Raw genomic sequence first — 72,089 nt, 5'->3', positions numbered from 1 at the left:
TGTCCTATGAATCCATCACCTCTCTTAAATGAAAAATGCTTTAATCACAAAAGAACAAGAAGTACAGGATTTCGAAATTTATCATTGAAACTAGTTGAATTAGTTTGATGTGGTGACAATACTTTTTGCTTTCTGAATGAATGCTTGAACAGTGCATATGTCTCTTGAATTTGTTGTTTTGAGAATGTTAAAATTGTTGGCTCTTGAAAGAATGAGGAAAAAGAGAACTGTTATTGAGGATCTAAAATCATTAGACTGATTCTTGAAGCAAGAAAAAGTAGTGGATACAAAAAAAAATTCGAAAAAAAAGAGAAGAAGAAAAGAAAAAGAAAAAGAAAGAAATAAAGTTGTGATCCAAGGCAAAAAGAGTGTGCTTAAGAACCCTGGACACCTCTAATTGGGGACTCTAGCAAAGCTGGGTCACAATCTGAAAAGGTTCACCCAATTATGTGTCTGTGGCATGTATGTATCCGGTGGTAATACTGGAAGACAGAGTGCTTTGGGCCACAGCCAAGACTCATACACTAGCTGTGTTCAAGAATCATTATGCTCAACTAAGAGAATCAATAACACTATCTGAGTTCTGAGTTCTTATAGATGCCAATCATTCTGAACTTCAAGGGATAGAGTGAGATGCCAAAACTGTTCGGAGGCAAAAAGCTACTAGTCCCGCTCATCTAATTGGAGCTATGTTTCCTTGATATTTTGGAGTCTATAGTATATTCTCTTCTTTTTATCCTATTTTGATTTTTTAGTTGCTTGGGGACAAGCAACAATTTAAGTTTGGTGTTGTGATGAGCGGATAATTTGTATGCTTTTTGGCATTGTTTTTAGTATGTTTTTAGTATGATCTAGTTAGTTTTTAGTATATTTTTATTAGTTTTTAGCTAAAATTCACTTTTCTGGACTTTACTATGAGTTTGTGTGTTTTTCTGTGATTTCAGGTATTTTCTGGCTGAAAATTAGGGTCCTGAGCAAAAATCTGATTCAGAGACCAAAAAGGACTGCAGATGCTGTTGGATTCTGACCTCCCTGCACTCGAAGCGGATTTTCTGGAGCTACAGAAGCCCAATTGGCGCGCTCTCAATGGCATTGGAAATTAGACTTCCTGGGCTTTCCAGCAATATATGATAGTCCATACTTTGCCCAAGATTTGATGGCCCAAACCCGCGCTCAAAGTCTCCCTCAGAAATTCCAGCGTTAAACGCCGGAACTGGCATAAAACTTGGAGTTAAACGCCCAAACTGGCATGAAAGCTGGCGTTTAACTCCAGAAAAGGTCTCTACACGAAAATGCTTCATTGCTCAACCCAAGCACCCACCAAGTGGGCCCGGAAGTGGATTTTTAAGTCATTTACTCATCTCTGTATACCCTAGGCTACTAGTTTACTATTAATAGGATCATTTGACATTGTATCAGTACCTCATGACACTTTACACGTTTTCTTTGTGTACTTTCCACGGCATGAGTCTCTAAACCCCATGGTTGGGGGTGAGGAGCTCTGCTGTGTCTTGATGGATTAATGCAACTACTACTGTTTCTCATTCAATCATGCTTGCTTCCATTCTAAGATAATACTTGTTCTTAACCCGGATGAATGTGATGATCCGTGACAATCATCATCATTCTCAACTATGAACGCGTGCTTGACAACCACCTCTGTTCTACCTTAGATTAAGTAGTTATCTCTTGGGTTCTTTAACCGGAATCTTCGTGGTATAAGCTAGAATTGATGGCGGCATTCAAGAGAATCCGGAAGGTCTAAACCTTGTCTGTGGTATTCTGAGTAGGATTCAATGATTGAATGACTGTGACGTGCTTCAAACTCCTAGCAGGCAGGGCGTTAGTGACAGACGCAAAAGAATCACTGGATTCTATTCCGGCCTGACCGAGAACCAACAGATGAATTTCGCGTGCTGTGACAGAGCATATGCAATCGTTTTCACTGAGAGGATGGGAGGTAGCCATTGACAACGGTGAAACCCTACATACAGCTTGCCATGGAAGGAGACTTGCGTGTTTGAAGAAGAAGACAGTAGGAAAGCAGAGATTCAGAAGATGGAGCATCTCCAAACCTCAACCTATTCTCCATTACTGTAAAACAAGTAATCATTTCATGTTCTTTAGCTTTTCACAATCAATCCTGATAGTTTCTGATATCCTGATTAAGATTTACAAGATAACCATAGCTTGCTCCAAGCCGACAATCTCCGTGGGATCGACCCTTGCTCACGCAAGGTATTACTTGGACGACCCAGTGCACTTGCTGGTTAGTTGTGCGGGGTTGCAAAAGTGTGATTGCAATTTCGTGCACCAGATAAGAAGCATGAAAGTAAATGGCAATGAAAATAAACTAACAACTATAAAAGGCTCTTGGCAAGGTATGAAAATTAGAAGTCGTATCCTAGTTATCCTTCTCAATTGTGATGAGAATTGTTCATTGCTACGACTTAGTTAACCCTTACTAAATAAAGGAAAGTCAAGTGGATGAATTGACTTGAGCCACAAGTCCTATCCAACTCCCAAGGAAAGACTAGCTTTAGTGCACTCCAAACCAATTAGCAATCTCTCCAATTACCAATCAACAAAGGAATTAGATCACTCAAGTGTCACTAATTACTCTACCTAAGCCAAGAGGAACAAAATCTAACTAATAGCTATAAGAGACATTTCATCAAACACATAGAGTGCAATACAAGTAAACACATGAATTTGCAAGAATTAAAGAGAGATCTAACTACAAAGGCAAGAGGTCCACAATAGAAAACCAAATCAATCATGAAACAACAAATAACTTACCAATTGCATTGAAGGAGAAATGTAGATCTACAAAAGAGAATTCACAAACTACAAACAAAGGAATTACATTAGAAGAAGAATTCTACAACTACAATAGAGGAGAGGAACGAAAATTGGAAGAGAGAAGAAGAAGAAATAGATCTAGATCTAAGAACTAAACCTAATCCTAATCCTAATCCTAGAGAGAAGTGAGAGCTTCTCTCTCTAGAAACTACTTCTAAAACTAAAACTATGACTAATAGTAACTAACTTCTAAATGTTGTGAAGTATGTTGATTCTCCCTTCAATCCTTGGCTTAAATAGCGTCAGAAATGAGTTGGATTGGGCCCACAAGGCTCTAGAATTCGCTGGCCACGTATTGCTTTAAGTGGATCATATGGCAGCAACGATGCGTGCGCATACAGTGCGCGTACGCGTCACCATACGTGTAGAAACTATGGCAAATATTATATCGTTTCGAAGCCCCGGATGTTAGCTTTCCAACCCAACTAGAACCGCATCATTTGGACCTCTGTCGCTCAAGTTATGGTCGATTAAGTACAAAGAGGTCAGCTTGACAGCTTTTGCGATTCCTACATTTCTTCATGAGTTCTCCATTTTTACATGCTTTTCCTTCATTCGCTTGGTCCAATCCTTGCCTCCTAAATCTGAAATCACTTAGCAAACATATCAAGGCATCTAATGGAATCAAGGAGAATTAGATTTAGCTATTTTAAGTCCTAGAAAGCATGTTTTCACTCTTAAGCACAATTAAAGGAGAAGTTATAAAACCATGCTATTTCAATGGATAAATGTGGGTAAAAGGTTATAAAATCTGTAACATCCCGCATTTTTGAAAATCTAATCATGAATAAATTGTGATTTTATTTTATTAAGTTTAAGTTTTATAATTTTAGAAATTATTTTATTAGAAATAATTAAATAGATTCGGAGATAATTTCATTTTAAATCAATTAAGATTCTTAAGTAATTTTATATAATAGAATATTTTGTATAATTTTGGTAATTGAAAAATAAGAAAGAATTGTATAATTTAATTTAAATAAATTCTATTTTAAATGAATTATGTTATTAATTTAAACTCGTAGGAATTATTTTATTAGAAATGATTAGATTGATATTTATAAATACTTTAAGTTTAAGTCAATTAATATTTATGTACAATTTTTATTATAATTAATTATTTTATAAAATGAAATTAAAGTTTTAGAGATAGAAAAATAATAAAGATTTGTATGATTTAATCTAGAAAATTGATATTTGAATTTAAATTGTACTTTACAAAATATAATTAACTTGTTCATTTTAAAATGTAAATTAAAAATAATTAATTGAACTTAGCAATATGTTGATAAATAATGTTCCAAAATATTTTTAAGAGAGTATATTTGATTTTAAAATTACTCTCTACCTTCCAATTTTATCAAAATATCTATTTATATCTATCCATATTCTTTTATAAAATCCTAATTTCTAACCCTAAATCCCAATATCCCCAAATTCATCCCCAAATTCATCCAGAAACCCTAGTTTTCCCAATTCCTAACCCTATCAGATGCAGCCTCACCCTCCTCCTTCAACGGAACAAACACACATAAACTCACCCTCTACCCCTCAGCTTTGCTGCGACACACACACACACTCAGAACATCACACCCACTCGGCCCATACTCCTTCCGTCACACACCCACGCACTGTGAACGGAGTTACATCGCGTCCAGCCTGCCTCGCTACGCAGCCGCCGTCCTGTCGCCAACGCCGTCGCGGGGGAAGAGGAAGCAAGCGTGCTAGAGGAGAGCGAGAGGGGGAGACCGTGACGGGATACTCTGCCACCGTCGTGTATCGCGAACAGAGGAGGAAGGAGAAGTCTTCTGCCATCAACGCCACGTCTCTTCACCACCAGTGCCGCCGGAATCTCTGGTTGCCGCCATGATTAATGGTGAGTCAGTTAAACCCTAGCCATGAGAACCACCATCTCTGAACCTTTACTGCTCTGTAAATACCCAGTATCTACCTCTGATGTTCTTGGCTATGCTATGTTTGTTGGAGCTTGTCTCAATGGAGCCACTGGCGGGGTGTTGCTACTGCCGGAACCACCGCGGGGTGTTGCTAGGAATCGCTGCTGCCCTACTTCCGCTATACTTAGGTTCAACATCCATTGGCCTGGGTTAGCCTTTTCCCCTTATTTCTGCTCCAATTGCACGCTCTATTCTGCCGATTTCTTATTAAACTGCTTGTTCCTGTTTTAATTCAAATATGGCTTGTGCTCTGTTTTAAATTTCCAAAGCCGCTTCTGCTTTCGATTCTATTGAATTTAAAATCTTCGTTTCGTGGCAACCATGATCACTGTTGTGGGAGCTAACGCCGCTGCTATCTTGATTGAAACTGTTGCATAGCTAGTATTGGTCCAGCCAGCTGCCTCGCTATAATCCAGCCTCTGGGTTCTTTTAATCGCGACATCGAGATAGGGGATTTAAAACGATTTCAATTTATGAATGCCTACAAGGTTTATTGAATAACTGCAAATAGATTTAATAGCTGTGATAATTGATTGATTATGTGAATATTGAATTGTGGCTGAAATTGTGATTGGAATGGTTGAGATTGTGATTTGGAATTGTTGATTAGTGATATGGATTGATTATGTGGATTGGGAATTGTTTGATGACTAATTGTTGAGAATTTCTGAATTTTAATGGGTTATGTTGGATTTGTTGCCGTTGAGCTGTTATTTGGTATATTGTAATGTTAATGAACTTGGTTGGTGGTTGATTTGGAATTGGTGTTGATGGGTATTGAGGGGTTGGATTTTGAATACTAAATGGTTTGCTAAAAATCAGGTTCTCTTGAAATAAAACGGCAACTTTGAAAGTGATTTAGTAACTCTATAGTGACTGAAATTATAAGAATTTAAATGTTAAGTAAGTTATATTAAGTGTAATCGTGAAAGTTCAATTTTTAAGGTTTCGTATCAACTAGAGAATTAGTTATGATTTTTCAAAGTTGAACTCTAAAATCTGATTTTCTGCATAATTTTAAATGAAGTCAGAAACTTTGAAAAGCTATAACTACTTACGTAATGATCGGAATTGCATGAGACCAAGCCTGGGTTAAACTTAGGGATATAAGGAACTAAACTGGTAAATTTGAGACTTTTTCATTAAGTTTATGATTTATGGTGAATTTTTGAATTGGGGATGTTAAATCTGGCTTTTCTGCAGAACGTTTAACACAGCAGCAATTTGTGTCCTCTATTATAAATTCTCCAGTTTGCATTTTGAAATGGAACCAATTTTAAATGAAACTTTGGTTTTAACACTTTAATTTCATAAAAATTTAGAATTGTTAAAATTGTGGTTTTAAAGATTTGGATTTTCAAAGAATGATGTATTATGCAGTAAAAGGCAGGCTTTGTTTCCTAAGTCAGTAACTTTGAGGCTTTATAATTTTTAATTCTGGAATGATATTGAGATGCAACCAATTGGAGGTGAAAGTTGAGTATGTTTAGTATATATGATTCAAATTTCAGGGCTTTCCATGTCTTAATAAGTGAGTTATGGGACTTGGAATAGGTTGTGTTCAATGATTTGTAAAACAGAATTCTGCATAGGATTACCTAACTTCCAAGCTACGTAACTCCTTCAGTAAAAATGGTATGACCCTGGAACCAATTTAGAAATCTGGATAAGTTATGTTTAACCACATTAATTTTGAAGGGGGTTGGATTTAATTTGGATTTTATATGAAATTTCGAATGTTGTATGCTGTTGCTGTCTTCTGGTTTTAAAACACTACAGAGCAGTCACGGTTTTGCTTATATTCCCGAAGCTAGCGTCAGCGAAAAATTATGATTTTTGATTTAATAGAAAGCTTAATCCGAGACGGTCACATGAATATAAAGTTTGCGTAATTCCAAATTCATTGGATATTTTAAAAACAAAATGGAAATCAGGCTGCCAAGTTATGTTGGTAATTATTTTGGATATGGAATTTAAGAAATAGATTTTCTATTATAGAATGTTTTTGAGGATATATTGTTGTGGTAATTGCTGAAAGAGGCTGATGAAATATTGAGAAAGAAGAAACCCGTAAGGGTGGATAAGTCCTATTTTTAAAGGAGATTATGTCCAAATTTTTATAAAAGTATAAGGACTTAGTCAAAATCAATATTTGAGGCTTATTTAATGATAGAAACTTCAATGATTCTTTTAAGAAGAGATTATTTGGTATACGAGATTGTTGAGTATTCAGAGAAAAGTAAAGAGATACAGAGAAAAGAGAAACCAGAACAGAGTAAAGAGAAATAAAGAGAAGAGTAATATAATAAAGAGATATTTATATATATTTTAGTTGCTTGATGCATCCTAGAGCTATATTTATATATATATATTAGTTGCTTGATGCAACCCAGAGCTATATTTAATATATATTAGTTGCTTAATGCAACCCAGAGTTTCTGTAGGAAAACTAAGTTACCTACAGCCATTTTCCGCTTCCCCAGAGCAGAGCAGAGTATATATATATATATGTATATATATATATATATATATATATATATATATATATATATATATATATATATTTTCCTGCAGTAAGCAGAGGCTGTCTCAAATGAGCGGCTATTATTATATGCGCATTTATTTAGGAACGGAAAATCGTATCCGGGAAAATCGGGACTACTCGTGACCGGATAAATGTCGGGATTGCGGGCAGCCAACCGACACATGAGCTCATGGCCTGTACTAGGACTAGACATTCATCATATGCATCTATGTGACATTGTTTGGGTGTGTATATTGTAATTGGTTTGTCTAAGTGAACAATTCTGTTTAACTGCTAATTGCTATACTTGATGTAATTACTCTTGATTGTGTTTGAACCTCATTACCTGTGTTTGTAACTGATTCTTTGGATTGTGGTGATTGGATGTTGATTGAGTTGTTTGGGCCTAAGGCCGTGATTGGTACATTTGGGGTCTAGTTTTGTATAAAGTATCTGATTGGTTCAACATAGACTTAATGAACCTATGCTTGGAGCAGGATGATCATTTATACCGCGTAGGTAACTTCTTTATGTTATGGTCTAGTGAAGTATGAAAAATCAAACTGATTCAGCATAGACTTAATAAACCTATGCTTGGAACAGGTTGGTCATTCATACAGTCTAGGAAACTTTAAGAGTTTTGTAAAGAAAGATATGGGTTTAAGATTTTAGATAATTAACTGATGCTCTTAAAGAAAGTTTTGGACTTTGAAGGTTAAACTGGTGGTTTTCAAGAGGATTCGTAAGGCTAATAAAAATAGTGATTTTTTAAATATCTCCGAACGAAGCTAACTATTTGCGCTTTATTCTTTACTTTAACGGCATTCTCGACCTCTACTGAGAACATGTGGTTTGGTTCTCACCCACAAATTTTCCACCCTTTCAGTGACACAGGTTTGAAGACGCAATTTGAAGCTGCGAGCGATTAGTAGGTTTTCTTTATGATTTTAATTGGTCTTGTAGAGTCCCCTCGCTGTTGTCCCTTGAGATTTTATTTCATAGAGAGGGGTAGGTTTGGTATATTGTATTTGAGTTTCATTTGGTTTCTTTTGTATAAGAATTATTATCAATAATAACTATGTGATTATTATTATGTGTAAATGTTTGAATTATGACTTTAATGAATAAAAAACAAAATTTTCTGGAATTTTCTTAAAACTAAAACGCGAACTCGATAAAAAGGCTCGATAATTAAGTAGTTAATACTAGAGAAGGTTACGTAATGTTCTTTCTAGTAGAAATACCCTGACTTAAGCAAGGTATTTTGCTGGAAGGGATGTTACAAAATCCCCTAAATCAAGCACAAGATAAACCCTACAAATGGGGTTTATCACCACCTTGAGAGGAGCCCCCCATAAGTCCAACTTAAGGACAATAAATAAAAGTGCTAGGTGGGAGACACCCCACCATGGTAAACTCTCTCCATTCTCTTATATATATATATATATATATATATATATATATATATATATATATATATATATATATACTTCATAAGTGATTTGAGTTGCCATTATAGGTAGTTTTATTCTTTTCTACACTCTTGCACATTTTGTTTTGATTGATAGGTTGTAGTAGTGTATTTTGATTAGTTTAGATTGTTGTAAAAGTAGGTTACTTGAAGTGCAAGTTTTGTTTGTTTTGTCTTCGAAAAATTTTCAAAAACTTAAATATTTTTGTTAAATTTGAATTTTTGCTTGCTTTAGAATGTTTATAGGTTAGAAGAGTGTTAAATTATGTTTTTATGTTAAAAAAAAAGCAGGCATCGGCGCGCAAGCACGCTGTGCGCACGCGCGTCGGCGTGGCTTCACAACTCTTAGTACTAAAATCTGAAAGTTGTGCCCGCTTTATGCCTACTTTGTGCCAGGCGATCCGCGCGTAGGCACGCATGATGCGTACGCGTGGATTGTCCCTGCCACATCAGCGCATAAGCACGCATGACGCTTACGCGCTGATTTGCACCCTGTTTTTCTCTTTTCTCCTTTCTCCTTCTTTCTTCTTTTCTTCTTCTTTCTTTCTACCTTTTTTCTTCCTCTCTTGAAAAAAAAATTTATAAAACAAAAAAAATAAAAATAAAAAAATAAAAATTAAAAAAATAAAATAAAAAATAAAAATAAAAAATATATAAAATAAATAAATAAATAAATAAATAAAATACTAAAAAAATAATATGTTTTTCTCTTTTGTCCCATTTTCTTTTATTGCATTTATTTGTTTCATTCATTGCATTTTAATTTTGTTTTTATAACTTGTTTTCATTTTATTTTCTAAGTTTTTCATTTTAATAATGGTGTTGAATTTTCCTATTCAATTGTTGAGAATTTCTTGCATTGTTTTGGTGCTTCATCACTTGTTGTATTAATTGTAATATTTGTCCCACATACAAGATTAGTGCCTTAGTCCATCCTAATTCATTATCCTTTGTTTTTGCACTTCTTCATCATTTAGTTAGGATGGGACCAAATGCTCGCATGCTTCACACTAATCTTGTTTGTGTCAATTCTTATTTGATCTTGATTCTCAATATGCTTTTCATGCTTTGACTTTACTCTTGCATCAAGTATTAGTTGATATGTCTTTGCTTATATTGCTTTCTCATCTACATGTTCTAGCTACCATGTAGTTGAGAACCTTACTCTTATTTGGCATTAGCTCCTGCCTATGTTCTATTTGCTCTGATATCTTTGTTATGGGCTTAATTTCTTTCTTTTTCTCTCTTTTTAGGTTGGCCACCGAAAAGAAAAAGAGGGAAAGCTTATAAATGGGGCCACAAACAAGTCATCCGCACATTCTTTTGAGGAAGCTCATCAATTGTAGCAACCCGTCTACCTTCTCTTCTTTGCATGCACTGAGGACGGTGCAATCTTCAAGTGTGGGGAGTTCGTCCGACCAATCTCCATGGGTAACAATGGGGAGGTCGGCTTGACAGCTTTTGCGATTCCTACATTTCTTCATGAGTTATCCATTTTTACATACTTTTCTTTCATTCCCTTGGTCCAATCCTTGCCTCCTAAATCTGAAATCACTTAGCAAACATATCAAGGCATCTAATGGAATCAAGGAGAATTAGATTTAACTGTTTTAAGTCCTAAAAAGCATGTTTTCACTCTTAAGCACAATTAAAGGAGAAGTTATAAAACCATGCTATTTCAATGGATAAATGTGGGTAAAAGGTTATAAAATCCCCTAAATCATGCACAAGATAAACCCTACAAATGGGGTTTATCAACCTCCCCGCACTTAAACCAAGCATGTCCTCATGCTTAAACCAAGAATGAAGTTAAGGGCATGACATTTATTCAATGGAACTAACTAAATGCAATCTACCTATATGCAACTATCTAAATGAATGCAATTTCTTGGTCAAAATAAATCAATTCCCAAGAAGCATATATGCACAAGGGCTAAGGGTTGGCAAGCCTAATCCACAATTGAATTGAGTTATTAAATATTTTTACAAACTTGCATGAAAAGAGATGATCATAGGTGGAAACATGTAATGGAGCCTCAAACCCTCACCGGTAGTATTTGCACTCTATTCGCTCAAGTGTTTAGGGTTGATTCTATCAATTCTCTCCTAATCATGCTTTCTAAGATTTGTTTTTCTTCTAACAATCGACATATATTTCATGCATGCATACAAGTATCATGAGGTCTTTTCTTTGGTTGTAATGGGGTTAAGGTCAAGGTAGGATGCATATATGGTTAAGTGAGCTTGAATTTTGAATCTTTGATAAGTTTAAACTTCCCACCTAACCTATGACATCCTATACAATTAAGTTCTAACCTAACTACCCATTTTTCACTTTTTTCACATACTCATGTATCCCTTTTCATTTCACAACACTCATGCATTGATTTTATTGAGCTACACTTTGCTTTGGGGCATTTTGTCCCCTTTTTATTTCTTTCTTTTTCTTCTTTTTCTTTTTTTTTTCTATTTTTTCTTTTTCTTTTGCATATTATTTTTCTTTTTCTTTTCTTTTTTTCCTTTTGTTTTTCTCATTTTTTTCTTTCTATATACAAGAGCATCAATGCATAAGGTCTATACATTTGATCAACACATGAGCATGTACCCAATTCCTAATATTTCCAATAAAAATACAAAACTACCCTTTTATTCACCCAATGTCCCAAGATTCCCACACTTGAATGATACTCACACACACTTGCCTAAGCTAGTCAAAGATCCAAATTAAGGACATTAATTGTTTTCCGCTTTAGGCTTGTAATGTGCTAAAATTAAGAATAAGTGGGTTAATCGTAGGCTCAAATTTGGCTAGCAATGGAAAATAAAAGGTAAGGCTTTTTTGGTAAGTGAGCTAAATGAAATGATGGTCTCAATCATATAAATTCATAAATACACAAAATAATGGATATAAAGGATCAAATAAATCAAAGATTACATTCATTGAAAGAGAATAATGCACACAAGAAGGAAAATAAGTGGTTATAAGATGTAACCACACCATTAGGCTCAAAACTCTCTTGCTTGTGTTCTTAGCTCAAAAACATGATCCACAAGATATATAATTCAAGCAAGTTTAATGAAAAATTTTCACTCAAATCAATTAGTGCCCTATAGATAGAAATCCTTGAAAAATTTCATTATTTTGACTAGGCTTATTTTGTACATATATGCAAAACTAAGAAAATGCATGTAAAAATCATAAAATTCTAGAATGAAATGCAAAAGTGTTGGAATTAGAAACTTGTCACCTAAAATCGCCGATCAGTCGGACGACCTCTCCACACTTAAAAGTTTGCACCGTCCTCGGTGCATTAAAGGATGAGCAAGGGGGTACGGCGAGTCTTTGGATTGCTGCGTGTTCTTAGTCTTGCTTCCATGGTTGCTTGTGGTGCATTCATCATAAAAAAACAAAAATATAACACCATAAGATGAGAAGATATAAAAGTAGGGAAGCATACATTGTTGGAATGAGGTAAATCACTAGAAATGAGTGAGTGAATTAGTGTGACATTAATGACAAATAAGTGTGTGAATTCTAAATTAGGTGCCTTTTAGAATACACATTAGCATAAAAGGGCGATGTCACAAAAGAAGCATGCACTTTACTTATTCTAGTGTGCTTGAGATGCTTTAAGTAAACTTGTAAGGTAAAACAAGCATTAAAGAAGCATGGAAGCATTCAAGCTAAAACATATGGATGCATATGATCATGAAATACAATGCACTAAGGTAAATGCACAACATCATCCATCAAGAAGTTGTCTAATTACAAAATAAGGCTCAAATCACATGATGGCTAGCTACAACATGCAATTCAAAAGAGTTACAAGCTCGAAGGCAATTCTCATCACTTGGTACTTTTCAAAAGGTAAGCATGAAAAACTCAAAACCAAGTAGCAAAGTATAACCTCAATCATAGAATCCAACAAACATTATCTAAAAAAACATTCATGCTAAAATAGCATTTAGGCAATAAGGAGGCAGCAATGCATAGTAAACAAGATCAATAAGCCAACACTTATAATGAAAATGGAGAAAATAAAATGAAAACTAAACTAAAACTAACTAACAAACTAACTAACTAACTAATTAACTAACTAAAATAAATGGTTATCCATGGTGTTTGAAAGTGTTGGATGAAGAGTAGGAGAGGGAAAGAAGAAAGGAGGAGGAAAGAAATGGAAAGAGGAGAAGAAAAGAAGTGGATTGAAGGAAGGGCATCCACGCGTACGCATGCATGGCGCGCGCGCGCGGATGGCTTATTTCGAGAGTGACGCGTACGCGTCATGTGTGCGTGCGCGTGAGTGGGGTTATGCTAAAGGCATAACGTTGGCGCGGCGTAGGCACAACTCTTTGGAAAATGTATGGAATGTGGAACTTCTCAATCCACGCGTATGCACGCATGGCGCGTGCGCGTGGATGGTCGAAAATGCTTGATGCACGCATACGCGCACTGTGCGCGTACGCGTGGATGGTGCTCTATTTTTCAAAATTTTTCTCTGTTTTTGCACCAATCCAAGCATTCCAAACCTCCAAACAGCTACCATAACACCCTAAAACCTTATTTACCATACTAAACTACCAAATATACTCAACTAACTAAACAAAATATGAAATCAACTAGATTCTACACTATTTACAAAAGAGAAAATGAAAAGATGTTACCATGGTGGGAAGTCTCCCACCTAGCACTTTTATTTATTGTCCTTAAGTTGGACTTATGGGGAGCTCCTCATCAAGGTGGCTTGTGCTTGTATTCATCTTGGAACTCCCACCAATGCTTGGTTCTCCATTGTGCCCCAAGATTTCCTATGGGTTGAGCCAAGTGTTGATGAAGTTCTTCACAAGCTTGGGGCTCCCAATGTTGATCCTCTTTTTCTAATCCGGGATCCCACACTTTATTTTCACACCCGTCTTGAAGTTGATCATCATTATTAGTCCATCCGGGTGGTAAGTAAGGTGAATTCTCTATATAGTGGCCAACAATCATCCTAGACCCATCTATTTGAGCACTACTCCAACCTTTATATCTCATGTTTGATGCATCAACCATAATGAGCCTTGATTTGCAACGCCCACCACAAAACCTTTTCCGCTTACGCTTCATCCCACAAACTTTCCTAAGTTGGCCATCCGTTTAAAGCAAACCATATTCATGTGGGATAATAAAGCTAATAGAAATGAATTTCACCCACTCAAATGAAGGTATAGATGGCAACCTAGGCAAAGATGCTTCCAAAGATCTTGACAAAGCATAACCAACCCTCGTTCTTCTATTTCTAGGGACTTCCACCTCTTCATAAGATCTCTTAATCTCAATCCTTTATTCAACAATTTTATCAAAACTTTTTCCCTTACTCAAATCATAATAGGGAGGGTGAGAAAATTTAACCTCCTCAACGCTTTCAAATCTAACCGGAGAAGGTTCTTCATGCTCAAAGGATTCTTCACCACTAAGACTTGATGCTTGATCTTCATCACCAAGGGAACTCAATTCTTTCTCTATCCCATCCAAGTCTTCATATGGAATATGCCTTGGAAGGTGTGCACTTTTCTCCCTAGCATCAATTTCAATCATCTTGGAGGGGTTTTCTTCAACTCTATGTTCCCATGGAGGCTCCGCATCTCCTAAGTCTTCTACCACTTCTTCCTTGTCTTCAACAATTAAAGCTTCCTCTAATTGTTCCAATACAAAGCAACTTCCTTCATTTCCCACCGGAGTTTCCAATCTCTCCTTCATGCTATGTTCTTCATTCGATTCTCCACATGTAGCCATGGGAGTTCCTTGAGTGTTCAAGCATTGGAAGGCTAATTGATTTGTTACCGCATCCAAAGCGGCCATGAAATTTTGCACATCCCTTTTCATCTCTTCTTGTCCTTGAACAAGGACATCAAGGATGTTATTTATTGGGGATTGTGGTGGGTGGAAGGGTTCATCATTTTGGGGGAAGGGTTCATAATAGGAAGGTGGTTCTTCTTGGTAGAGTTGTAGTGGTTCAATATTCTCCACTTTTTCCACTTGTTGCACAACACACTCCATGGTTGCTTGAAATCGATCTAATGCTTCTTTGAGATGATCCCTTGACTCTTGTTCCTCTTGGATATCATGAGTAGGACCATAGGACTCTTGGATTGAAGAACATGAGTATTCTTCCATGGGAGGTTGTGGTGGAAAGTAGTATTCATCTTGTGGTTGGAAATTTTCATATATTGGAGGTGGTTCATCTTGGTAATAATATGGAGGGGGTGGCTCTTGAAAATATTGATGTTGGAGTGGTGGTGGCTCTATGTGTGGTTCATATTACTCATATGGTTGTTGGTAGGATGTATATGGATTAGGGTCATATGAAGGTGGTTGGTAAGAAGGGGCTTGTGAGTATGGTTGTGAGTTATGTTGAGGGTATGGATCATAGGCATATGGTGGTGGTTCTTGAAAGTCACAAGGTGATTCACCATAGCCATTGGATTGATATGCATCATAGAATGGCTCTTCTTCATAGTGCATTGGTGGAGGTTGTTTCCATGAGAATTAATCATATGTATATGGCTCCTCCCACCTTTGGTTATCCCATCTTTGATACACATTCTCATTATAGTTCTCATCACCTACAACATAATTGTAACTACACTCATAGCCAAAGTGAGAATTCATGATAGTAAGAGAGGGCAAAAAAAAATAGTAACAAATAAAGAGAACAAACTAAAAACTAACAAAGAAGCAAAAAGCAAACATATTCACAATATTCACATATATATAATAACCAATAATACAACACCATTGCAATTCCCCGCCAACGGTGCCATTTTGATGATTGAATTTTTGACGGTTTAGAATTTCACTAATGAAATCTCGTTGTAAAGTATAGTTTCTAAACCAACAATAATCCTTTCATACAAAAGATTGTTTGTCACAAGTAACAAACCCCTAAAATTTATAACCGAAGTATTCAAACCTCGGGTCATTCTCCCTAGGAATTACAATAAAGTGTCTTGTTATTGGTTAGAAATGTTTTTTGGGGTTTTGGATAAGAAGCATGAAAGTAAATGGCAATGAAAATAAACTAACAACTATAAAAGGCTCTTGGCAAGGTATGAAAATTAGAAGTCGTATCCTAGTTATCCTTCTCAATTGTGATGAGAATTGTTCATTGCTACCACTTAGTTAACCCTTACTAAATAAAGGAAAGTCAAGTGGATGAATTGACTTGAGCCACAAGTCCTAGCCAACTCCCAAGGAAAGACTAGCTTTAGTGCACTCCAAACCAATTAGCAATCTCTCCAATTACCAATCAACAAAGGAATTAGATAACTCAAGTGTCACTAATTACTCTACCTAAGCCAAGAGGAACAAAATCTAACTAATAGCTATAAGAGACATTTCATCAAACACATAGAGTGCAATACAAGTAAACACATGAATTTGCAAGAATTAAAGAGAGATCTAACTACAAAGGCAAGAGGTCCACAATATAAAACCAAATCAATCATGAAACAACAAAGAACTTACCAATTGCATTGAAGGAGAAATGTAGATCTACAAAAGAGAATTCACAAACTACAAACAAAGGAATTACATTAGAAGAAGAATTCTACAACTACAATAGAGGAGAGGAACGAAAATTGGAAGAGAGAAGAAGAAGAAATAGATCTAGATTTAAGAACTAAACCCAATCCTAATCCTAATCCTAGAGAGAAGTGAGAGCTTCTCTCTCTAGAAACTACTTCTAAAACTAAAACTATGAATAATAGTAACTACTTCTAAATGTTGTGAAGTATGTTGATTCTCCCTTCAATCCCTGGCTTAAATAGAATCATAAATGAGTTGGATTGGGCCCACAAGGCTCTAGAATTCGCTGGCCACGTATTGCTTTATGTGGATCATTTGGCAGCAACGATGCGTGCGTGTACAGTGCGCGTACGTGTCATCATACAGGTAGCAACTATGGCAAATCTTATATCGTTTCGAAGCCCCGGATGTTAGCTTTCCAACTCAATTAGAACCGCATCATTTGGACCTCTGTATCTCAAGTTATGGTTGATTAAGTGCAAAGAGGTCGGCTTGACAGCTTTTGCGATTCCTATATTTCTTCATGAGTTCTCCATTTTTACTTGCTTTTCCTTCATTCCCTTGGTCCAGTCCTTGCCTCCTAAATTTGAAATCACTTAGCAAACATATCAAGGCATCTAATGGAATCAAGGAGAATTAGATTTAGCTATTTTAAGTCCTAAAAAGCATGTTTTCACTCTTAAGCACAATTAAAGGAGAAATTATAAAACCATGCTATTTCAATAGATAAATGTGGGTAAAAGGTTATAAAATCCCCTAAATTAAGCACAAGATAAACCCTAAAAATGGGGTTTATCACCACCTTGAGAGGAGCCCCCCATAAGTCCAACTTAAGGACAATAAATAAAAGTGCTAGGTGGGAGACACCCCACGATGGTAAACTCTCTCCATTCTCTTATATGTATATATATATACTTCATAAGTGATTTGAGTTGCCATTATAGGTAGTTTTTTTCTTTTCTATACTCTTGCATATTTTGTTTTGATTGATAGGTTGTAGTAGTGTATTTTGATTAGTTTAGATTGTTGTAAAAGTAGGTTACTTGAAGTGCAAGTTTTGTTTGTTTTGTCTTCGAAAAATTTTCAAAAACTTAAATATTTTTGTTAAATTTGAATTTTTGCTTGCTTTAGAATGTTTATAGGTAAGGAGAGTGTTAAATTCTATTTTTATGTTAAAAAAAGCAGGCATCGGCGCGCAAGCACGCTGTGCGCACGCACGTCGGCGTGGCTTCACAACTCCTAGTACTAAAACCTGAAAGTTGTGCCCGCTTTATGCCTACTTTGTGCCAGGCGATCCATGCGTAGGCACGCATGATGCGTACGCGTGGATTGTCCCTGCCACATCAGCGCGTAAGCACGCATGACGCTTACGCGCGGATTTACACCCTGTTTTTCTCTTTTCTCCTTTCTCCTTCTTTCTTCTTTTCTTCTTCTTTCTTTCTACCTTTCTTCTTCCTCTCTTGAAAAAAAAATTATAAAAGAAAAAAAATAAAAATAAAAAATAAAAATAAAAAATATATAAAATAAATAAATAAATAAATAAAATACTAAAAAATAATATTTTTTTCTCTTTTGTCCCATTTTCTTTCATTGCATTTATTTGTTTCATTCATTGCATTTTAATTTTGTTTTTATAACTTGTTTTCATTTTATTTTCTAAGTTTTTCATTTTAATAATGGTGTTGAATTTTTCTATTCAATTGTTGAGACTTTCTTGCATTATTTTGGTGCTTCATGACTTGTTGTATTAATTGTAATATTTGTCCCACATACAAGATTAGTGCCTTAGTCCATCCTAATTCATTATCCTTTGTTTTTGTACTTCTTCATCATTTAGTTAGGATGGGACCAAATGCTCGCATGCTTCACACTAATCTTGTTTGTGTCAATTCTTATTTGATCTTGATTCTCAATATGCTTTTCATGCTTTGACGTTACTCTTGCATCAAGTATTAGTTGATATGTCTTTGCTTATATTTCTTTCTCATCTACATGTTCTAGCTACCATGTAGTTGAGAACCTTGCTCTTATTTGGCATTAGCTCCCGCCTTTGTTCTATTTGCTCTGATATCTTTGTTATGAGCTTAATTTCTTTCTTTTTCTCTCTTTTTAGGTTGGCCACCTAATGCCAGGGCATCTTGGCCAGTTTCACTTACCTTTTCTTTACTGTTTTTAAGGTAGTTTTATGCATTTCCTTAGAAAATAAGCTAGTTTTGGGTAGATATTCACTTACACCTTGATTCAAGCATACATTGTGAATTTTACATGATTTCATGAGGATTTTGCATGAGTTTAGTGACAAATTGTATGTTGCATTACCCATGACTTGGACCAGAACTTTGATGCACTCTATTGCTTGATTTCAAGACCAAAGGAAGCAAGGAAGAACCACTTAGCAGTCACGTTAATCTAATTAACGTGGAATGGGAGGTAACTTGCAAACTTAATGAGAAGAGTGATTGCCAATAACGCTCTCGAAACCATCATTGCCCACGTTAAGAGTCACGCTAACTAAGTTAACGTGAACTCTAACGTGAAGAAGGGGACTTTGAGCCAACGTTAGTGACACTTAACATTATCACTAACGTTGGCCAATGATCATCAGTGGCCACGTTAGAGTCCACGTTAACTTAGTTAATGTGGCCTCTAACGTTGAAAGGGGGAAGGAAGCAAACGTTAGTGACACTCAACATTGTCACTAACGTTGGCCTAAGGTGCAATGTACCACGTTAACTCCCACGTTAACTTGGTTAACGTGGGAGCTAACGTAAGAGGCAAGGGTGGTCGACAACGTTAGTGACACCCAACATTGTCACTAACGTTGGAAGCAACCACAAAACCCCAAGGAGCCACGCTAACTTCCACGTTAACTTAGTTAACGTGGAAAGCTAACGTTGATGATTGAAAGATGAGCCAACGTTAGTGACACTCAACATTGTCACTAACGTTGGGGATGGCTAAGAATGGCCATGTTAGAAGCCACATTAACCTAGTTAACGTGGACTCTAACGTGAGACATAGGGGCACATTGGAACGTTAGCGACAATGTTAAGTGTCACTAACGTTCTTGAAGGTTGGCAAGGCCACGTTAGAAGCCACGTTAACCTAGTTAACGTGGGCTCTAACGTGAGGCAAAGGGGTACGTTGGAACGTTAGTGACAATGTTGAGTGTCACTAACGTTCTCGAACTCATACTTTCACTAAAACGTTAACACCCCTAACGTCCTGAGTTAAAGTCTCTGCCCACTTCACACTTTCTCTCTGCAAGTAAAACCAAGCCCAAATGAAGAAGAGAACTGCTTCAAAGCTCAAGAAAGCAGGCCCACAATTGTCAAACAATCAAGGCCACAAGAAGCATCTAGAATAGGAATTTTCATTTAAGTGTAATTTGCTTTTAATTTCATTTTGTAATTTAGGAGAGCCTATATAAAGGCCTTAGTTTTTACATTCAAGTAATTCTGGAATGGGGGATTGACGAGGGGTCTTCGGACTCCCTCCCCTCACACACTTTTCTTTCTCTTTCTTTTCTTTGTACTTTTCATTTTTATGAATTTTGAAGTTTCAATTTCAGTTTTAATCTTCATCTTTACTTTTATACACTTTCTTTCTTTTCTATTTTGTTAGAGCAATGACCAACTAACTCTTTTCATTGGGTTAGAGAGCTCTATTGTGATTCAACGGATTAAGCATTGTTCTTATTCTTCTTCTTCTATCTTTTCTCTTGATTTTGCTTGAAAGCTTTCGATCTTCATCCAATTGGGTAGTTATCTTGGAAAAGAAGCTATTCATACTTGGATCTCTTCTGAACCTTGGAAGAGGAATGAAGAGATCATGCTAGAAATGCTTTCTCATGTTGTACCAAATTGGGTTTGGAAGGATATGTGACTATAATCCTCCAACACTTGATTTGGGAATGCATGTGGTATAATCAGTGACCATACTTCATCTCTTCTCATGAGCAATTGACCAAGGAATTGGCTATTGATCAAGATTTGAGAGATTGAATTACAAGTAATTGTAATTCGATCACTTAAGATTGCCAAGGAGATCAATGAATGATTGAGGAAGAGATGAGAATGAACTTAATCCGGAGGATTGCAATATCTCTTGATCCCAATGTTCATTTTATTTTTAGTTCTTACATTTACTTTTCTTGCCATTTTACTCCTCTGCACTTTATTGCTTTCTTTACTTTTCTGCCATTTACATTTCCTTGTTACCTATCACTCCAATATGATTCATCTAACTAGGATAATCAATTAACCATTGATTGCTTAATCTGTTAATCTCTGTGGGATTCGATCTCACTCTATTGTGAGTTTTACTTGACGACAATTCGGTACACTTGCCGAAGGGAGATTTGTTGAGAGACAAGTTTCCATCTGCATCACCACCGAAAAGAAAAAGAGGGAAAGCTTCTAAATGGGGCCACAAACAAGTCATCCGCACATTCTTTTGAGGAAGCTCATCAATTGTAGCAACCCGTCCACCTTCTCTTCTTTGCATGCACTGAGAACGGTGCAATCTTCAAGTGTGGGGAGTTCATCCGACCAATCTCCATGGGTAACAATTTCCTTTATTCAACACCAATGTTAGCTAGTTGTTACATTGCATGATAGGTTGTATATTAGTTAGAATTTGTACATATTTTTACGACTTCTTTCTTATTAGGACTACTTGGTTAGGGTGATGATTTTTTTTTCCAGGAAACTGTTTTAGGGCACCCTACCAATTTGAGAAAATTTTTTGTTGAACTTGCTTGAAGAATTTATTTTGGAACATGGTTTTTGAGCTAAGAACACAAGCTTGTGAAATTTGAGCCTAATGGTGTGGTTACATCTTATAACCACTTCTTTTCCTTCTTGTGTGCATAATTCTCTTTCTATGATTGTGATCTTTGATTTGTTTAATTCTCTATTTCCATTATTTTTTATATTCATGCATTTATATGATTGAGGCCATCATTTCATTAGCTCACTTACCCAAATAGCCTACCTTTTATCTTCCATTGTTAACCAACTTTGAGCCTACGCTTAACCCACTTGTTCTTTAATTTAGCACATTATAAGCCTTAAAGAGAAAAATAATAAATGTCCTTAATTTGGATCTTTGATTAGCTTAGGCTAGTGTGTGTGAGTATCATTCAAGAGTGGGAAAACTTGGGACATTGGTTGGGAAAAAGGGTGTGATTTTGTTTTGTATTTCTATATTTAGGAATTGGGTACAAACTCATGTGTTAATTAAATGTAAAACCATATGCATTGATATTCTTGAAAGAAAGAAAAAAATGAAAAAATGAGAAAAACAAAAGAAAAAGAAAAAAAGAGAAAAAGAGTAAGTAAGTATGGAAAAAAAAGAAGAAAGAAAAGAAAAAGAAAAAGAAAGCAATAAAAAGGGGACAAAATGCCCCAAAGTAAAGTTCAATAAAAGTCAATGCATATGAGTTGTGAAGCGAAAAAAATGCATGAGTATGTGAAAAAGTGAGAAATGGGTAGTTAGATTAGTACTTAATTGTATAGATTGTCATAGGTTAGGCGGAAAGTTTAAGTTGATCAAAGATTCAAATCTTTAGTCCACTTGACCATATATGCAACCACCTTGACCCTAGCCCCATTACAACCGATGAAAAGACCTCATGATACTTGTATGCATGCATTGAATAATTGTTGATTGTTAGATGAAAAACAAATCTTGGAAAGCATGATTAGGGGAAAATTGAGTGAATCAACCCCAAACACCGAGCGACTAGAGTGCAAACACTTCCGGTGAGGGTTCGATGCTCAATTCCTTGATTCTCGGCTTTCATGAGCGTTCTTCCTGCAAGTCTACTTGAACTTCATTTTTATACTTGAATTGGTAGGATTCATGAATCGTCATATGCCCTTAGCCCTACCCGTTTATACATGCTCTTGGAGGATTGGTTTATTTTTAACCATGTAGGTAGAATCATTTTGCATTTAGTTGCATTCATTTAGATAGGATGCATATAGATAGGTTGCATTGAATAAATGTCATACGCCTTGTTTCATTCTTGGATTAGCATGAGGACATGATATAGTTTAAGTGTGGGGAGGTTGATAAACTCCATTTTTAGGGTTTATCTTATGTTGAATTTAGAGGATTTTATCAACTTTTCTCACATTTATTCAATGAAATAACATGGCTTTATAACTTCTCCTTTAATTGTGCTTAAGAGTGAAAACATGCTTTTTAGGACTTAAAATAGCTAAATTGAATTAACCTTGATTCCATTAGATGCCTTGATATGTTTGTTAAGTGATTTCAGATTTAGGAGGCAAAGATTGGATTGAGGTAATGAAGAAAAAGCATGTAGAAATGGAGAACTCATGAAGAAATGAAGGAATCACAAAGCTGTCAAGCCCAACCTCTTCGCACTTAATCGATCTTAACTTGAGCTACAGAGATCCAAATGACGCGGTACTAGTTGCGTTGGAATGCTAACATCCGGGGCTTCAAAATAATATAAGATTTATCATAGTTGCATCACGTATAGAGGCGCGTACATGCACTGTGCGCGTACACGCCGATGCTGCACGTGACTTTTTAAAATGCAACTTATGGCCAGCGATTTTAGAAGCCTTGTGGGCCCAATCCAACTCATTTTTGATGCTATTTAAGCCAAGGTTTGAAAAGGAATTACCATACTTTTCCATCTTTAGTCATAGTTAGTTTTAGTTTAAGTTTTAGAAGGAAAGTTAGTTTCTAGAGAGAGAAGCTCTCTCTTCTATCTAGAATTTGGATTAGGTTAGATCTAGATTAGTAATTCTTAGATCTAGGTTAATTTCATGATTTGATTCACATTTCCTTTTGTAATTCTTCTTCTTCTAAATCTCTTCTCTCTATTTTAGCATTTAATTCTTGTAGTTCTCTACTTTTATATTGAGGCACTTTTGTTCTTCTATTTCTCTTCAATGCAATTTATGTTTTCATGTTCCATTATTGTTCATTTGATTTGTTGTTGTTTAATTCCTTGTAATTGAGTAGTGTAGATTTATTTTTCTTGCAATTTTACTATGCTTTCCTTTTATGCCTTCCAAGTGATTGATGAAATGCTTGGAAGGATGTTAGAGTAGAATTTTATGCTCTTGGCTTGGAGAGGTAACTTAGGAACTCGAGTTACTAATGTCCAAGTAATTGATGATTGGGAGCCATTGACTCTAGTTCTCATCAATTGAATTGGTAGAGAGTTTGGACTTATGGACTAGGATTGATATAGCTCATTTGACTTTCCTTTACTAGTTAAAGGATGATTTAATGGGATTGATCCTTGCCAATTCTCAAGTTGTGGTTAGTGATTAGGATAGAGATCCTTGACCACCAACCCTTGCCAAGACCTTTTTAGCAATTAGTTTACTTCCTTGCCAATTATCTTTTATGTCTCTTATCAAAACCCCAAAACATACTCCATAACCACTAACAAGACACTTTATTGTAATTCCTAGGGAGAACGACCCGAGGTTTGAATACTTCGGTTATTAATTTTAGGGGTTTGTTACTTGTGACAAACAAATTTTTGTATGAAAGGATTATTGTTGGTTTAGAAACTATATTGCAATGAGATTTCATTTGTGAAATTCTAGACCATCGAAAAACCAATCATCAGCAACCTAAGGAGACCCTGAACTCATGGAACAAGGTGGTCACTAGATTTCTGACCAAGTTCTTTCCACCCTAGAAGCTAAGTAAGCTTAGAGTAGATGTCCAGACCTTTAGACAGAAAAAGGGAGAGTCCCTCTATGAGGCATGGGAGAGATTCAAGTGGATGATCAGGAGATGCCCCTCAAACATAGTTTCAGACTGGACCAGGCTGTAGATCTTTTATGATGGCCTCTCTGAGATGTCCATGATGTCATTGAATTACTCTGCAGGTGGTTCACTACACATGAAAAAGATACCTGAGGAGGCAGATGAGCTTATTGATATGGTTGCCAACAACTAGTATATGTACACCTCAGAGGGAAACCCCATAAACACTAGAATAAGTCAAAAGAGAGGAGTCATAGATGTGGACACACTGGATGCCATTCTGCTTCAAAATAAGCTCATGTCCCAGCAAATAAGCATGATCTCTCATGCTAGCTTTTCAAGCATTTTTCACTTGTTTCATTATGTTTTATGCACTTTCTTGCATTATAAGTAAGTGATTTGGAGTGGATTTGCATGGTTATGTCAATTCAATCAACCATCAATTATTTGTCACAAAATCATGAGGTTTAAGCTAGAATTAGTTGGTTTTTCAATGATTTAGAAATCTTGTGAATTTGGTGATGCTTTGATTGGTTGTTTTGATTACTTGTAGGTGAAGAAATGATGAAAAAAGGAAAAAGGAATCTTAGAGCACGCTTTGGACCTTAGGCCACGCTTTTGAAAAGCATGACCCATGACATAAAAGCGTGGTGATCATCCAAACCAAGGGGCAAGGGAGGCAGCGCTCTCTAATTGAGTGGAACACTCACAAAGTGAGCGCTAGCAATTATGCACCAAGGAGCTACAAGATAAAGCACTCCACCAAAGCAAGCGCTCAAGCATAGCGCTACGTTGAGTGCCCAAATAGAGCGCTCAAAGGAACTAAAGAAAACAAGGGTAGCGCTCAATTGGAGAGAGCGCTACGTTAAATCTTTTCACTTTTTCCTAACCCACAAAAAAAAGCAAGGCGCGACACTCGCCAATGAAGGAGCCAAGGTTCGAACCATGCACACAAGGGAAGCAAAGTAGCGCTATGTTGCTTAACCTCACTGAGCGCTACTTTGGCCTGAGGAAATTGCTAGCAAATTAAGCTAGCAACGATCGAAAGTAGAGACCAACTCAAGCATGTAGCACTACATTTAAATCATTCACTGAGTGCTACTTTGGCACAAGGCTTGGTTCGAAGGCTTGACACTAGGCAAGGGAGCGCTACGTTTTCTTACTTAACCGAGCGCTCCACTGGAGCTAGCCTTGGTCGATTTTTCAATCAAATGCCATCTTGGATCCACTTCTTCTCCAATTTGAAAAGTCCACTCCAAATTCCGAAAATCAAAAATAGAAAGTGTATAAATAGGAGTTAATTTGATTTGTAAAGGACTTTTTTTTCTCTCTTGAGTTTTACCTTTAGCTCAATTGAGTTTTCACTTAGAGCTTTCATTTTGATTTTGGGAATTGGGAATGAGATCTGAGTTTTCTTTCTGATTGTTCTTGCTTCGGCAACTTCTAGTTTCTGTTTTGAATTTTGGATTGAGATTGAAGAAATTATGTTTCAATTCTTGATCTGAAATTCATCTTTGTTCTTCTTCTGCATAATTCTAAGAATTGAGGAATTGGATTTGAGTTTCATTTGCTGTGTCATTTATATTTCTTCTGTAATTTATTTTCTGTTTGATCAAGGGTGTAACTGAGATCTAGATCTGTGTTCTATTCTCATTGCTCCTCTTAGATCTTTAATTTTTCTTCAAGTAATTTTTCATTTCTATTTAGATCTTCTGCAACTTCACTTTATTTTCTACTTCTCTGATTGATTGCACTTTACATTTTCCTATTGAATTCTGAATCCTAGCACCCAAATTCCTTTTACACTTCAAGCAATTTACATTTCTTAGAAATTTAGACTCAGTCATTTAGTTTTCTTGCACTTTAAACTTCAGCCATTTACATTTCTTGCAATCTAAGTTTCAGTCATTTACATTACTTGCACTTTAAGTTTTAGCTCAATTTACATTTTCTGCACTTTAGATTCTATCAATTTCCCCTCTCCCTTTTATTTTTATGCAATTTAGCTTCTACTATTCAAGTTTCACTCAAATCATCAATTGTTTGCTTAACTAAATTCATCACCTAACTAAAATTGCTCAATCCATTAATCCCTGTGGGATCGACCCCACTCTTGTGAGTAATTACTACTTGATGTGACCCGGTACACTTGCCGGTGAGTTTTGCGTGAAATCTTTTTTCCCTCATCAGCCTCCTATGGCATGATTGAGAGCCACACTCAAGGGGACATGTATGATGTTGCTCAACCCACTATAGAGGAAGTAGATTACATGGGAAATTCTTCTAGAAATCCCAATAATGATCCCTATGCAAATACTTTCAATCTAGGATGGAGGAATCACCCTAACTTCGGGTGGAGGGAGCAGTAGATGCCTCAACAAGGCTTCAACAATAATCAGGGTAAAAATAATTAGAATAGGTTCAACAACAGGTAGTTCTAACCTTCTCAACAGCAATTGAAGACGTCTAAACAAAGCATCTCTGACTTAGCCACAATAGTCTCTAATCTTTTCAAGACCACTTACAGCTTTATGCAAGAGACTAGATCTTGAATTTGAAACTTGGAAATACAAGTGGGTCAGTTGAGCAGCAGGATACATGAAGGACCTTCCAATACCCTTCCAAGTAACATAGAGGTAAATCCAAGGGAAGAGTGTAAAGCCCTCACCATGGACAAGGAGGCCGTACCTAAAGAGGAGGATGTTGTGAAGATTTGAAGGTGAAAAATGCTCAAGAGGAGACTTTCAGTACACTAGTACACGCACCAGTTATGATGAAGGAGCCTGAAGTACAATACTCTCTGAATGTGCAAAAGGAGACCGAAGATGAGCAAATTGCTAAATTCTTGGCAGTCTTCAAGAAGTTACAAATTAATATTCCTTTGATGAGGTGTTGGCGAAGAAGCCTCCATATATGGCCTGTCTGAAAAGTGTATTCTCTAAAAAGAAGGCCTTGAGGGAAGATGAAACTGTGGTGCTAACCAAGGAGCGTAGTGCACTAGTTCAAAAGAAGCTACCTCAGATATCGCCAGATCCTGGAAACTTCCTGATTTCATGTACTATTAGGACCATCACATTTGAGAAGGAACTATGCGACCGTGGATCAAGCATAAATATTATACCTCTCTCTATGATGAAAAAGCTGGGGATTCAAGAGGTGCAGCCCATAAAGATCTCATTCGAGATGGTAGACAAGTCCCTGAAGCGGGCATATGGTGTAGTAGAGAATGTCTTTGTAAAGGTTGAAGACCTTTACCTCCCTGCAGACTTTGTGATACTTAATACTGGAGAGGAAAAGGATGACTCTGATAAACTCCAATTTTGTGGTTTATCTTGTGTTGAATTTATGGGATTTTATCAACTTATCTCACATTTATTCAATGAAATAGCATGTTTTTTAATTATCCCTAAATTTGTACTTAAGAGTGAAACATGCTTTTTAGTCCTTAAAATAGCTAAATTTAATTCACTTTAATTCCATTTGATGCCTTGATATGTTTGTTGAGCGATTTCAGGCTTATAAGGCAAGGATGGGATGTAAGAGGTGAAGAGAAAAGCATGCAAGGTGGATTATTCATGAAGAAATGAGGATTTGCGGAACTCAAGGCAATGCGCACGCGTACGCGTGAGGGGAAAATTGCTAGGCGACGTGCACGGGTCAGCCATGCGCACGTGTGACACTGGTCACGTGACCTCATTGAAGTGAATACGCTGGGTGCAATTTCTGAGCTTTCCGAGCCCAAATCCAACTCATTTCTGAGGCTATTTGATGCAGAATTCAAGAGGGAACAAGGGGGGAGCAATTAGTGTAGCTTAGGATAATGCTTTAGGTAGTTTTATAGAGAGAGAAGCCCCATCTTCTCTCTAGAATTAGGGTAGATTTAGGTCAGTCTCTCTTAGATCTAGGCTTAATTTCTTGTTTTCAATTAGTTTTCCTTGAAATTTCTTGTTCCTACATCTTTGTTCTCTTAGTTTACATTGCTAATTTCCCTTTTATGTCATTTTCATGTTTATGCACTATTGTTGGATTTTGACTTTCTTTAATGTAATTTATGTTTTATGTTCCTTTGATGTTTAATTTTGTTGTTATTGTTATTTTCTTGCATTGGGTAGTTGTAGCCTTGCAATTTTTCCATGCTTTCTTTTTATGCCTTCCAAGTGTTTGACAAAATGCTTGGTTTGATGTTAGAGTAGATTTTGAGAATTATTGGCTTGGAAAGAGAAATTAGGTGCTCTTGAGTCATTAATACCCAACTTATGTTGGTGATCTAGAGTTGTTAGTTAATATTGTTTCCATTGACGCTAATCTTTTGCTAATGCAATTAGTAAGTTGATTAGGACTTTTGGATTGAGATTAACTAGTTTTAACTGACTTTCCTCTGATGTTGGGGATGACGAATTAAGATTAGCTCTTGATAATTATTGTGTTATGATTAATGACTAGGTTAGAAAGCCTTGATTCTCCATCCTTGCCATGAATGCCTGTTTTGAGCATGTTATCTTTAGTTGTTTTCTTTATTTTCTTGCCATTTAATTTCTTCTTTTATCAACCTAACCCCTTGAACCTTATAACCAATAATTGAGAACTCGATTGTAATTCCTAGGGAGAACGACACAAGAGCAATACTCTCGGTTATTTTTATTGGGTTGAACTTGTGACAACCAAAATTAAACTTTGATTGTGAGAGTTATTTGTCGATTTGGACTATACTAGCAACGAAACTATTTGTGAAATTCCGAACCAACATAAATTCTCACATCATGTTTTTTGTGCCGTTGCCGGGGAATTGCAATTTGTGCTTGTTGTTGGTTATTGTTCATATGTGAATATTGTAAATAGCTTGATTTTTGGTTTGTTTGCTAGTTTTTGCTAGTCTTAGGATTTAGTTTTCTTTGTCTCTTATTAGTATTTGATTTCATTTTCTCTTGTTAGTATGAATTCTCACCACTTTGGCTATGAGTTTGGTTCAAACTATGTTGTAGGAAATGGAAGCTTCAATGCGGGAATGCATCAAGGATTTGGGAATCAAAGGTGGGAGGAGCCTCAATTATATGGACAACTTTCTTGGCAACAACCTCCTCCGGTTTCTTATGGGTATAATTCAACTCCTAATGCTTACAAATCTTATGGATGTGGTGACCCTCATTGTCCTCAACATAGCCCTCAACAACCCTACTCACAAGCCCCATACCACCATTCACCTCCATACAATCCTAACCAATGTCCACCATACCAACAACCATATGAACCATATCTAGAGCTACCACCATTCCAACACCAATACTCACAAGAACCACCATTTTCATATACACCACCTCAAGACTTTTACCAATATAAACCACCTTACAACTATAATACCTTTCTCCCAAATAATAAACCCTCTCTTCCACCACCTCCTTCAGTGGATGAAGCTCTCCACACCTTCTTGCAAGAACAACAAAGAGACATCAACTCTTATATCCAAAAGCAAGAAGAGGAGCAAGAGGAGCTAAAGAAGCTAGAATTCATGGTTGCTACCATGGCGAAAGCCGTTAACCACATGGCCTCCAACCTAAGCTCATGCAATCTAGACACTCCCAATGTTGAATATGGAAGACTAGTTAAGGAGTGTAATGAGGGAGTGAATTTGTAGCTTTAAGTTGAAGAAGAGGAGTTGAAGGAAGAATTGCAAGAAGAGGAGGAAGTAGAGATAATTGAACCAGAAGAAGCGATTGAAGATTTAGGAGATGTTGAATGCCAAGAGGAATCTCTCAAGTTGAGGATAGTGCACAACCTCCAAAGCATATTATGAATGAAGAATTGGAAGAAATGGTACAAGCAACAAGTCCTCCTATTTATGATGATTCCACATTAACATATGATCCTTTTGAACTTGATGAATCCTTCCCTATTGAATTTGGAATTGATGTTGAGGTAGATTTCACTAAACCTCCTATTTATGACTTGAGTGATCGGAAAGATCTAGAAGACATTGGTGAGGAAGCGTTTGAACTTGAGGAAGCGTGGCAAGAAGTAGAGCTTGAAGCATCTTGTCAAGTGGTGGAAGCCCCTAGAAGAGGATGGACGAGAGCGGAATGTGCTTGATAAGTCCATTTTTTTCGATATATTTTGGCTTGATTTGAATGGATTCTAACACATGAACTCACACTTAATCACCAAAATAGCATACCTTTGTGTTTGATCCCTAATTTGAACTTAAATGTGAAAACATGCATTTTTATGCTTAGATTAGTGATTTAAATTCCACCTTTATGTCATTCGATGCCGTGATATGTTCGTTGAGTGATTTCAGGTCATTTAGGCAATAATGGATGGCCAAAAGGGAAGGAAGCATGTACAAGGGTGAAAACATAAAGAAAACAAGGAAAAGCACACACAGCGAAGTGTGCGTGCGCACAAGAATGAATTTCCATGTGTGCGTTTGCACAAGCACCTGTGTGTACGCACAGGTCAACTTTTAGCCAAGTGTGCGGACGCGCACATCTGTGCATTCGCACAAGTTCCTACACGTGATTGCATTAATGAAACACGTGCTTCACGATTTCTGAGGCCTCTTGGCCCATTTCGGAAGCCTGGAACGCTGTTTTGGAGTGTTATATGAAGGAGAATTCGACACATATCAAAAGGGGGACACATTGGGAGCACTTAGAGGCATAATTTTACATTGTAATTAGGAGTAGGAGTAGTGTAGAGTAGATTTCTCTCTTAGGGTTTCATTTCCATTTCCATTGTAGCATTTTATAGCAAGCTTTGATCTTTGATTTTGCTTCTTTAATTGTAAGTACTCTCAATTTCCTTTTAATTAAAGCACTTTCATTTTCTTTGGTTCAAGTTACTTTGTTCATATTTGCAATTTTGTGTTTCTTGAAGTTTTGATCGATGAATTTTATGTTTCATCCTTCTTTTATGCTTGATTGCTTGTTTATGTTTGGTTTTGTTGATAGTTGGTTATAGGTTTCTAATTTTCCTTGCTATTTTCCATGCTTTACTTTTATGCGCACAAGGTGTTTGTGAAAATGCCTACTTTAGATTTTGAGTAGATATTCACATCTTGGCTAGAGATTTGAGTTCCTAGGATACCAGAGTCATAATGTCTGACATTTAGTGGTAATTCTTGGGGAGTTAGTTGACTGTTGTTTCCATTAAAGCTAGCCTTTTATCAACTAGTTTGGTAAGTTGGTTAGGACCTATGATTAAGGCCAATTATACTTGCTTGACTTACTCCTCTATGTTTGGGGTTAATTAAGCGAGGATAACTCATGATAATTAGCATAGTTGTGGTTATGGCAATGATAGGATTCCATGGATCCTCTTTCTCAAGTCAAGGTTCTTTATGCATTTATAGCATTTTCACTAGTTTCGATCTTGTTTGCTTTTGCTTGCATCAATTTCCAACTTTGAGTATCTCTTTGTTCTTTTATTTGTTAAGTTCATTTAATCTTTCGTTCTTTGACTTCAAATCCCCTTTTTGTCCTCACAATTGAAAGCGTAGCACTCTTAATTGCATTCCTAGGGAGAACGACTCGAGCTTTAAATACTCTCGGTTTACATTTGGTTTGAATTGAATATTTGATTGATGGCCAATTGTTGGGTTTGGACAATACTTGCAACGGACAAATACTATCTTTATTATGAAATCCAAACATATGCAATTTGTTCATGATCAAATTTGGCACCGTTGCTGGGAAGCAATTGGTGTTATATCTTTTGGTTGATGTAAATATGTTAATAGTGTAAATAGCACTTTTTGATTGTTTGTTTGCTTTTGTTAGTAGGTTTTTGTTTATCTTTTCACTATGGCTTTTTCACACCATCACTACAATGCACCCCAATGGAACCCAAACACTTACACTTATAGTCACCACTCCTATACACCATCACCTCACTATGTACAAAACCAAAACCCTTACCCTCATAAGTTTGATTGTCAACCTTCGTCACCTCAATCTTCATCTTTATATATGGATCAAGCCACACAAGAAATACTTTTCATGCTCATTCAAGAACAACAAGAGTTCCGGAAGAAGTAAGTGCAAGTCATGTCTACCTTAGCAAAAGCTTTGGATCATTTAGCTTCATTGTGTTCATGCCACAAGCAAGAAATTATAGTGGATGAATGTGTGGAACCAAGTGAAAAGTGTGGAGTGAAAGAAGAATTGCAAAATCAAGAAGAAGATGTCGAGTCACAACATGAAGTGCAAAAGGAGATATATGAAGAGTTGGTGGGAATTGATCAAGAGGATTTCATCATTCAAGATTTTTTGTCCAACTTGGGTAATTCCTTCAATGACCTTCATGAGCCTTCATTGTTAGATTTGGAAGGAGATGTTGATGTGGACTTCACGCAACCTCCAAATTTTGACTTGAGTGATGATGAGGAAGATTCAAAAGAGGTTGAGGAAGATTTTAGCTACCAAGAAGTAAAAGTATTTGTGCAAGAACGAATTAAGTGGGTGAAGATTTCTCCAACAAGCTTTCTAGCCTTACATCAATATGCCATCTTAGAAACAGATTGTCAACTTCAAACCTTTCTTAGAGTAGTGGATGGTAGACAGAAGAATGTTAATTGGAAAAGAAATGGAAATTTCATCAAAGGAGCCAATCCAACATTTAGAGTTCAATTATGGTGCAAGAGTCAATTTAGTGGATTCCTAGGAAGGCACAAGTGTTCTAATGGTGATTTAAGACATTGATCATCCAAGTGCAAGAGTGAAGATCAAGGAGAGGATGAGCAAACAACTAGGGTATGGGATCCAGGCATCAATTTAAAGATTCAACGAAGTTGGATCCTAGTTACTAGATTGAAGTCTCTCATGAGTTTGATGCAGTCTATATGGGACCCTGGAGGTCAAATCAAGAGCAAACTTGGTTGGAGATTCAAGGAGGAGTGCAAGCATAAGCCGCCCTAACAAGGATCTCCTCACCAAGTCCAACTTAGGACTTTAAACCAAAGTACTAGGTAGGAGACACCCCACATGGTAATATCCTTCTAGCTTTCTCTCTTTTACTTTTTGTTTCATGAATAATTGGCTATATTGCTTGGTTGGTTGGATTTATTTTGATGTTTGTTGGGTAATTTTAGTGTAATAATGTGTTTTGGGAGTTTTATGATGTTTTGGGACTTGAAAACCTATTTTGGATGTCATGTTTGATGCCTTGGAGGCAAAATTTTGTTGCAGGAATAGAGACCTGTGCGTACGCACAGCCTTGTGCGTCTGCACAGTTCCCCTGTTTTCCCGTCCCTGTGCATCCGCACAGCAACGTGCGCGTGCACATCCCTAAACACTCCCTCTGTTCCCAGCACTCGCACAACTTGTGCGTGTGTAAACCACCTTCTTTCCCCTCTGTGCGTGCGCACGCACACTTTCCCTATTCTGAAAAAAATGCGCTTGTGCGTGCGAATAGCACTGAGCGCACACAGAGCCTTGGACAACCCCCCTGGTCACAGCGCACGCACCACTTGTGCGTGTGAACACAACCCTTTTTCTCCCTCTGTGCGTCCGCATGCTCCCTTGTGCGTCCTTATAGGTCACCAGAATCCTTCTACTCACAGCGCCCGCACGCTATTGTGCGCGCGCATACCCTTCCTTCTCCTTTGTGTGCGTCCGTACACGACCTTGTGCGTGCGCACAGGTCACTTTTCACACAAGTCAAGGGGACTCGCGCTTTAGTTTCCCCCAAACCCCCCTGGTTTCCTTCTCTTCTTCTTTTCTCTGAAGAGCCACCCTCCCTCTCAACCCTCCGTCAACCACCCACTTTCATCCAACCCCAGCCGCTACCGGCGACCAACCCACCGTCGCCGACACCCCCTCTCTCGCTCTCTTTCTTTTCCTTCTTCTCTCTCTTCTATATTTCACTCTTCTCACTTCCTTGTACCGCGCTGTACCTTGTCTCTGCGTCACCAGCCCTAGGCCACACCTTCCCGTTCTGGCGACCAGCCACAAGCGGCGGCGAACTTCTGTGCCGCCACGAATGCAAGTGTCCTCCACCATCCTCATTCCCTTCTTCCTTTCTTCTTCTCCAACACAGGTTCCATATCCTCCCTTGTAACATGTTCTTGATCTGTTTATATTCCATTTCTTTCATATCAACTACTTTTACTTTCAGTTTTAGTAACTAGGTGGCATTAGGTTAGATGACTACAGTTATCTGGATTGAATGGTTGATGCTGGCTGATTACTTCCGATTCTTCTAGATTGAATGCTACCATGTATGAACTGTGAATGCTGTATCCATATTCTGCACATAACATGCTTGATATAATGCTTGAATGGAGTTTTTAATTCAATTTCTTTGTCTGATCAGCATATCTTTTGAATTTACTTTCCATTATACATTGTAATTCCTACGTGTGCAGTCTTTTGTTGAGTTAAATGTTGCCTGAAGTTGATTTGATTATGCACCTTAATGTAATTTTTGCTGCAACACCAAACTGAGCTTGGAATTTACCATTGTGGTTATTTTGTTTGGTGTTACCTTAGCTATGCATATTTTTCATTGGCATGATAATCTGCTGAGTTATGTACCTGCTGCTCATTTCTCTTTGCATAAACTCTAAACTAGTTTTAAACTTACAAACTTTGAAATCTGTTTAGTGTATTTTGCAGCAGTACATACAATATTTGTTTGGTGAATTGACTAACTGCTTACTCATGTGTTCTGGACCATAAATGATCATGTACATGTACTTGTTCTTTGTAAATCTTTTTCAGCAATGGAATCTAATTTCGATTGGCATTGCTTTTGGAACAAGGATTGTTTATGTGATCATTTTGCCACTTTATCTCGCGAATAAGCAGGTGCTTTAATTGCCAAATTCATTATTGCCTTTTGTGCAAATTTTTGCTAACACTTTCAATTCAAATGCAAAAGTGCAATAATCAATTCCTCTCAATTTAATTCACTTCCATTATACACCTAAGTCATATGTATGCTTTCATTATTGTCCATTCCTTCATTTGTTACTTAGGTTTCTTGATTGTGGAAAAATGCACTCTTATTGAGCATTTGACTGCTTATTACATGTTTTCCCTAAATTGAGTGTTTGTTTATCTTATTGGCTCTTACTTGAATTGTTTGAATCTTTCCTCTTTGTTTTCTGATTCTTTATTGTTTCTCCTGAGTTGTATTCTATATTTGTCTTTTCTTTTAGGATGACTCACAAAGGAAATGAGAAAGCCAATCCTTTGGCTCGCTCTCTTCCTGCGCCTCTGAGTACTTTATCGGATACATTCATCAATGTAGAAGCCCAAGAACAATATAAAAAAGTGGAATCAAAAGCCTTTCACTACGAGAGAAAGCTGAACTTACCGGAAAAATATGCGGACCAAGTTTTGAATAGATTAAATTTTTACCGTTGGAAATTCATAGAATTCAATCCGGTGTAAGTCAATGAATACTAGGTCAAAGAATTCTACGCAAATCTCTTAAAGAGGGACGCCCCAACTATTTTTTTTCTGAGAGGTGTCACATTGGACACCTCTAATACTACTTTAGAGGCCCTCTTAGATATTCCACATATTCCTCCGGCTCGTGACGCTTACCCTCAGATAATGAGGGAATTGTTATCGGGCAAGCTGTCATTGGATGTCGTCCTGAAGAAGATTGGCACACCTGATGCCAGATGGGAGTACATCAGGGGAGAAAACACGGTCCCACAGAGCATCGCATGCACTGATCTCAATCCGGAGGCGAGGATCTGGCAACAGATCATTGCCGACTACATCCTACCGAACACGCATGCCATGCACATCAAGGTCCGTGCGGCAGTCTTATTATGGGCTATTTTAGAGGAGAAGAGGATTTATGTTCTTCTCCTTATCAGAGACTCGATGTGGAAGGTGACACAGAAATAGAAGTACAACATCCCCTTCCCATCGTTGATCACCAGATTAGCCACTCTATTTGGAGTGGAGACACGTCCAACAGACCGGATGTCCGTCCTTATCAGCAAGCAGCCATTTCTGCCATATGGCGACTATGACGGACCGCCAAAAAAGAAGAGAAAGACCACTGAGCCACCATCATCCTCAGCAGAGCATTCAACACCTCCAGCACCTCCTGTGCCCACACCCCAACTTCAGACACCCTTTGAGCTGGGTCGGGAGATCTTGGAGACTTTCCACCGTTTTGAGCGCCACAACGCTCGCCGCTTCCAGTGGATTATGGAAAAGTTTGAGCGTCGAGACCTTGTGCCACCTCCTTTGGATACACTAGAGCATGAGCTTGAGACTGAGGAGCCAGAGCCTGAAGAGCTAGCAGCTGAAGCTAGCCAGGCAGACGAGCCCCATGTGCAGCCAACAGCAGAGACCACAGTTGAGGAGTCTACAGTTTAGATAGTAGTAGAGTCAGTAGTTTAGATAGTTGAGGAGCTGGCAGCTGTAGCCGAGCCGAGAGCTGAGACAGCAGCAGAGCCAGCTGGCCAGGCATTTGAGAAGCATAGAGCTGAGCCCACCACACGGTTGTCCAGTGTCATTATTGTGTATCACCGTCATCACTACCCACCACCGCCAGATGGTGGAGCTTCGCAAAGTTGATCACCCCGGTCCGACTTTTGGCACGGAAGACCATACATCATCTAAGTGTGGGAGAAGATCTACCATTTTTGGGTGTAAACATTCCCTTCTGAACACTTGTCATTTAGTTTACTTTAGTTTTACTATGCTTTTGTAGATATTTTTGGCACGTTACTTTACTTTTCGCGACATATTAGTACTGTGATATATATATATATATATATATATATATATATATATATATATATATATATATATATTAGTTGTTTCTAGTTATGTCTAGTATTGCACTTTCATTTTGGTATATATGCGTATTGCATCTTATAATGCATGGTAAATAGTATAGATATGGATTGTGATTGGATGATGTGAACAGCCTATGCCTAGCTCATTTTGATCCTAATTGTTCATGTTACTTTTTGCTTGTTGAAAATTAGGAGAACTAGGAAATTTTGAAAATTTACATCCATCACAACATACATATATATAGGAAATAATTTTGGTGATAAACAACGAGGATTTCCTAGAAATTTGGGCTTTCTAAAAGATTAATTTGGAAATTATTTTCAAACTTGCTTGAATGGATTTTTATGGAACATAGAAGAGTAAAGAACAAAAACCTTGTGATCTTTTTAGCTATATTGAGTGGTTACACATTTTAACCGCTATTTTTGTTCATTGTGTGTTATATCTCTTCTGTGATTGTAATCTTGGTTTTGTTTAATTCTTTATTTCCAATGATTGATGTTTGCAATGCATTAAGTATGATTGAGGCCATCTTTGAATTAAACTCACTTTTTCCATATAGCCTACCCTTTGCATCTACCATTGTTAACCGCTTTTGAGCTTTATTTACCCCATTGTTCTTAATTTTAGCACATCACAACCTTAAGCGAAAAAACCATGAATTACCTTGGATTGTATCCTTGATTAGCTTAGGTTGAAGGAGTGTGTTACATTTAAGTATGGCGGAATTGACGTCGAATAAAACCATTGGCTAGGAATTTTTTCTCAAAATAAGATTGGCGTTGTGATGTTGTGGAAAACGATCCAACACAAAACTCACCGGCAAGTATACCGGGTCGCATCAAGTAGTAATAACTCACAAGAGTGAGGTCGATCCCATAGGGATTGATGGATCAAGCAACTTTAGTGGGTGATTAGTTTAGTCAAGCTAACATTGAGTGAATTGTGTGAAGTTGAGCAACAAAATACAAATAGCAATGAACTTAAACTGCAGAATGTAAATAGGCAGGAAGCTTAAAGAGCAAGCAATGTAAATTGCAAAAACATAAATGGCAAGAAATGTAAATTGTAGTAAATATAAAGGGGAGTGGGAGCAGGGAAATTAACTGAGAACAGTAGATCAAAGCTTAGAACAATTGCAGGGAAAGTAAATTCAAGATAAATGGAACATATGATTCAAATTTAGGCTCAATGTAAACTGAGACGTGTAATTACAGAAAAGTAAAAGTAGCAGAATAGGAAATCAGCAAGAAGACTTAAATCAATTTTGAAATCTCAAAAAGCACTTAACAATTTCAATGAAACAGTAAAAGCAGAAGGAAAGCCAAGAGCTCAATTGCTCACTTGATCAAGATAGAACCAAAATTTAACTCAATTGTAAATCCAGAAGAGAAATTGAGGATCTCAAGGGTCAAAGAGACTAGAAAACAAGTCTAGATCTCAATTCATTCCTTGATCCAACAGTAAATAACTTGAAAAAGATAGAGAAATAAAAATAGTAAAGAGACTTTGATTCAAATCACACTTCACTAAAATGTTGCAGAAGAAGAACAAAGAGAAATCTCAAAGGGAGAATGAAACAGAATTCCTTCAATTCTCCACCCAAGATTCAAACAGAAATGAAAACTAAAAAAAAGAGAGCAAAATGAAAACTAAAGAGTGCAAAACTCCCTATTGGAGCCAGCCTCTTTATTTGTTCATGAAATGAAACTAATGCCTTTATATAAGCTTTTGCAAAATGAAAATGAAAAAATGAAATTAAAAACAAATTTACAAAATGAGATTCCTATTCAAGCTTCTCTGTGTCTTTGAATTATGTGGGCTTTGCTTGCTTTGGAGTGGTCCTTTTAATTTGTGGAGAGTTGAATTAAATGGGAATTTAGGTTGAATTTTTGGCCCATGGGTCACACTCCCAGGGCAAACCTCGGTTGGTGCCAAGAGCCGAGCTTCAACTTGTGTCCCTGGCCTATTGATGCAGCATGACAAAGCTCTCTCCAAGAGCTCAAAGCTCTCGGCAAGAGATTCTTCTTTGTCTCTAGTGAAGCCTCCAAGTTCAAACCATGATGGAAGCATTTGGGGAGAACTACTTCCTTGCTTCCCTTGGTCTCCCTCTTCGAATCCTGGTGGAAGCATTGGCTGATTTTTTTTGCTTGTTTTTGGCCCTTAAGATGCCTTTCACTCGTGCCTTAATTCTATGCCAAATATAAATTTCCATATATCGTTGTAAAGCTCTAAATGTCAGCTTTCTAACGCAACTGAAAGCACATCAATTGAACACCCGTAGCTTAAGTTATAGTCCTCTGAAGGAGGCATGGTCATGTTGTGAGCGCCCAAGTTTAACTTAGCCAAAATTTTGCTTCCAAGCTCATTTTTTTTAGGCAAGCCCGAAAAAGCTCTTGGCAAAGCTCTTGGCAAGAGCTGAGCTTTGAGTTTGCCTTGCTTCCTTCTTCCTTGTAGTGTTTGGTTAAGCTCTTGGCAAGAGCTTGGCCTTTGATTTTTTGAAGTAAAGCTCTCCACAAGAGCTCTAGGTTCTTGGCAAGAGCTTTGTGCTCTTATTCCTTAAATTCAGCCACGCTTTTCTTCCCTTGGGTCACGCTTCTCTTCCTTGATTTGGTCATGGGCCACGCTTTTAAAAGCGTGGCCTAAGGCTCCAAAGTGTGCTCCAACTTCAAAGTGTGCCCCAAAGCTCTTTTTTTCTCCTTTTTAGCTTATTTTGTGCTTCTTTGCTTCTTTTTCTTCTTATTTCCTACAAGAATTATAAAATTAACAGATCAAGGAAATATACCATTTAAGCACAAAATCATTCAATATTTAAGCACAAATCATCAATTTCTTGTATGAAAAAGCATAGAAAAACATGACATGGTGACATGTCATCACGTTGTAAGCATAGTTCCAAGCCAACAAGCAATGCCCAAATCAAATGTTACAATTTAAATCAAAATAACCAGGAGTAATTAAACCTCGGGTCGTTCTCCCTAGGAATGCAATTGAAGTGTTATACGCTTTCGGTTGTTAGGACAAGAAGGGGTTTTGCAAAATTGAAAGAATAAAAGGGTAAAAGAACTAAGGAATGCTCAAAATTGTTAATCGATGCAAGTAAAAGGAAACAAGATCAAAACTAGTGAAAGTGCATAAAAGAAGCCTTGACTTAGGAATTGAGGGTCCAAGGAATCCTATCATTGCCATAACCACAATTATTGTAATTATCATGAGTCAATGTCGCCTAATCAATCCCAACCATTGAGGAGTAAGTCCAGCATGAATAATTGACCTTACTTCAAAAGTCCTAACCAACTTACCGAACTAGTTGATAAAGGCTAGCGTCAATGGAAACAAGAGTCAACTAACTACCCAAGAATTACCACTAAATGTCAGACATTATGACTCTAGTATCCTAGGAACTCAAAACAAGCCAAGTTGTGAAAATATACTCAAAATCTAAAGTTGGCATTTTCACAAACACCTTGTGTGCATAAAAGTAAAACATGAAGAATTACAAGGAAAATGATAAAACTGTAACCAACTATCGACAAAACCAAATGTAAACAAGCAATCAAAATAAAGGAAGCGTGAAACAAAAAATTCATTGATCAAAACTTCAAGAAACACAAAATTGCAATATAAACAAAGTAACTTGAACCAAAGAAAATGAAAGTGCATTAATTAAAAGGAAATTGAGAGTACTTACAATTAAGGAAGCAAAATGAAATATCAAAGCTTGCTATAAAATGCTACAATTGAAATGGAAATGGAAACTACATAAACCCTAGGAGAGCTCTCTATTCTACACTACTCCTACTCCTAATACTATGAAAAACTATGTAAAACTGTGCTCCAATCTCCCCTACACTTAAGGGTTGCATGGTCCTCCGTGCACGAACACAATCTGGGGAGAATGGCTCTAAAGCGCTCTAACTTCAGTTGGCAAATGCGGGGGCTTGGGCTGTGGTAAAATCTCCAAGTCCAATGCGGGCTTGGCATCTCCATCCTTGATGTCCTCCTCCTTTCCCGGATCCTTGCCGTTATGTCTCATCCTAAAAAACAGTGAATAAGGTATAAATAGGAATCATAAGGCAAGTAGCAAAAAAGGGTAAAGGAGTAAGTAAATAAGCATCTAATTGAGGAAGCTTCCATAGAGGTGTGTTATGATAAAAAAATGAGCCATGTGTGCATTCCAATTATGCGCGCAGTTGGAACACACACAACGGCCAGTTAAAACGGCATCCACACAATCAAAAAGGTAAAGATGAGTTCCTCAATTAAATAGCCTAAGTTGCAAGAAATAGATGAACATCAATTAAGGACAAGCATACTTAGGCAACTACCATAAGAGTGAATTGAGTTTAGGAATTATTGGATATTGAAGTTGTGCATGTGAAAGTGCAAAATTGATAAAAGATAGCGCAATTAACAATAACCAATTTAATAATGAACCAAAAACTCCTTATTCATCATGAAAAATAAAGAAAGGGTCACATGGTAAGATACTTGTTACAAAAAGTGGCTGATGCGTGAGCATCTTGTCTATCTTTTCCTAGTGAATTTGCATCTAATTTGTTGAGTTTAATTAAGAATTAATTATATTTTAGCCACTATGGATGCTATTTTGAGTTTTGTGCAATTTTATTTATTTTAGGTAGCATTCGGATGGATTTGATGAAGTTTCTGCAGAGAAAAAGAAGAAACCAAAGAGATGACCAGCGAAGACTGACGCGGACGCACGGCTCACGCGATCACGCAGAATGGAAAAATCACAATGATGCGATCGCGTGCATGACGCGGACGCGTGGACTGGAATCTGCACAATTGACGCGAACGCGTGGACGACGTGGACTCGTCACATGCGCCACGTTCAGAAAAAGCAGAAAAACGCTGGAGGCAAATTCTGGGCTGTTTTAACCCAGTTTCTAGCCCAGAAAACACAGATTAGAAGCTGCAGAATGGACAAATCAAGTGGTCCCCACCCATCAACTGAAGATCTGTTAATTAATTCGAATTTAAATTCAAATCTTATCTTTTAGGAAAATATATTATTTTTAATTTTAGATAATTAGATTTTAAATTTGTTAGGATTAGTTATAAAAAGGGATCTGGCGCCATCAGATTGGAACACAGTGCATTTTACTAGAACCCTTATTTTTCTTCTTTGAACCATGAGCAACTAATCCTCCATTGTTAAGGTTAGGAGCTTTGTCTATTTGTATGGATTGATTTGTTTAATCTTTTTAATTTAATCCATGTTTAGATTTATATTTCAATAATTATTTTCGTTCTTTATTTTATGAATATGGGTGGAAGGGAAGTATGACCCATGTTCTAATTGAGTTCTTGTAAAACTTGGAAAAGCTCTTTACTTGAACAATAGCTTGAAAACATATTATACTGAATTTCTAATTGTTTGTATTTAACGGGATACGTGACATATAATCCCCTTATTTTTGGATAATTAAGATTCTTTTGGCATATAAACTAGAAATTGATCATCACCCTCTAATTGGAATTAATTGACCAAGGAATTGGCAGTTAATGAGTATTAGATGAGACTAGGAAGGTCTAAGGAATTAGGGTATAGTCACAAATAGTTTACCATGAATTAAATATTGCATGATTAAATTAGTTAGTAAGAAAAGTTAATCCGGAAAAATAGATAACTCTAAAACCTTAACTGTTTTCTCTATATTTTATTCCCAACTTATTTATTTGCCTGTCTTTAATATTCTTAATTTACTATTTAATGCTCTTTGAAGTTCCAAACACTATTTTCTGTTTGTCTAACTAATCCTATCAAACACTATTGTTGTTGAATCCATCAATCCTTGTTGGATCGACCCTTACTCACGTAAGGTATTACTTGGTACGACCCGGTGCACTTGCCGGTTAGTTTGTGGGTTATAAAATACCGCACCAAGTTTTTGGCGCCGTTGCCAGGGATTGATAGTGATTAACAACTATTCGTTGTTTGATTGCTTAGATTAGATAATTTTTCTTTTAATTAGTTTTTTTATTATTATTATTAGTATTTTTCGAAAAAAATCTTTTCTTTACGTTTATATTTTTTTTCTTTTCCGTTACACTTCTTTTTTTTCTTTCGTTCCCCCCTCCCCTGTTACGTTTTCCTTCTTTTTTTCTCTTTTATTATAAAAAAATATAAAAAATAAAAAAATAAAATATATATATATATATATACAAAAAAATATATCTAAAAAATCTTTCTCTTTATGTTTATTTTTTTTCTTTCTATCTATTTATTTATTTTATTTAGTATTTTTTCTTTACACAGGTTACCTCACTGGGAATTCACTGCACTCTGACGTAGAGATTCCCATTCATTCTTGTTTTATGTTTGTTTATGCGCAGGAACAGAGACAAAGAACATCTCTTAGACTTTGATCTTGAACCTGAAAGGACTTTCAAGCGGCATTTACAACAAGCAAGACTTTACAAGGCTGCAGAATCCACTATGGATCCGAATAATACTGATAATGCCAATGTGGCAAACCCAAATAGAAATGAGCAACAAAGGAGAGTGCTTGGCTCTTACTCTTCTCCTACTACAGATCTTTATGGAAAAAGCATCGTGGTGCCTCCTATTACTGCGAATAACTTTGAGTTGAAGCCTCAGCTGGTTACCTTGGTGCAACAAAACTGCCAGTATCATGGTCTTCCCCACGAAGACCCAAATCAATTTATTTCTAGTTTTCTGCAAATTTGTGATACTGTGAAGACAAATGGAGTAAATCCAGATGTGTACAAACTCATGCTCTTCCCGTTTGCTCTGAGGGATGGAGCAAAGCTATGGCTATATTTCCAACCCAATGAGAGTTTGGATACTTGGAACAAGGTGGTTACTGAGTTTCTCACAAAATTTTTCCCACCAAAGAAGCTAATTAAGCTTAGGATGGAGGTTCAGACCTTCAGGCAAAAGGATGGTGAAACTCTATATGAAGCTTGGGAGAGATACAAGCTACTGACTAGGCAATGCCCTCCAGATATGTTCTCCAAATGGACTCAACTAGATATCTTTTACGAAGGCTTGGGTGAAATGTCCAAGATGTGCTTAGACAATTCTACAGGAGGCTCACTACACAAGAAGAAGACACCGGAGGAGACCATTGAGCTTATTGAATTGGTTGCAAGCAACCAATATTTATACTCATCTAACAGGAATCCTGTGAACTCTGAAACCCCTCAAAAGAGAGGCGTGTTGGAAGTAGAAGCTATTAATGCTCTTCTTGCTTAGAACAAGCTGATGTCTCAGCAAATAAATCTACTTACTCAATAGATGGGTGGCATGCAAGTCTCAGCTATCAACACCCAAAATCCATCACAGGAAGTCTCCTATGACATGGCAGGTAACTTTATGCAAAATGATAATTATGATTATGCTCAACCCTCTTCTGAAAAGGTGAATTACATGGGGAGTGGTCCTACGAATCCCAACAATGATCCATATTCTAAGATATACAATCAGGGATGGAGGAATCACCCAAATTTTGGATGGAGTGATCAATATCAGAGACCTCAGAACTTCAACAATAGTTCTCAGGACGGTTTCCAACAGAACAATGATTTGGAAGCAATATTGACAAGTTTTAAACAGGAAACCAGAGCATCAATTAAGAACCTGGAGATTCAAATGGGTCAATTAGCCACAAAAGTCACTAAAATTGATCAGAGGACCACTAATAGCCTTCCTGGTAATATAATTCCAAATCCAGGAGAGGAATGTAAGGCTATCACCTTAATAAGTGGACAAGTGGCAAGTACAGACGCACAAGTTATGCAGGAAACCAGAGCCTCCATTAAAAATTTAGAGGTGCTAGTGGGCCAACTGAGCAAGCAATTACTTGAGAGGTCTGCAAGTACATTTCAAGGTGATACAGTGGTAAACCTAGGAGAAGATTGCAAGGTTATTCAATTGAGAAGTGGTAAAGTAGCTAGCTCTGAGACCAAGGCCAATGAAGAGTTAGTTGAAAAAGAAGCTCCAGAGGAGAAGAAGGGAGAAGTAGAGCACGCCCCTCCAAAGCATGCGGACAACCCATTCCCAGACTCTCTTGACACTTATCCTACTTTGCCAAAGGCTCCTGAGTACAAGCCTAAGATGCCGTACCCTCAGAGGTTTTAAAAGGAGACTAAGGATAAGCAGTTTTCAAAGTTTTTGGAAGTCTTCAAAAAGTTACAAATCAATATTCCTTTTGCTGAGGTTTTAGAGCAAATGCCTATCTATGTCAAGTTCATGAAGGAACTGTTGTCAAAGAAAAAAGTGTTTAAAGGGAGATGAGACAGTAGTCCTGACTAAGGAATGTAGTACTATCATTCAGAATAACTTGCCAAGGAAGATGCCAGGGAGCTTTCAAATTTCATGCACCATTGGGAGAACAACCTTTGAGAAAGTCCTATGTGATCTGGGGGCAAGCATAAATCTAATGCCCTTGTCTGTGATGAAGAAGCTGCAAATCCAAGAGGCATAACCCACAAAGATAGCATTGCAGATGGCAGACAAATCTATGAAGCCTGCATACGGATTTAGTGGAAAATATCTTGGTTAAAGTGGGTAAATTCTTCCTCCAAGAAGACTTTGTGATTCTTGACATAGGGGAGGATGAGAATGCCTCTATAATTCTAGGAAGACCATTCCTAGCCATAGAAGAGCTCTGATTGATGTAGAAGTGGGTGAATTAGTGCTTTGAGTGCATGATGAGCAACTAGTCTTCCATGTTTTCAAAGATGTATATTCAGCAGGTGAAGAAGATAGGTGCATGTAGACTGAGCTTATTGATCCAACCCTTCAAAAACCCCCTAATGATACACAGCAGAATCTGCAGCTCAAACCTCCCTTGGCAACAATCAATAAAATTCCTCCTGACATCAAACCTATGTTTGGTGTTGAGAATGCATCATCTACTAATGAGGAGGTTCCCAAAAAGAAGAAAGTACCCAGAGGATGGAGAAACAAAAAGATCCCCACTGTAGCTTTCTCCACAGGAATGAAGGCGGTGTTGACTAGCAATCCAGCATAGGTTTATACAGTAATCATAATCCTCTCTCTGGAGCATATTGAGCTACGTTATGGAGACACAGAAAAGAAGTTCAAAGTAAGGGGTGAAGAGATGAGCCCCTATGATCCTCCTCCTTAGAGGAGCTGAACGTCAAGCTAGTGACGATAAAGAAGCGCTTGTCGGGAGGCAACCCTATAAATTCGTATCCTTAGCTATTTTTATATTTCGTAGTAGTAGTTTTCTTATTTATTCTATTTTTAGTGAATTATTACTAATCTTCTGATCATGCAGCTACGTTATTCCAGGAACCGAACACCTCAAAAAAAAAGAGAAGAGAGAGTATCTGACGCGTATGCGTCAGATGGCGTGTGTGAAAAATAAATTTGAACAGAGAGTTGCGCGGGAGTGGTGCCAGAATAGAGCCATTCGCACAAATGATCCCACGCGTTCGCATACCCCACACGTTCACGTCGTTTGAGATTTTCCCCATTCACGCGGGCACGTCATCGACGCGGACGCGTGACCTCTAAAATCAACAGAAAAGAGTGTTTGGGCAGAGAGTTGTGCTGGCTTGGGGCAAGAAGTGTGCTAAAAGCACAAATTTGGTCACGCAGATGCGTCACTGATGCGTTCGCATCATTTGACCAAACTCCCATCTACACGTGCGTGTGCATGACGCGAACGCGTCGTATGAAAAATTGGCTCCCAAGCCATGTGAATAGAAAGTCGCGCAGGCGCGCGGCTGGCTTTGCGCAAATCGCACAAAATCCAGGGCACGTGGATGCGTGCCTGACGCTTACGCGTCATAATAAAGAATGCGCGACGTACGCGATCGCGTGCCGTATGCGAACGCGTCGCTTACGCTGCCCAGTTTTCTTTCTCTCTCTCTTCCAATCCTTATTCTCTCTTATTCTTTTATCCTATTCTTTTTCTTTCTTCATAATGATTTATCTCTTTCTATTTTCAGTTCTTCTTTGCTTGAGGACAAGCAAACCTTTAAGTTTGGTGTTGACACTTCGCTTAAGGGTTTTCTGTTTATTCCTATGGCACCAAAGAGGGAGGCGAATCATCTTCATTGAGGAGCACAACCTGAAGAATAAAGCGACCACTAGGATAACTAAGGTGGTTGAGTTCCTTTCATTTTTTATTCCTCCCCTCTTTTTCTATGTGATGTTCCGGCTTTCTGCTATTTTGCTTTGTTTGTTGCATGATCCTTTATTAGTTAGAATCCTAGGACTAGTTTAGTTTTCTTTTAATTGCCTTAATTCTGAAAAGATGTTTCATGTACAACTCACTGAACTTGAATCTAAAGAGAAAAAGAAATAAAGTGATGTATTACATGAGAAATTGAGTTAATTTTAAGAGTAGTCTTATTTACTTAAATATGGTGGTATTAATTGTAATTCTGAATGCATGATATGAACAGTGCATATTTGAATTTGAATCAAGGGATGTTGATGTATAAGGAACATGAATTTAGAGAACTATTATGACTTCTCTGAAATAAACAAAAATATAATCCTTGAAGCAAAAGAAACAGCAAAAGAAAAAAAATATAAATAAATAAATAATAATAAAAGCAAGGTCCAAGGCTCTGAGCATCAATGACTAGGGAGGTCAGACATGATTAAAAGCTCAAAGAGTTATTTCCCTAGTCATATGCTTGTGGTGTGATTGTGTCAAGTAATCCTTGAGACAGAACACTTAAAGTTGAGACCAAGTGCATTTAACAGAGTATGCCAAAGGCTTTGAGCACCACTGTCTGGGAGTAACTGAAAGAAAAATCAGAACTCAAAGGGAGTTCCCCAGTTAAGTGCTTCTGGTGTTTCAGTGTCAAGTAACTCTTGAGACAAAACATTTAAAGTCACGGCTAGGCTCAAGGTGCAAAGCACCAAAGAAAAATAAATTAAAGTAAATATTGCTCTGTTCAAGGATTAAACTAAAATGTAAAGATCAGAGAATTCATAATATTATCTGGATTCTAATTCCGAATGACAATAACATTCTTGATTCAAAGGAGAGTGAGATGCCAAACCTATTCAGGATTACAGTTATAAACCCCACTATAAAAAGAGACATGAGCTTACTCGAACTCTCATTCTCATGCAAATTCACATCTCAAGCCTATATTAGTTTTGGTTGCTTGAGGACAAGCAACAGTTTAAGTTTGGTGTTGTGATGCGTGAGCATCTTGTCTATCTTTTCCAAGTGAATTTGCATCTAATTTGTTCAGTTTAATTAAGAATTAATTATATTTTAGCCACTATGGATGCTATTTTGAGTTTTGTGCAATTTTATTTATTTTAGGTAGCATTCGGATGGATTTGATGAAGTTTGTGCAGAGAAAAAGAAGAAACCAAAGAGATGACCAGCAAAGACCGACGCGGACGCATGGCTCACGCGACCGCGCGGAATGGAGAAATCACAATGACGTGAACGCGTGGACTGAAATCTGCACAAATGACGCGAACGCGTGGACGACGTGGATGCGTCACATGCGCCACGTGCAGAAAAAGCAGAAAAATACTTGGGGCAATTCTGGGCTGTTTTAACCCAGTTTTCATCCCAGAAAACACATATTAGAAGCTGCAGAATGGACAAATCAAGTGGTCCCCACCCATCAACTGAAGATCTGTTAATTTATTTGAATTTAAATTCAAATCTTATCTTTTAGGAAAAGATATTATTTTTAATTTTAGATAATTAGATTTTAATTTTATTAGGATTAGTTATAAAAAGGAATCTGGTGCCATCAGATTGGAACACAGTGCATTTTACCAGAACCCTTATTTTTCTTCTCTGAACCATGAGAAACTAATCCTCCACTGTTAAGGTTAGGAGCTCTGTCTATTTGTATGGATTGATTTATTTAATCTTTTTAATTTAATCCATGTTTAGATTTATATTTCAATAATTATTTTCGTTCTTTATTTTATGAATATGGGTGGAACGGAAGTATGACCCATGTTCTAATTGAGTTCTTGTAAAACTTGGAAAAGCTCTTTACTTGAACAACAGCTTGAAAACATATTATATTGAATTTCTAATTGTTTGTATTTAACGAGATACGTGACATATAATTCCCTTATTTAACTAGAAATTGATCATCACCCTCTAATTGGAATTAATTGACCAAGGAATTGGCAGTTAATGATTTTTAGAGGAGACTAGGAAGGTCTAAGGAATTAGGGTCTAGTCACATATAGTTTACCATGAATTAAATCTTGCATGATTAAATTAGTTAGTAAGAAAAGTTAATCCGGAAAAATAGATAACTATGAAACCTTAACTGTTTTCTCTATATTTTATTTCCATCTTATTTATCTGCCTGTCTTTAATATTCTTAATTTACTATTTAATGCTCTTTGAACTTCCAAACACTATTTTTTGTTTGTCTAACTAATCCTATCAAACACTATTGTTCCTTAATCCATCAATCCTCGTAGGATCGACCCTTACTCACGTAAGGTATTACTTGGTACGACCCGGTGCACTTGCCGGTTAGTTTCTGGGTTATAAAATACCGCACCAGTGGCACACTTGATAAGGATCAAGTTGAGTCACTCAAACAAATGCAAAGTATTAACATGGAACAAGTATTGGTAATGTGATGAATTTCATATGAAAAATCATTTTGAAGTAGTAATTTCAACTCAATTCACTTAATTCCATATGCATTTATAAAAATTTCACCTAATGGTACAATCAGAACATGAGTAATCAAACCAACTAGATACTAGTAAATTAAGACAAAATATAAGTGCACTGATGAACCAAAACTAATATCAAACAAACCCTTGCAATTTATTTAAGTAGTAACAAGTAAACCAAACCTAATATGATGACTAAAATGAAAATAAGATGCAATGAAGACTAAGTAAAACAAGTAGAAAAATAGAGGAAAAGGAGGAAAAGAGAAAGATAGGGGGTGGAAGTGCTTCAGGGCATAATTCAAAGTGCAAGGAAAATGTTGCCCAAAACTGCACTTGTGCGTACGCACAGGTATGTGTGCGTACGAACACTCCGTGAAATAGGGGAGTTGAGCGGACGCACAAGGTTGTGCAAATGCTCTGAACAGAAGGGGGTGTAAGAAGTATGCGTATGCATACAGGTCCGTGCGCACGCATAGAAGCCAAAAATGGGGGAGGTTGTTCACGCACACAGGACGTTCCCTCGCTCCCACTAGAAGGGCTTGCAAATCGTGTGCAGACGCACACTTCTGTGCGACCCCACAGATAACATATGAGAGGGAACGCGTGCGTACGCACACAGCTGTGCACACGCACATGGCACAGAAAATAGGGCAGCACGCACACACAATCTGTGCTAGCGATGCGACCAGAGGGCATGTTGATGAGCGGATAATTTATACGCTTTTCGGCATTGTTTTTAGTATGTTTTTAGTATGTTTTAGTTGGTTTTTATTATATTTTTATTAGTTTTTAGTTAAAATTCACTTTTCTGGACTTTACTATGAGTTTGTGTGTTTTTTTGTGATTTCAGTATTTTCTAGCTTTAATTGAGGGACCTGAGCAAAAATCTGATTCAGAGGCTAAAAAGGACTGCAGATGCTATTGGATTCTGACTCCCTGCACTCGAAGTGGATTTTCTGGAGCTACAGAAGCCCAATTGGCGCGCTCTCAATTGCGTTGGAAAGTAGACATCCTGGGCTTTCCAGCAATGTATAATAGTCCATACTTTACCCGAGATTTAATGGCCCAAACCGGCGTTTCAAATCAGCTCAAAACTGCCCAGCGTTAAACACCGGAACTGGCACAAGAATGGGAGTTAAACGCCCAAACTGGACCATAGCTTGCTTCATACCAACAATCTCCGTGGGATCGACCCTTACTCGTGTAAGTTTTATTACTTGGATGACCCAGTGCACTTGCTCTGATCATAATTTCGTGCACCATGTTGTGATAAAGAATTGAGATTGCAATTGAGCGTACCATGTTGATGGCGCCATTGATGATCATAATTTCGTGCACCAAGTTTTTGGCGCCGTTGCCGGGGATTGTTTGAGTTTGGACAACTGATGGTTCATCTTGTTGCTTAGATTAGGTATTTATTTTTTTCGAAATTCTTGAAGATGAATTCTAGAGTTTCATGATGATTTGTTGAAGTCTGGCTGGCTGAGAAGCCATGTCTAATCTCATTGGACCGAGGTTTCAACTTATCATCACAAGAGCTTGTTGATTTTTATCAATCTTGCTTTTGGAGCAGTGATCTGCTAAGGCTTGGCTGGCCATTGGCCATGTCTAGTGTTTTGGACCGAAGCTTTCTTTGAGAGCTTGGCTGGCTGTGAAGCCATGTCTAATTCCTGGACCGGAGTCTTAGACTAGCATTGCACTGATTCCTGGAATTCTCATTAAGAATTTTGATATCTTTTTCCACTTAATTTTCGAAAATCACACAAAAAAATTACAAAATCATAAAATCCAAAAATTTCTTGTTTGAGTCAAGTGTCTCATTTTAAGTTTGGTGTCAATTACATGCATTCATTCATGTGTCTTAAAGATCTTCAAATAACTATTGATGATTTCTTACTCTAATCTTTAAATTCTCTTGACTTGAGTGTTTTGTGTGTCTCATATGCATTCTCATTAGTGTCAGTAGTATACAAACTGCTAAGTTTGGTGTCTTGCATGCATTGTTATTTGATTCTTGTTGCATTTTGATTTTTCCTTACTATCAAAAATCCAAAAATATTCTTAATTTGTGTCTTCTCAAGTCAATAATACAGAGAATTGAAGATTCAGAACATACAGCAGAGGAATTATACAGAAAAAGCTGGGCGTTCAAAACGCCCAGTGAAGAAGGACAGACTGGCGTTTAAATGCCAGCCAGGATACCTGGTTGGGCGTTTAACGCCCAAAAAGGTATAGTTTTGGGCGTTAAACGCCAGAATGTGCACCATTCTGGGCGTTTAACGCCAGGATGGCACAAGGGGGAAGATTCTGTTTTTCAATGCAATTTTTTTTTCAGTTTTTAAAGTTTTTCAAAATCAAATCTTTTTCAAATCATATCTTTTCAATCAAATCTCTTTCAAATTCAATTTCTTTCTATTTTCAAAGATACTTGCTATCAATTAATGATTTGATTCAACATTTCAAATATGTTGCCTTTTCTGTTGAGAAAGGTTTAATATTTGAATCATATCTTTTCTTGATAGCCAAGTCATTAATTTTCAAAATCAAATCTTTTAAAATGTTTTTCAAATCATATCTTCTCAATCACATCTTTTTAAAAACTAATCATATCTTCTTAACCACATTTTTTTCAAAATAGTTTTCAATCAAATCTTTTTGATTTCTAATTTCAAAATCTTTTTCAAAAATCACTTGATTTCTTTTCCACTTTCATTTTCGAAAATCAATTAGTGTTTTTCAAAAATGTTTTCAAACTCTTTTACTTAATTTTCGAAAATTACCTCCCTTCTTCTCACATCCTTCTATTTATGGACTAATACTATTCCTTAATGCAAAATTCGAACTCCATCTCAATTGACAAGTTCAAATTTTCTACTTCTGTCTTCTACTCTTCTTTTCCTCTGACACTTCAAGGAATCTCTATACTGTGACATAGAGGACTCCACATTTCTTCTTCTCTTCTCTCTCATATGAGCAGGAGCAAAGACAAAGGCATTCTTGTTGAGGCTGATCCTGAACCTGAAAGGACCTTGGAGAGAAAGCTAAGAGAAGCCAAAGCACAACTCTCTTTAGAGGACCTGACCGAATTCTTCAAAGGAGAAGAACACATGGCAGCTGAAAACAACAATGCCAACAATGCGAGGAAGGTGCTGGGTGACTTTACTGCACCTACTCCCGATTTCTATGGGAGAAGCATCTCTATCCCTGCCATTGGAGCAAACAACTTTGAGCTTAAGCCTCAATTAGTTTCTCTAATGCAACAGAATTGCAAGTTCCATGGACTTCCACTGGAAGATCCTCATCAGTTTTTGGCTGAGTTCTTGCAAATCTGTGACACTGTCAAGACTAATGGGGTTGACCCTGAGGTCTACAGACTTATGCTATTCCCTTTTGCTATAAGAGACAGAGCTAGGACATGGTTGGACTCACAACCTAAAGAAAGCCTGGACTCTTGGGAAAAGCTAGTCAATGCCTTCTTGGCAAAGTTCTTTCCACCTCAAAAATTGAGTAAGCTTAGAGTGGAAGTCCAAACCTTCAGACAGAAGGAAGGAGAATCTCTCTATGAAGCTTGGGAAAGATACAAATAATTAATCAGAAAATGTCCCTCTGACATGCTTTCTGAATGGAGCATCATAGGAATTTTCTATGATGGTCTCTCTGAACTGTCCAAGATGTCCTTGGATAGCTCTGCGAGAGGCTCTCTTCATTTGAAGAAGACGCCTACAGAAGCTCAAGAGCTAATTGAAATGGTTGCAAATAACCAATTCATGTACACTTCTGAAAGAAATCCTGTGAACAATGGGACTAGTCAGAAGAAAGGAGTTCTTGAGATTGACACTCTGAATGCCATATTGGCTCAGAACAAAATATTGACTCAACAAGTCAATATGATTTCTCAAAGTCTGTCTGGAATGCAAAATGCACCAAGCAGTACTAAGGAGGCTTCATCTGAGGAAGAAGCTTATGATCCTGAGAATCCTTCAATGGAAGAGGTGAATTACATGGGAGAACCCTATGGAAACACCTATAATCCTTCATGGAGAAACCATCCAAATTTTTCATGGAAGGATCAACAGAGACCTCAACAAGGTTTCAACAACAATAATGGTGGAAGAAACAGGTTTAGCAATAGCAAGCCTTTTCCATCATCTTCTCAGCAACAAACAGAGAGTTCTAAGCAGAATAACTCTGACTTAGCAACCATGGTCTCTGATCTGATCAAAACCACTCAAAGTTTCATGACTAAAACAAGATCCTCCATTAGAAATTTGGAAGGACAAGTGGGTCAGCTGAGCAAGAAAATTACTGAACTCCCTCCTAGTACTCTTCCAAGCAATACAGAAGAAAATCCAAAAGGAGAGTGCAAGGCCATCAACATGGCCGAATTTTGGGAGGAAGAAGAGGCAGTGAACGCCACTGAGGAAGGCCTCACTGGGCGTCCACTGGCCTCCAATGAGTTCCCTAATGAGGAACCATGGGAATCTGAGGCTCAAACTGAGACCATAGAGATTCCATTGGACTTACTTCTGCCATTCATGAGCTCTGATGAGTATTCTTCCTCTAAAGAGGATGAGTATGTCACTGAAGAGCAAGTTGCTAAATACCTTGGAGCAATCATGAAGCTAAATGACAAGTTATTTGGAAATGAGACTTGGGAGGATGAACCCCCTTTGCTCACCAAAGAACTGGATAACTTGTCTAGGCAGAAACTGCCTCAAAAGAGACAGGATCCTGGGAAGTTTTCAATACCTTGTACCATAGGCACCATGACCTTCAAGAAGGCCTTGTGTGACTTAGGGTCAAGTGTAAACCTCATGCCTCTCTCTGTAATGGAGAAGTTAGGGATCTCTGAGGTGCAAGTTGCAAAAATCTCACTAGAGATGGCAGACAATTCAAGAAAACAATCCCATGGACTTGTAAAGGATGTTCTGGTTAAAGTTGAAGACCATTACATCCCTACTGATTTCATAGTCCTAGAGACTGGGAAGTGCATGGATGAATCCATCATCCTTGGCAGACCCTTCCTAGCCACAGCAAGGGCTGTGATTGATGTTGATAGAGGAGAGTTGATCATTCAAGTGAATGAAGAATCCTTGGTGTTTAAGGCCCAAGGATATCCCTCTGTCATCATGGAGAGGAAGCATGAAGAGCTTCCCTCAAAACAGAGCCAAACAGAGCCCCCACAGTCAAACTCTAAGTTTGGTGTTGGGAGGCCACAACCAAACTCTAAGTTTGGTGTTGAACCCCCACATTCAAACTCTAAGTTTGGTGTTGGGAGGTTCCAACATTGCTCTGAGTATTTCTGAGGCTCCATGAGAGTCCACTGTCAAGCTACTGACATTAAAGAAGTGCTTGTTGGGAGGCAACCCAATGTTTTATAATTAACTATTTTCTTGTGTTATCTTATTTTTTTGTAGGTTGATGATCATGAGAGGTCACAAAATTAATGAAAGAAGCAAAAACAGAATGAAAAACAGGAAGAAAAACAGCACACCCTGGAGGATGCACCCACTGGCGTTTAAACGCCAGTGAGGTTAGCTGTTGGGCGTTTAACGCCCAGTCTGGCACCATTCTGGGCGTTTAACGCCAGAAAGGGGCACCAGACTGGCGTTAAACGCCAGAAATGGGCAAGAAGCTGGCGTTAAACACCAGAAATGGGCATCATCCCGGCGTTTAATGCCAGAAATGGCTAAAAACGTGATTTTGTTTGCCATTTGGTGCAGGGATGACTTTTCCTTGACACCTCAGGATCTGTGGACCCCACAGGATCCCCACCTACCCTACCACTCTCTCTCTTCTTCACCCATTCACCAATCACCTCAACACCTCTTCCCCAAAAACACTTCACCTATCAAATCCCATCTTTCTCTTCACCACTCACATCCATCCTTCATAAAACCCCACCTACCTCACCATTCAAATTCAAACCACTTTCCCACCCAAACCCACCCTCAAATGGCCGAACCCTACCCTTCCCCTTCTCCTATATAAACCCTCCTTCACTCCTTCATTTTCACACATCCTAAACACCATTTCTCTCCCCTTTGGCCGAACACAAAGCCATTCCCTTCTTCCTCTTTTCTTCTTCTTCTACTCTCTTCTTTCTTTTTTTGCTCGAGGACGAGCAAACCTTTTAAGTTTGGTGTGGTAAAAGCATTGCTTTTTGTTTTTCCATAACCATTTATGGCATCCAAGGCCGGAGAAACCTCTAGAAAGAGGAAAGGGAAGGCAAAAGCTTCCACCTCCGAGTCATGGGAGATGGAAAGATTCATCTCAAGGGTGCATCAAGACCACTTCTATGAAGTTGTGGCCTTAAAGAAGGTGATCCCCGAGGTCCCTTTTTCACTCAAAAAGGGTGAATATCCGGAGATCCGACATGAGATCCGAAGAAGAGGTTGGGAAGTTCTTACCAACCCCATTCAACAAGTCGGAATCTTGATGGTTCAAGAGTTCTATGCCAATGCATGGATCACCAAGAACCATGACCAAAGTGTGAACCCGAATCCAAAGAATTATCTTACTATGGTTCGGGGGAAATACTTGGATTTTAGTCCGGAAAGTGTAAGGTTGGCATTCAATTTGCCTATGATGCAAGGAGATGAACATCCTTACACTAGAAGGGTCAACTTTGATCAAAGGTTGGACCAAGTCCTCACAGTCATATGTGAAGAGGGCGCCCAATGGAAGAGACATTCAAGAGGGAAGCCGGTTCAATTGAGAAGGCATGACCTCAAGCCCGTGGCTAGAGGATGGTTGGAGTTTATCCAACGCTCAATCATTCCCACTAGCAACCGGTCCGAAGTTACCATAGACCGGGCTATCATGATCCATAGCATCATGATTGGAGAAGAAATAGAAGTTCATGAGGTTATAGCCCAAGAACTCTATAAGGTGGCGGACAAGTCCTCTACCTTGGCAAGGTTAGCCTTTCCGTATCTCATTTGTCACCTCTGTTATTCAGTTGGAGTTGACATAGAGGGAGACACCCCCATTGATGAGGACAAGCCCATCACTAAGAAGAGGATGGAGCACACAAGAGACCCCACTCATCATGAGATCCCTGAGATTCCTCAAGGGATGCACTTTCCTCCACAAAACTATTGGGAGCAACTAAACACCTCCCTAGGAGAATTGAGTTCCAACATGGGACAACTAAGGGTGGAGCACCAAGAACACTCCATCATCCTCCATGAAATTAGAGAAGATCAAAGAATCATGAGGGAGGAGCAACAAAGACAAGGAAGAGACATTGAGGAGCTCAAGCACTCCATAGGATCTTCAAGAGGAAGAAAGAGCCGCCATCACTAAGGTGGACCCGTTCCTTGATTTCCTTGTTCTTTATTCTTCTGTTTTTCGAATTTTAGTGCTTATGTTTATCTATGTTTGTGTCTTGTGATCATTAGTGTCTTAGTGTCTATGCCTTAAAGTTATGAATGTCCTATGAATCCATCACCTTTCTTGAATAAAAACGTGCTTAAATTGAAAAAGGAAGAATTGCATGAATTTTGAATTTTATAACAGTTTAATTATTTTGATGTGGTGGCAATATTTTTGTTTTCTGAATGTATGCTTAAACAGTGCATATGTATCTTGAATTTGTGGTTCATGAATGTTGGCTCTTGAAAGAATGATGAAAAAGGAGACATGTTACTGAGGATCTGAAAAATCATTAAAATGATTCTTGAAGCAAAAAAAAAAGAGAAAAAGAGAAAACGAAAAAAATAGAGAGAAGAAAGAAAAAGAAAGAAAAAAAATAATAAAGTTGTGATCCAAGGCAAAAAGAGTGTGCTTAAGAACCCTGGACACCTCTAATTGGGGACTCTAGCAAAGCTGAGTCACAATCTGAAAAGGTTCACCCAATTATGTGTCTGTGGCATGTATGTATCCGGTGGTAATACTGGAAGACAGAGTGCTTTGGGCCACAGCCAAGACTCAATAAGTAGCTATGTTCAAGAATCATCATACTTTACTAGGAGAATCAATAACACTATCTGGATTCTAAGTTCCTAAAGAAGCCAATCATTCTGAATTTCAAAGGATAGAGTGAGATGCCAAAACTATTCAGAGGCAAAAAGCTAAAAGCCCCGCTCATCTAATTAATACTGATCTTCATAGATGTTTTTGGAATTCATTGCATATTCTCTTCTTTTTATCTTATTTGATTTTCAGTTGCTTGAGGACAAGCAACAATTTAAGTTTGGTGTTGTGATGAGCGGATAATTTGTACGCTTTTTGGCATTGTTTTTAGTATGTTTTTAGTATGATCTAGTTAGTTTTTAGTATATTTTTATTAGTTTTTAGTTAAAATTCACTTTTATGGACTTTACTATGAGTTTGTGTGTTTTTCTGTGATTTTAGGTATTTTCTGGCTGAAATTGAGGGACCTGAGCAGAAATCTGATTCAGAGACTAAAAAGGACTGCAGATGCTGTTGGATTCTGACCTCCCTGCACTCGAAGTGGATTTTCTGGAGCTACGGAAGCCCAATTGGCGCGCTCTCAACGGCGTTGGAAAGTAGACATCCTGGGCTTTCCCGCAATATATGATAGTCCATACTTTGCCCAAGCTTTGATGGCCCAAACCGGCGTTCAAAGTCACCCTCAGAAATCCCAGCGTTAAACGCTGGAACTGGCACCCAAATGGGAGTTAAACGCCCAAACTGGCACTAAAGCTGGCGTTTAACTCCAAGAAGAGTCTCTACACGAAAATGCTTCATTGCTCAACCCAAGCACACACCAAGTGGGCCCGGAAGTGGATTTTTATGTCTTTTACTCATCTCTGTACACCCTAGGCTACTAGTTTTCTATAAGTAGGACCTTTTACTATTGTATTTTCATCTTTGGACATCTAGTTCTTAGATCATGATAGAGAGATCGGGGTAGCTATCTTCATTTTATGCTATCTTAGATCATAGGGAGGCTGGCCATTCGGCCATGCCTAGACCTTACACTTATGTATTTTCAACGGTGGAGCTTCTACACACCATAGATTAAGGTGTGGAGCTCTGCTGTACCTCGAGTGTTAATGCAATTACTATTGTTCTTCTATTCAATTCCGCTTGTTCTTGTTCTAAGATATCACTTGTTCTTCAACTTGATGAATGTGATGATCCGTGACACTCATCATCATTCTCACATATGAACGTGTGACTGACAACCACTTCCGTTCTACCTTCGATTGGGTGAATATCTCTTGGATTCCTGATTGCACGATGCATGGTTGATCGCCTGACAACCGAGTGCTCGCCTGACAACCGAGCCAACCATTCCGTGAGATCAGAGTCTTCGTGGTATAGGCTAGAACTGATGGCGGCATTCAAGAGAATCCGGAAGGTCTAACCTTGTCTGTGGTATTCTGAGTAGGATTCAATGATTGAATTACTGTGACGTGCTTCAAACTCCTAGCAGGCGGGGCATTAGTGACAGACGCAAAAGAATCGATGGATTCTATTCCGGCCTGACCGAGAACCGACAGATGATTACCCATGCTGTGACAGAGCATAGGCAACGTTTTCACTGAGAGGATGGGAGGTAGCCACTGACAACGGTGAAACCCTACATAAGCTTGCCATGGAAAGGAGTAAGAAGGATTGGATGAAGACAGTAGGAAAGCAGAGAGACGGAAGGGAAGGCATCTTCATGCGCTTATCTGAAGTTCCTACCAATGAATTACATAAGTATCTCTATCTTTATCTTATTGTTTATTTGAGTTTGCCTGACTAAGATTTACAAGATGACCATAGCTTGCTTCATACTAACAATCTCCATGGGATCGACCCTTACTCGCGTAAGGTTTATTACTTGGACGACCCAGTGCACTTGCTGGTTAGTTGTGCGAAGTTGTGTAATGCCATGGTATTGAGCCACCAAGTTTTTGGGGTTCATGACCGGGGATTATGAGAGTTGTGAAAAGTATTGTTCACAATTTCGCGCACCAAGCTAAGGTATTGAAAACTTCCCAGGATCCTGTCTCTTTTGAGGCAGTTTCTGCCTAGACAAGTCATCCAGTTCTTTGGTGAGCAAAGGGGGTTCATCCTCCCAAGTCTCATTTCCAAATAACTTGTCATTTAGCTTCATGATTGCTCCAAGGTATTTAGCAACTTGCTTTTCAGTGACATACTCATCCTCTTCAGAGGAAGAATACTCATCAGAGCTCATGAATGGCAGAAGTAAGTCCAATGGAATCTCTATGGTCTCAGTTTGAGCCTCAGATTCCCATGGTTCCTCATTGGGGAACTCATTGGAGGCCAGTGGACGCCCAGTGAGGCCTTCCTCAGTGGCGTTCACTGCCTCTTCTCCTTCCCAAAATTCGGCCATGTTGATGGCCTTGCACTCTCCTTTTGGATTTTCTTCTGTATTGCTTGGAAGAGTACTAGGAGGGAGTTCAGTAATCTTCTTGCTCAGCTGACCCACTTGTCCTTCCAAATTTCTAATGGAGGACCTTGTTTCAGTCATGAAACTTTGAGTGGTTTTGATCAGATCAGAGACCATGGTTGCTAAGTCAGAGGTATTCTGCTTAGAACTTTCTGTCTGTTACTGAGAGGATGATGGAAAAGGTTTGCTATTGCTAAACCTGTTTCTTCCACCATTATTGTTATTGAAACCTTGTTGAGGTCTCTGCTGATCCTTCCATGAAAAATTTGGATGGTTTCTCCATGAAGGATTATAGGTGTTTCCATAGGGTTCTCCCATGTAATTCACCTCTTCCATTGAAGGATTCTCAGGATCATAAGCTTCTTCTTCAGATGAAGCTTCCTTAGTACTGCTTGGTGCATTTTGCATTCCAGACAGACTTTGAGAAATCATATTGACTTGTTGAGTCAATATTTTGTTCTGAGCCAATATGGCATTCAGAGTGTCAATCTCAAGAACTCCTTTCTTCTGACTAGTCCCATTGTTCACAGGATTTCTTTCAGAAGTGTACATGAATTGGTTATTTGCAACCATTTCAATTAGCTCTTGAGCTTCTGTAGGCGTCTTCTTCAAATGAAGAGAGCCTCCAGCAGAGCTATCCAAGGACATCTTGGACAGTTCAGAGAGACCATCATAGAAAATTCCTATGATGCTCCATTCAGAAAGCATATCAGAAGAACACTTTCTGATTAATTGTTTGTATCTTTCCCAAGCTTCATAGAGGGATTCTCCTTCCTTCTGTCTGAAGGTTTGGACTTCCACTCTAAGCTTACTCAATTTTTGAGGTGGAAAGAACTTTGCCAAGAAGGCATTGACTAGCTTTTCCCAAAAGTCCAGGCTTTCTTTAGGTTGTGAGTCCAACCATGTCCTAGCTCTGTCTCTTACAGCAAAAGAGAATAGCATAAGTCTGTAGACCTCAGGGTCAACCCCATTAGTCTTGACAGTGTCACAGATTTGCAGGAACTCAGCCAAAAACTGATGAGGATCTTCCAGTGGAAGTCCATGAAACTTGCAATTCTGTTGCATTAGAGAAACTAATTGAGGCTTAAGCTCAAAGTTGTTTGCTCCAATGGCAGGGATAGAGATGCTTCTCCCATAGAAATCGGGAGTAGGTGCAGTAAAGTCACCCAGCACCTTCCTTGCATTGTTGGCATTGTTGTTTTCGGCTGCCATGTGTTCTTCTCCTTTGAAGAATTCGGTCAGGTCCTCTAAAGAGAGTTGTGCTTTGGCTTCTCTTAGCTTTCTCTTCAAGGTCCTTTCAGGTTCAGGATCAGCCTCAACAAGAATGCTTTTGTCTTTGCTCCTGCTCATATGAGAGAGAAGAGAACAAGAAATGTGGAATCCTCTATGTCACAGTATAGAGATTCCTTAAAGTGTCAGAGGAAAAGAAGAGTAGAAGACAGAAGTAGAAAATTCGAACTTGTCAAAGGAGATGGAGTTCGAATTTTGCATTAAGGAATAGTGTTAGTCCATAAATAGAAGGATGTGAGAAGAAGAGAAGTGATTTTCGAAAATTAAGTAAAAATTTTGAAAACATTTTTTTTTAAAAAAACATTACTTAATTTTCGAAAATGAAAGTGGGAAAGAAATAAAGTGATTTTTGAAGAAGATTTTGAAATTAGAAATCAAAGAGATTTGATTGAAAATTATTTTGAAAAAGATGTGGTTAAGAAAATATGATTGGTTTTAAAAAGATGTGATTGAGAAGATATGATTTGAAAAACATTTTAAAAAGATTTGATTTTGAAAAAAATTAAAAACTTGACTAACAAGAAAAGATATGATTCAAACATTAAACCTTTCTCAACAGAAAAGGCAACATACTTGAAATGTTGAATCAAATCATTAATTGATAGTAAGTATTTTTGAAAATAGAAAGAAATTGAATTTGAAAGAGATTTGATTGAAAAGATATGATTTGAAAAAGATTTGATTTTGAAAAACTTTGAAAACTGAAAAAAAAATTGCATTGAAAAACAGAATCTTCCCCCTTGTGCCATCCTGGCGTTAAACGCCCAGAATGGTGCACATTCTGGCGTTTAACGCCCAAAAATATACCTTTTTGGGCGTTAAACGCCCAAACCAGGTATCCTGGCTGGCGTTTAAACGCCAGTCTGTCCTTCTTCACTGGGCGTTTTGAACGCCCAGCTTTTTCTGTATAATTCCTCTGCTGTATGTTCTGAATCTTCAATTCTCTGTATTATTGACTTGAGAAGACACAAATTAAAAATATTTTTGGATTTTTGATAGTAAGGAAAAATCAAAATGCAACAAGAATCAAATAACAATGCATGCAAGACACCAAACTTAGCAGTTTGTATACTACTGACACTAATGAGAATGCATATGAGACACACAAAACACTCAAGTCAAGAGAATTTAAAGATTAGAGTAAGAAATCATCAATAGTTATTTGAAGATCCTTAAGACACATGAATGAATGCACGCAATTGACACCAAACTTAAAATGAGACACTTGACTCAAACAAGAAATTTTTGGATTTTATGATTTTGTAATTTTTTTGTGTGATTTTCGAAAATTAAGTGGAAAAAGATATCAAAATTCTTGTTGAGAATTCCAGGAATCAGTGCAATGCTAGTCTAAGACTCCGGTCCAAGAATTAGACATGGCTTCACAGCCAGCCAAGCTCTCAAAGAAAGCTTTGGTCCAAAACACTAGACATGGCCAATGGCCAGCCAAGCCTTAGCAGATCACTGCTCCAAAAGCAAGATTGATAAAGATCAACAAGCTCTTGTGATGATAAGTTGAAACCTCGGTCCAATGAGATTAGACATGGCTTCTCAGCCAGCCAGACTTCAACAAATCATCATGAAACTCTAGAATTCATCTTCAAGAATTTCGAAAAAAATAAATACCTAATCTAAGCAACAAGATGAACCGTCAGTTGTCCAAACTGAACAATCCCTGGCAACGGCACCAAAAACTTGGTGCTGTTGCCGGATCTTGGCACTGATGTTACCGGACCAAAAGCTTGCTCAAAACTTGAACAATCCCCAGCAACGGCGCCAAAAACTTGGTGCTGTTGCCGGATCTTTGTAATGGAGAAGCTAGGGAACTTTGAGGTCCAAGCTGCAGGAATCTCACTAGAGATGGCAGACAATTCAAGAAAACAAGCCTATGGACTTGTAGAGGATGTTCTGGTAAAGATTGAAGACCATTACATCCCTGCTAATTTCATAGTCCTAGAGACTGGGAAGTGCATGGATGAATCCATCATCCTTGGCAGACCCTTCCTAGCCACAGCAAAGGCTGTGATTGATGTTGACAGAGGAGAATTGATCATTCAAGTGAATGAAGAATCCTTTGTGTTTAAGGCTCAAGGATATTCCTCTGTAACCATGGAGAGGAAGCACTGAGAGAAACAGAGCCCCCACAGTCAAACTCTAAGTTTGGTGTTGGGAGGCCTCAACCAACTTCTAAGTTTGGTGTTGAACTCCCACATTCAAACTCTAAGTTTGGTGTTGGGAGGTTCCAACATAGCTTGCTTTATACCAACAATCTCCGTGGGATCGACCTTACTCGCGTAAGGTTTATTACTTGGACAACCCAATGCACTTGCTGGTTAGTTGTGCGAAGTTGTGATAAAGAGTTGAGATTGTAATTGAGCGTACCATGTTGATGGCGCCATTGATGATCACAATTTCGTACACCATATGTCAAGGAGTATGCGGACGCACAGGCTTGTGCGGCCGCACAGGTAGCGAAAAACCCAGTTTTGTGTGTATGCACAGCATGGTGCGCACGCACAGCATGGTACGCACGCACAAAAGCTCTGTTTCAGAAAAAAATTTTCTCTTCAAAACTAAGGTTCCTACCCTTAGCATATCAATATACCAACCCCAAATTATTCAAACTAGCACAAATTCATAATCCACAAGCAATTTAACTTATTCAACTCAAAATCATCAAACTAAACCTAAGCTAATCATCATATCACAAGAAAGTAAATAATTTAAAAAGCTATAAATAAAAGATAATGTTGGAACAATGTTACCATGGTGGGGTGTCTCCCACCAAGCACTTTGGTTTATAGTCCTAAGTTGGACTCTTTGAGGAGTCTCTTGTAAGGGTGGCTTGTGTTTCTACTCCTCCTTGAATCTCCATCCAAGCTAGGTCTTTGACTCTCCTTTGGGATCCCATATTCTAGGTATCCTCTCACCTTCTTGTTAATCTTTATTCTTCAAGCCGGATGGACAAACTCTTGGATGACCCTTGAAACAACCCAATATTTTACAAAAATCACCCAATTGTGCTTTACACCATGCTTGAACTCCAATTCTTGAGTTGGTCTACTTGAAGAGTCTTGAATTCTCTTGGCAACCAATACACCCTTCTCCACTATATACCAACCCAAGAAGGACCTTGAGTTGGTAGTCCGTGTCCAAGATAGCATATTGATGGAGGCCAATGAAGCTCACAAATGAAATTGTCACCCCCTCAATATGTTCTTGGTTGTTAACTCCTTCCTCACCAACCTCTTCCTCCTCTTCCCCATCACTTAAGTCAAAACACGGAGGTTGTGAGAAGTCTACCTCCATGTCTCTCTCAAACTTAATGGGCAGAGGCTCATTAGGATCATTGAGGGGATTGATCAAGGAGGACAAAAAATCATCAATGATGAAAACCTCATCTTGATCAATCTCTCCCACCTTCTCCTTTCTCTCCTCTGGTTCACATACTTCCCATTCTTCCTCTAGTCACACTTCAAGCTCCAACCCTTCTTCTTTCCCTTGTGGCTCCATGCTCTCCTCTTCACTACAAGCCTTGGTTGATCCCTCACATTCCTCAAGAGGAATGCCTTGATCAGATGAGCGTAGGACGATTAAGCGGTTTACTAGGACGATTAAGCGGTTTACTGCTTCATCTATGGTGGCCATGAAGTGCCCTTGTGTCCTTCGAACTCCTTCTTGCTCTTAGAGAAAGGCTTAAAGGTCTTGATGGGTTTGGGCCAAGGGTAAGAAAGCTTCAAATTGGGGTGAAAGAGAAGGTTCATAATTTGGGAGAAAGATTGTATATGCGGGAGGTGAGTCATGTTGGTGAGTGTTTAGAGGTGGTATGTAAGAAGGTGTATGGTGGTAGCGGTGTGGTGATTGATGGTTATGTTGGGGGTATTGGTCATAGGCATATGGTGGTGGACATGCATAATCAAGATGAAATCCACCATATCCTTGGGTTGGGTATGTGCATTAGGAAGGGTATGGCTCATTGTAGAATAGAGGAGGTTGCTCCTTCCAAAAGTGATGCTCCAATCCCATGATGCAATCCAAAATAAAAGTTATCAATCCCTACAAATGATCACAACCAAACTAGTAATTACTAACAAAAGCAAACAAAGTAGTAATTACTAACAAAGACATCTATTAACAAAATAAACAAAGTAGTAATTACTAACAAAAGCAAACAAGCAACTCAAAAAGTGTCTATTCACACTATGGACATATTTACAACAACCAAAATATAGCACTCATGACGCTAGCTCCCCGGCAACGGCGCCAAAAACTTGATGAATGGGATTTTGCACCGGTTTGGATTTTTCTACTCAAGATAACTTATGTTGCAAGTATAGACCAAACCGGCAAATTAAATCCCAAACATCAAAGTTTAATATTTCTAATTCAAACCGAGAGTCATTCAACCTCGGGTCGTCTTTCCTAGGAGTGCAATTAAGTGTCATTATTGGCTATGAGGGAATAAGGGGGGCTGATTGAAAGAGGCAAGAAATTAGAGTGCAAGAAGGTAACTTAACATGCAAAAAATTAAAAGTCAAAGAAAGTAAAAGCAATGCAAAGGGAAATTAAATACCAAAAAAGACTCTTGGTGAGAATTGGGTAAATTAGGGATTCCTATCCTAGTTGTTGACAACAAACATGGTAATTGTGTGTGGATTAATCCCAATTACTCAATCCTACATCGAGGATAAGTCAACTAGGTATAATTAATCTCAATCCCTAAGTCCTAAGTCAACACTAAGGGGTCACTTAGAGTCAAGGGAAACCAAATTAATTGACAATCCTCACACAATGTGGAATGGACATCCACCATTCAAGTTCTCCCAAACCACAAAATTTCTTAACCAAGAGTGAGAAAAACTATGCAAAAATCCAACCAAGCATTTTATCAAACACTTGGTGGGCATGCAAGGCAAATAAAGATAGCAACTCAATAAAGCAATAAATGGCATGAAAATCAAATTGCATTAAATGTAAATTAAAATAACAAAGAGTGAAAATACATAAAAGTAGCAAAAATAGAGAAAATACCAAGATAAACTAAAGAAATTAAGATAATAAAACATAGAAAGATAGAAGAAACTAGATGAAAGCAAGGATTAAAAACAGAAATTACAAGGAAAATTAACTAAGAACCCTGATTTCTAGAGAGAAAGGAGAGCTTCTCTCTCTAGAAAATGAACTACAATATGCTAATCTAAACCCTAATTACTCCCCCTTTCACATGGAGTGAGGCTCTCTTAGATATAGGAAGAATTAGCTTCAGAAAGTCCTAAAATTGGGCCCTGGAGGCCCAAAAATCGCCCCCAGCGATTTGCATTAAGTGAGTCACACGCTGGGACTTGTGCGTATGCATATGTGTGTACGTACGCACACATGCTGATTTTCTTCTTGTGCGTATGCATAGGTAGTCGTGCATATGCACACATGGCTTTGTGGTTCTTGTGCGTACGCACAGCAGGTTGTGTGCACGCACAGCAGGTTGTGCGCATGCACACTCCAATGTATGCTTCTCCTTTGATTTCTTCATGTTTTCTCCTAAGTCCATGCTTTCCTTCCACTCTCATCAAGCCATTCCAACCTATTACACCTGAAATCACTCACCAAACCATCAAGGTATCGAATGGGATAAAAGTGGGATAAAAGTGATTAAAATAAGCACAAAATAGCATGTTTTCACATTTAGGTTCAATTAAGGGAGAGAACACAAAAGTATGCTATTTGGGTGAATAAATGTGGGTTTAAGTGATGAAATCTACTCAAATAAAACCAAAATATATAGGAAAATATGGACTCATCAAGGATTTTTAAGAAACATTAGTAGTAAAAGAAAATGTTTAATTTGGGTTTTCATTGAAAATTTTGGGAAATAGGAACATTCATGTATGAACTAATTAAACCATATGCACTACTTAAAAAAAATCATCATCATCATAAAAATGGTGCAAAAGTCACCCTAAAGAGAAAAGAAACAAATAAAGGAATGCATATGTGATGTTTTTGTGAAACGCATACATGAGTGTTAGTGAACAAGAAATGATGGAAGGTTAGGATTACATTTTATTTTGATTTGGTTGATATAGGTTGATGTGGAAACTTGAACTAATCAAGGATTCAATCTTGTAGTCCACTTGGCCATATCTACCCCACCTTTACCCTAACACCCATTACAACCACAATGAAGTCCTCATGATAATTTCCTTCATGCATCACTTGTTTGTTGATTGTTAGATAAAAAGCAAATCCTTGAAAGCATGATTGGAAGGAGATTTGAGTGAATTGATCCTAGACACCGAGTGATTAGAGTTTATACACACCTAGTGAGGGTTCAATTACTCAATTCTATGTTTCCACATCTCTTATCATGCATTCTTGCAAGTTGCTTCATTTTGATGACTTGAATCAATTCTTTAGATCTTGCTTGCATTAAATTAATTATCTGCTTAGCCCTATTTGTCTATACGCTTGCTTGATATTGGATTGTGTGTTTTCACCAAATCAGCAGGACATTATAGATAGATAGATATATAGTACATACATACTTGCATGCATATAGATAGTTGCATTTAATAAGTTGATTACCCCTTTGATCATTTTCCAAGTTGGTTTAGCATGAGGATATGCTATTGTTTAAGTGTGGAAGAATTAATGAGTCCATATTTTCTGTTATATTTTGGCTTGATTTGAATGGATTCTAGCACATGAACTCACACTTAATCACCAAAATAGCATACCTTTGTGTTTGATCCCTAATTTGAACCTAAATCTCAAAACATGCATTTTTATGCTTAGATTAGTGATTTAAATTCCACCTTTATACCAATTAATACCGTGATATGTTTGTTGAGTGATTTCAGGTCATTTAGACAATAATGGATGGCCAAAAGTGGAAGGAAGCATGTACAAGGGAGAAAACATGAATAAAACAAGGAAAAGCAGACACACAGCGAAGTATGCATGCGCACAACCCCGCGTGCGTATGCACAAGAATGAATTTCCATGTGTGCGTGTGCACAAGCACCTGTGCGCATGCACAGTCAACTTTCAGCCAAGTGTGCGGACGCACACATCTGTGCTTCCGCACAGGTTCCTGCACGTGATTGCATTAATGAAACACGTGCTTCGCGATTTCTGAGGCCTCTTGGCCCATTTTGGAAGGCTGAAATGCTGTTTTGGAGTGTTATATGAAGGAGCATTCAACACATATCAAAGGGGGACACATTGGGAGCACTTAGAGACATAACTTTACATGGTAATTATGAGTAGGAGTGGTGTAGAGTAGATTGCTCTCTTAGGGTTTCATTCCCATTTTCATTGTAGTATTTTATAGCAAGCTTTGATCTTTGATTTTGCTTCTTTAATTGTAAGTACTCTCAATTTCCTTTTAATTAAAGCACTTTCATTTTCGTTGGTTCAACTTACTTTTCATATTTGCAATTTTGTGTTTCTAGAAGTTTTGATCAATGAAATTTATGTTTTATGCTTCCTTTATGCTTGATTGCTTGTTTATGTTTGGTTTTGTTGATAGTTGGTTATAGTTTTCTAATTTTCCTTGCAATTTTCCATGCTTTACTTTTATGTACACAAGGTGTTTATGAAAATGCCTACTTTAGATTTTGAGTAGATATTCACACCTTGGCTAGAGATTTGAGTTCCTAGGATACTAGAATCATAATGTCCGACATTTAGTGGTAATTCTTGGGGAGTTAGTTGACTCTTGTTTCCATTAAAGCTAGCCTTTTATCAACTAGTTTGGTAAGTTGGTTACGACCTATGGATTAAGGCCAATTATGCTTGCTTGACTTACTCCCCGATGTTTGGGGTTAACTAAGCGAGATTAACTCATGATAATTACCATAGTCGTGATTATGGCAATGATAGGATTCCCTGGATCCTTATTCTCAAGTCAAGGTTCTTTATGCATTTATAGTATTTTCACTAGTTTTGATCTTGTTTGCTTTTTCTCACTCAATTTACAACTTTGAGTATCTCTTTGTTCTTTTATTTGTTAAGTTCATTTAATCTTTCGTTCTTTTACTTCAAATCCCTTTTTTGTTCTCACAACCGAAAGCGTAGCACTTTCAATTGCATTCCTAGGGAGAACGACCCGAGGTTTAAATACTCTCGGTTTACATTTGGTTTGAATTGAATATTTGATTGATGGCCAATTGTTGGGTTTGGACTGTACTTGCAATGGACAAATCCTATCTTTATTGTGAAATCCAAACCCATGCAATTTGTTCATTATCAGTGCTTTATCAAGATCATTGAAAACATCTCTACCTAAGTCACCATCTATTCCTTCATTTGAGTGGGTAAAACTCGTTACTCTTAGCTTTATTATCCCACTTGAATTTGGTTTGCATGAAACGGATGGCCAACTTAGGGCGCTTTGTGGAATGAAGTGTAAGAGGAGGATTTTTAGTGGTTGGCATTGTAAATCTAGGCTCATTATGGTTGAGGCTTCAACGATTAGACAGAAAGGTTGGAGTAGCACTCAATTGGATAGGTCTTGGAGGATAGTTTGGTGCCTAGAGGATAATTCTATGTGCATACCACCCAGATGGAATTACCATGATCAACTTGAAGACGGGTGTGAAAATAAGGTTTAGGATCCTGGATTACAAGATGTGGATCAATTTTAGGAGCTCCAATCTTGTGAAGGACTCCATCAAGGCTTAGTGCAATTAATTGAGAATCTTGGAGCATTTTGGAAGTCCAAGCATTGGTGGATGTTCAACGATGAGTTCAAACACAAGCCCCCATGATTAGAATTCTCCATAAGTCCATCTTAAGGACAATAAATAAAAGTGTTAGGTGGAAGATTGATAAACTCCATTTTTGTGGTTTATCTTGTGTTTATTTTGGGAGATGTTATCAACTTTTCTCACATTTATGCAATGATTTAGCATGGTTTTGTAATCCTCCCTAAATTTGTGCTTAAGTGTAAAAACATGCTTTTTAGGCCTTAAAATAGCTAAATTTAATTCACTTTAATTCCATTCGATGCCTTGACATGTTTGTTAAGTGATTTCAGGTTTAGAAGACAGAGATTGGATTGAAGGAATGAAGGAAAAGCATGCAAAGCGGGAGAACTCATGAAGAAATGAAGGAACTGCAAAGTTGTCAACCCTGACCTCATCACACTTAATCGATGATAACTTGAGTTACAGAGGTCCAAATGAGGCGGTTCTAGTTGCATTGGAAAGCTAACATCCGGGGCTTCAAAATGATAAAAAAATTTGCCATTTTTGTCTGGCTTTTATGGACGTGTACGTGTGCATCACGTGTACGTATAGGAAGTTGCGCATGATTCACTAAAGGCAACTTGAGGCCGATGATTTCTAAAGCATTTTGGTCCCAATCCAACTCATTTTTTATGCTATTTCATGCAAAATTCAAGTTTGGGCAAAGGGGGGAGCACTTAGTTGTCATGATGAGCCTTTAGTTAGTTTTCTAGAGAGAAAAGCTCCCTTTTCTCTCTAGAATTAGGTTAGGATTAGATTGATTTCTCTTAGATCTAGATTTGATTACTTGATTTCTTCTTGTTTCCTTCACAATTTCTTGTTCTAATATTTCAACGCTTCTTAGTTATCTTGTTAATTTTACTTTCATTCCTCTTTTATGTTCATGCACTCATGTTGAATTTGAATCTTTTTTAATGCAATTTAATGTTTGATGTTCTTTTAGTGTTGATTTGAGTTGTGAATTTACTTTCCTTGCAATTTACCATGCTTTCCTTTTATACCTTGCAAGTGTTTGACAAAATGTTTGGTTGGATGTTAGAGTAGCTCTTTGAGCATTCTTGGCTTGGGAAGAGTAATTAGGCAATCTTGAGTCATGAAAACCCAACCTATGTTGGTGATCTAGAATTGTTAGCTAATATTGTTTCCATTGACGCTAATCTTTTGCTAATTCAATTAGTAAGTGATTAGGACTTTTGGATTGAGATTAGCTAGTCTTATTAGAGTTTCTCCGAGTATGAGGATAACATTATACCTTCCTCCATCGTCGGGGATGACGTAATAAGATAAATTCTTGTTTATCATTGTGATATGATTAATTAGTCTTGTTTGAAGTTCTCCCTATGTGAAGATAACATGATACCTTCTTCCATTTGCCGGAGTTGACTAAATAGGATGAATTAATCATTGTATGACAAGGACAGAAGGCCTATATTCTCAATCTTTGCCAAGGATGTCTCTCTTTATTCATTGCTTTCTTTATTTCTTACTTGATTTACTCTTCTTGTCATTTAAATTCTTGTCCATTTAATTTTTGGTCCCTTATAAATCAAATCCCCCATATTCCTTCATAGCCAATAATCATTTACTTCATTGAAATTCCTTGTGAGACGACCCCAGGTTTAAATACTTTGGCTAAATTTTCATTTGGGATTTGTACTTGTGACAAAACCAAATTTAATTTGATGCGAGAGTTGTTTGTTGGTTTGGAGCTATGCTTACAACGAAGTAATTCTTTTTTATAAGAAGAAAATCTAGACCGACACAAATTCTTTTTATCAGAGATACCCACCATGGTAACATCTTTACATTTTTCTCTTTTGTATATATTGGTAAATAAGCTTAATTTCATGTTCAGTTTGGTTTGTTGAGTTTAGTTGGTAGTCTAATATGTTAAATAGGGTTTGTTGGTGTTTTGGTAGCGATTTGGGTGTTTGGAATGCTTGGGTTGGTGCTAGAACTTGAAAATTTTTAAAAAATAGAGCACCCTTCCACGCGTATGCGTTGCCCACGCATACGCGTGACCCCAAAATTCCAACCACTCACACGTATGCGTGATCCACGCGTACGCGTCACCTTCGAAGTCTTGCTACTACAGTACTAACACCAGAGAGTTGTGCG

General features: G+C 37.8%; 2 non-coding genes across 2 annotated transcripts; both read right to left on the bottom strand.

Annotated features, from left to right (window-relative positions):
• Positions 1–24,084: 24,084 nt before the first annotated feature.
• Positions 24,085–24,193, bottom strand: LOC112699608 (small nucleolar RNA R71). Its single transcript, XR_003152552.1, has one exon. It is a non-coding gene; the product is annotated as a small nucleolar RNA R71 (small nucleolar RNA).
• Positions 24,194–43,799: 19,606 nt separating this feature from the next.
• LOC112700227 (small nucleolar RNA R71) lies at positions 43,800–43,906 on the bottom strand. The gene has a single exon (XR_003153140.1). It is a non-coding gene; the product is annotated as a small nucleolar RNA R71 (small nucleolar RNA).
• Between the last annotated feature and the right edge of the window lie 28,183 nt (positions 43,907–72,089).

Source organism: Arachis hypogaea, chromosome 6, assembly GCF_003086295.3.
Source record: "Arachis hypogaea cultivar Tifrunner chromosome 6, arahy.Tifrunner.gnm2.J5K5, whole genome shotgun sequence".
In the NCBI taxonomy this organism is placed as follows: domain Eukaryota; kingdom Viridiplantae; phylum Streptophyta; class Magnoliopsida; order Fabales; family Fabaceae; genus Arachis; species Arachis hypogaea.
Note: the sequence above shows the minus strand (reverse complement) of the source record. Positions and strands in the feature narration are given on the sequence as shown.